This window comes from Myxine glutinosa, chromosome 5, assembly GCF_964187855.1.
Source record: "Myxine glutinosa chromosome 5, kmMyxGlut1.1, whole genome shotgun sequence".
Taxonomy (NCBI): domain Eukaryota; kingdom Metazoa; phylum Chordata; class Myxini; order Myxiniformes; family Myxinidae; genus Myxine; species Myxine glutinosa.
This window is the reverse complement of record NC_136265.1, coordinates 201,533,397-201,605,485: the sequence shown is the minus strand read 5'-3', so window position 1 is coordinate 201,605,485 and position 72,089 is coordinate 201,533,397. Positions and strand designations below refer to the sequence as shown.

General features: G+C 45.3%; 1 protein-coding gene and 1 long non-coding RNA gene across 2 annotated transcripts; one reads left to right on the top strand and one right to left on the bottom strand.

Annotated features, from left to right (window-relative positions):
* Positions 1-23,233: 23,233 nt before the first annotated feature.
* On the bottom strand, positions 23,234-58,981 carry LOC137426503 (uncharacterized). The gene is made up of 4 exons (XR_010984328.2): positions 58,839-58,981; positions 58,540-58,641; positions 43,901-44,139; positions 23,234-23,975 (listed from the first exon to the last, which is right to left on the bottom strand). It is a non-coding gene; the product is annotated as an uncharacterized LOC137426503 (long non-coding RNA).
* Positions 58,982-59,127: 146 nt separating this feature from the next.
* LOC137426502 (mRNA decay activator protein ZFP36L2-A) lies at positions 59,128-63,063 on the top strand. Its single transcript, XM_068115087.2, has 2 exons — positions 59,128-59,372; positions 59,541-63,063. The coding sequence occupies exons 1-2, from the start codon at positions 59,319-59,321 to the stop codon at positions 60,519-60,521; spliced, it is 1,035 nt and encodes a 344-aa protein (XP_067971188.1). The 5' UTR covers positions 59,128-59,318; the 3' UTR covers positions 60,522-63,063.
* The last annotated feature ends 9,026 nt before the right edge of the window (positions 63,064-72,089 follow it).

The window sequence follows — 72,089 nt, the reverse complement described above, 5'->3', positions numbered from 1 at the left end:
AATTTTTTGGTGGGGAGGAGTGGGAAGGAGCACAATGGAGCAGATGTAGGGATGCTTTACACACATATATACACACCAACACACACACACACACACACAATATGGCGGCGGCGAGGAAGGTCGCATAATTTACCAGTCATGCCGCTTCCCTCACCCCTGAGACGGAGAGGACCAGGAGTTGTGTCACATAAGTCGGTTTCAAAGACAGTATAAAGACTGACCTGAAAACGGCAGCTTTTATGGGGCGAGGTTGTGGCCGGCGTCGCATCGTTCGACGTGTTTTTCGGCGGCATGGCTCTGGAACTTGGTGGGACTTGTGGGCCCGTGCTGCCGGGTGGGAAAGTCCGGGTTTTGATAGACTTCGTGTAAAGCTACCTCTGTTAAGGATGTGATAGAGCGAGGTGCGATCGAAGATTCGTGACATATAGGGTGGCTTCAGAGTGCACGACAGCTTTGGTGGGGCGAAGGGCTGTGAACCTGGCGCCCGAAGTCGCATGGATCGTCTTGGATGTGCCTGGCCTGGCAGGTTGCTGGGTTTCTCCGACCTCACCACTGCTGGTAGTGAGGGCTCAGGATTTGGCGACTCCCTTCATGCCATGTTATGCCTGCAGGGGAACGAACTCCATGAGATCCAGTAATGTGCTAAATACAACAGCTTCGTGGGTGGCTTTGATGGGGGAAGGTAGAAGCTCATGCGTGCACAGAGAGGGGGGGGGGGGGGCTGAGATTTAGTGGACCCGAGTGGAAAGGGGGCCTGATATTTGGCGGACCCGAGTGGGAGAGGGGGCCTGATATTTGACGGACCCTAGTGGGAGGGGGGGCTGAGATTTGACGGACCCGAGTGGGAGGGGGCCTGAGATTTGGCGGACCCAAGTGGGAGGGGGCCTGATATTTGGCGGACCTGAGTGGGAGGGGGGGCCTGAGATTTGGCGGACCCGAGTGGGAGGGGGCCTGAGAAAGATGAGGAGCGGTGACGCACACATGTACTCGCACACACACACATGCGTGGATCATGATTTGCCGCGTACACATGCACGATTATGGTTTATGCATGTTTGGCTTTGGTTTTGCTTTTCGCTCTTCTTTGGCATGCTTTGTTTTGTTTTGTGTGACATCATATTCTATATATTGTATGCACACATATTATTTTTATGCGTTGTATACACGTATACATATTGTGCATATGTTATATTATATACACACATGTTGTGCATGACATGTTGTGCAGTGGTATGTTTTTTTACATGTCTTTGCATGACATGTTGCGCATATTTTGTGCATACACAAACGTGCACACACACACACACACACACACGTAAGCACACACCGTACACACGCGCACATATACATACACGCAAACACACACTAACGGAGGTGGATATTGTGAGACCCGGTAGATCTCCGTTCCATCTCCTGAGGCCCACCTACGTGTGGGGATAGCAGGCAAAAACAGCTTACACACACACACACACACACACACACACACACACACACACACACATCTCGTTTTTTCATTTCTGTTCCTCACAATTCTATCCCTCTCTTTCATTCACAGACACACACACACAAACACACACTCTTTCTGAGAGGGCTGGGTGTGTTGAGGGTTGTAGTGTGAGGAATGAATAAACACCCACAGCACATTCACGATTTGATGAGGCCCTCTCACAGACATCCCAATCCGTAACATGTAAACAATCACCCGTCCATAGATGAGTCGCCCACCAATGTCCATGTACACATTTATCCCCCCAACAGTTCTTGGCAACCATCTTCTGTAATTCCAGTTTAAATGTATTTTCTGTTTCTGCTGCCACGACCTTTCTGGAGAGACCGCTCCAAGCACAAACTACGGTACTCGTAATGAATTCTGCCTACGCTCATCCTATCTCTTCTTCACACTGAGGCCCTGGTCCTGTCACTGTCCATTCTGCAGACTCTTCTGCAATTTTTCTTATCCTTACCTTTCAGTATGTTAAACACCTTGATCATATTCCCTCGTAATTTCCTCCTTTCTAATGGTAAGTGCTGCCTCTTTCGGTGGCTCCTCGTAGCTTAGTCTAGCAAGGCCCATTAATTGATCTAGGCCCATACCCTGAACCTTTTCTGTGTCAGCTTTGTTCTTTCTCAGATAATTTGCAAGAATTTGGGCAAAAATAAATTTATTTCAAAAATGGCGTTTGGCATGACAAGTTATCCATCAATATGTCGGCAATCCGTCGAAAGGACGTGAGGCCAGATAACTCGTCTGACATCAATATATATATTGATCCTTACTAACACTTCAAATGAAAGCTCTTCTAAGGCAAGGAAAAAAAAGGAGGGATGAAGAACATCGGAGCCAGAAAAAGGGTTAATCGGTCCATCACGCCTGCGCCGCATCAAATCTTAGCATTCCCACGTGCTGCAGGTCATGACCCCGCAAACAAAAAAGCGAGGAGAAGAGAATCTCAAACACGTGTAGACGACTACAGAGGAATCGCATGAAGAAGGGAGCGGAAAAGGACCCGAAGGGTTTGGTGCAGGTGGGGTGAGGAGCAGAGGTGGAGGTGAACGTGGAAGCTGTCTCGAAGAAGAGAAATAATGTTTATTCAACGGAGAAAGACAAACACCTTCAACCATTTAATGTGAGAAGACATTGTCCAACAGGTATCTCCTAAAGTTGTGTTGGTAACTTACGGTAGCCTTAACTGTATTATTGACTATTCTTTACAGGTTGGTACACATAAAGGGGTGTAGCAGGACAGCAGAGACCTAGAGGTAAGCACACTCTCATTTGAGCTCTCCAGTCTGGGTTTGAATCGCCATCCTTGTGTTTGGCATGCAGGGCCAGACGTCAATGTGTGCGCCATCCATGGGAAGGAAGTTAAGCCGAGGACCTGCCTGCCAGCACTGGTCGTTGGGAGACGTTGAGGATCCCATGGTGTCTTCCCCGAAGAGTGTGTGAGTTATCGTCGGCACTCTGAACAAATTCCTGCCCGGACTGTGGATAATAGCAAATGGTGCGGCCTTCTTCGAGGTTCCTTGACACCGTGCCGCACCGCTTGCGATCTTAGAGTGTGGTTCTTGTCTGGCTCGGCTGAGCTTGCAATCTTAGAATGCACTTTGACCAACTCTAACAGGTAGCCAGCATGTTTCATGATGATGGCCTTCGGTTTCCTGTCGATGCACTCCCCCTCCCTCCCCCCAACGACCCCCATCCTCACCATCTTACATCTGTCCAGTTGCTCCATGACCTCCGTTGATGAAAAGAAAAATTCTCATCCTTTTACACATACCGAGGGAAGTTCTTGTGAATGTTGCACTTTTACCCGTGTTACAAAAGCCCAGATGTTGGTGAAGTATCGTGTCCAAACTTCCAATACGAATGAACAGTTCTTCAACGCCCTTCTTCTCACCCACATATGTTCACTCCGCCGACGATCCTCCACAACAAGGGCGTTCACTCCTTCGAGCTTTTCGGCTTTGACCGTTTGACGACCCCGACCCGAGGATATTCATTGCGTGCAGTCAAGATTCCAACTTGAAACACTTAACCATGGTATAGTATCATCAATGACCTGTGCTGCAGGTGTGAGATGAATTTTTCACATTTTCCATGCTCAAAAAAAAACCCATGCGATTCTTCACTGTTCCCTTAGAGGGCGCTCGCAGCATGGATTGACTTTTGGTTCCATTTACGTCGACTTCGGTGCAAATGGAAGCATTTCTGCATTACGGTCATGAATCCCACAAGTGACGTCATTCATAGGTTGCATACACCTGCACATCTACCATATAAACCACAATATCAGTTTGTGAGTTTGTACAGATGTCTGTCTCCCTTCATAAGGGTAGGTTTTAAAGGCCAATCTTGTAACACGAATGTGTGTTCACTCCGGTCTATTTTTGAGGATAAAACAAACTCGAAAATCATTTTCCATGAAAGAGTAATTATGTCTCTTCTATTTGTAATTGTAGACGGCGGCTCGCAAACCGAACCTCGGGGCGGTGTACAAAAACGTTTTTTTTAAAAATAATGATAAATACAAGGTGCAGAGAGGTGAAATCTGCTGCACATGATGTGCAACTCACGCAGAGTAAAATGAGTGTTTATTTACATCAGTAGGACGTCTAATAAATAAAGAACATATAAGCACATCTGACACTAGGCCGAGGCTTCAGATTTTGGCACGCTCACGAGGCTGCACCGTCGAATAAACTGTTCCAAACCATCATTTTTGACGGGCTTTTATACTAGTATTATTATATTAACACAAGCGTGACTTCCGATTGAACCATTTTTATTAACCAGACTCTGTGGTGTAATAGTTACAACGTCCGCTCTGAGTATGGGACGTTGGCGGTTAGAACACCGTCTAGGTCACACCATTTCGACTTCGGGGGCTTCGGACATTTCCTTGCTTGACGCTCAGCAATTATAAAGGACTAGAAGGAGTACCAGGCCTTGCTGGTGGGGAGGAGGGGGGGAGGCAGGAAAGGGAGGGCTGAGGAAGTGGGGGGAGTGGAAGGGGTGGAAGAGGTGAGGGGAGAGGTAGGGGAAAAATATACTACATATACATCTTGAGGGGGGGGGGGGGTGGCTTTGACAGGCACCTTCATTTTGGGGGAGGGGGGGGAAGGAAGGAGGAGAAATTTACCTGTGTGAAGAGTGCTTTAACCTCAGTGTTGCCCAGATTAAAAAGGAAATTGTAATACCCTCTGCCACGATCACCAGGTGGCGATACACGGTACACATTTACATAGAGAATTTACACCCCCTCCCCCGGCCCCCCACACCCTCTCATGAGGCCGTGGCCACAAAGCCTATGTTACCCCCCAGACAAAGTTGTATTTGTATTTATACTCCGAGTAAAGTATAAAAGGGTTTATAGCTGGTGTACCCGGCATTGCTCAAGTGAAAAATAAACATTAACATATTTGAAATGAGGGCAAATATAATGGAAAAGCAATTACATCCAAATCAGAATCAATCACCAATGTCAAATCATCATTTTACCTTTTCGTTGAATATATGCTGCTGAATGTGCCGTTGATCACGTTTCTGAGTTAAGTATGATGACGTTCAGGAAGAAGAAGAAGCCTTATCATCAACTTTGACTGCTTCTGGAATTGTTTGATTATTTGTGTTCAAATGTCTGGTGATTGTTTTGTATTTATTTATGCGAAGGTGTACTTGTATATAACTATCATTAATCAAAAAGGCTTAGGCACTATAGAGCGATTTTATTTATTATTTTTTTTTAGAGAAAAAATAAAAATACTTTTTTTTTCAAAAAAGAAATTTTATTTTGCCTAAAACACTCCCAGGCACTCACGCATGAACCTCTGAAAGTTTGACGAAGATCCGTTCAGCCATCTCTGAGACAAACGGGTCTCTTATATAGTAGATAGAGCACGGACAAACAGCCATATGTCGGCAACCATAGCGCAGGTTTTGATGGGCCTAGTGGCCTCTTCCTGCGTCGCACTTCCTTGTAAGAGAACATACATTAATTATATTAACCACACTCGTACTGAAAGCAATGGCAGCCCCACTGCCAACTCCCACCTTGACCTTTATTTTGTCACTTCGCCTTATGATACCAGGATCCCAAGTTGAAATCCGCGTCCATTTGTACATCGTCTGCTGTCCTTGTAGTCCATGTAATAACACACGAATGTCCCTGTCCCGCTGTGATAAATGTCCAAGGTGCAGCATGACCCAACCGTCCTGCATAAAACAACATGACCGGATGTCGCAAAGCAGTTGTAACCATTCTCATTCATCTCTGCTGAAGCATCTGTGCTGCGGCTTTATCTCTCCTACATGATCGGAATTGCACACAGTGTTCCCAGATGTTGCCTCACTTAATTATCCCTCATTATATCAATGTGCAACAAATACACACACCAGGGTTGATGGATTTTGATGGATTTCATTGGGTTCTTTGTGATCCTTACAGTCAACAATGGATTTGTATTCTGTCAAAGGTGCTTGAACAAAGGTGGCAGATAACTGCATTGTTTTCATGAAAAAGAGTGGTGTTGGTTTAGAACGGAATTGACTTTTCGAACAATGGTTGTAGTGTGTGTGTGTGTGTGTGTGTGTGTGTGTGTGTGTGTGTGTGTGTGTGTGTGTGTGTGTGTGTTTTGAAACATCCGACGGTGGAAATGAAGTCTGCAATGTATCGCACGTTTCGTCCTCCTTTGGCATGATGTTGAGTCATCGGGGACGATGATAGAGAGAGGGGGAGAGGTCAAGGGTAATCCCAAAGGAAAGTTGACATTGTTTAGTGCCATCCTGTAACCAAAAATGGGATCAAACAATAATATAATCCAGGCATACAGACATTTTCCCGGTGTGTACCCCGGTTTAGAATAGGTACACCGTATCCCTGCGCATCGTAAGAGGCGACTAAGGGTTGGAGCCAGGAAGGGCATCCGGCCATAAAAACATTGCCTCAAACAGGGAACCATGATTGTCATGGGGCCCGCAAGGCTAACCCCCACTCTAGCGGGGAAAATGGCCTTAAAACGATCATTCATTCATTCATATTCATTCATACAGACATTAAGGCCATTAGATCTTCGAGAATACTTTCCGCAATGATCGCAGTTCTGAAGACATTTTGCTCGATCTCCTAATTGCGCTCCCGAACATTGAAACCACCTCATTCCTAAGGAAGTGATTCCCGTTTACGAAAGTTGGAAATGCATTCGGTCTTTCATGGTTATCGTTTTGTTCATGCCTCATCTCGATGGCAGAGGGAGATGTACGATGTGACAAGATGGCCCTTGTCGGGAACATGCCCTCTCACAATCCGCGTGCAACCTCCTCGGTATGTTCGGCATCCTAAACGAAACGTCTGTACTGGAGGGCTTTTCGGTTGACGGAACAGCGATCGATCGTGTACCAGACTCGATGTGGAGTGTCGGTTCTGTTGAAGCAGTTTCTGGCTCGGTTGACAATTCTGGACGGGTCGCCACCACGACACAAGAAGTCAGGGCAGGAATTTGTAACTTGTCCAGGGCGCCGGCGATAACTCGCCGACTCTTTGTGAAGGACACCGGGGGATCTTTAACGTTCACCAACTAACGCCGGCAGACAGGACGTCCGGTTTAACGTCCGGCACACGTTGATAAACCACCCTGCCTGTGAAACACCATCATGACAGTTTATAACTAGGCCCAGATTCAAACCCAGGATAGCCAGCTTTAGAGGCGAGTGTGATGGTACCGCATAGCAGGGAATATCAAATGAAAAATGTTCAGTGTACGAACTGAACAAAACTCCGAGGAGAATATGGTGGGAGGTCTTGCCCGACCTTTCTGATAGCGACATGTTGCCCTAACTTACTCTACATGTTCATAAGAGTCAACGGTGCACATTCCTCCCTGAGCTGTATGGACATGCCTTGCAGTCATACATTTCACCAGATTGCATACCTTGGTATTCCTTCAAGGACCTGAGGAGTGGCCATTCAGGTTGTCTTTCTCTTGTTGGTACAAATGTATTTCTGTCAGAGCGAGTCCGGACGTTGATTGTTGTGCCCGTAACCACATCTACTACGCATGTACACACAACAACGCCAAACCTCACAGTTCACACTGTGTAGGATTCCGTGGTTCCTGATCCAAAATCGTGTTATTAACTTGATGGAATTGTTTGAGGCCATTACAATTAAGGAGGGAGGATGGAATAAAACATCTTGCCCAGGGGAGCGATGGTTAGAGCAAAACCTCTTGCTTGCGTAATGCCCAGTTGTGGGTAAATGTGAATATTTAACCTGATACAACAATAGTACGCCACATGTTATGAAAATGAATCCACTTTGTACATTTTGCATGTGTCGTCTGTAAATACCGCAGGTGTTTGTGGTTCACAAAGGCGTGCAGCGAGGCACACCCAACAATGGAACGTAGTGGGACCATAAGCGTGGCAAGTGGCCAATATGACGCCTGCAGTCTGCCCTTGGTGGAGAATTCGCCTCCAACTATGCGTCCCAATTTCTCTTGCAATTAATTCCCGATTAGGCACTGGTTTGTCGCTTGTTCTCCTTCTGCGGCTTGCCTCACACACGGCAGTTGTTTGGGTTCGGGGTGAGCCGACGGCCAAGGGCCAGACACTCTGAATCTGCTGTTGTTGGCTTGGGTCGATTCCTTCGCTCTCGGACCTACTAATGTGGTGTAATGGCGGAGAGCAAACCGGAAGCTTCGGGACACAAACACGTCGGAATCAAACCCGGCCCTGTCCAGCCGACCTAGGCGATGACATGAAAGCCGCCTTCCTGTCCAGCGACCCGGAACAACAGTCGGTTATTTCAACAGCGGCAGCTAAAACGCGTCATGTGTGGTGGCTTTCACCTTTCAAAACCATCCTAGAATTCATATTTATTTACAGAATCTGACCTGACCAAACTTTCACAGTTCACAAACTGACCGATTCAGCTCAAAACATTTGGCAAGAGTTCTGTTCAACTCAAAGCGGGCACTACTACCAGAATATTAGAGGAAAAAAATAGGATGCTGGTTAAAACGTTTCATCGGCAACAAATTACAACTTTGTTATTGGCTTCAGTATTAATCTGGTTAGCTGTTTACGGGTTGTGTGGTTTCGCAATCCTGCCGTCTCAGATATAGCCACGAGAGGAAATCGGGTGAGAGTTTCCTTGTATTTAATGAGAGATAGGGGATTCATAATATTGGGGGTTTGATAAGGGTGAGAGGGGATTGATTAATATATATGCTCGTCTGTCCTGAAATATCCAGGTCGGCCAGGCAATTTGGAAAAGGATACAGAGTGCCATCCATGAAATATTGTACTGTCGTGGCCAAAAATATTGGCACCCTTGCACTTTTTTCAAATAATGCACCATTTCTTCCAGGAAATTGTAGAAATTAAAATATATTTTGGTATATCCAAATATGTATTTCTTGGGTTTGCAGTGGAACAAAATCAAAATATCTGAAAAAATTACTAAATCTTAGCTTATTCCACACAGAAATCCTAAAATGGCCCGGACAATATTATTGGCACCTTTTAGAGTTGTTAGAAATAATTAGATTCCAAGCAGGTGATTTTCCTTTACTTCGGAATTGAACTCACCTATGGTGAGTTGTAGGTGCCTGTAATATAAAAATCACTCATTCAACCAGTTTGAATTGAGAAAAGAAGTCATTCTGCTGTTTTGTGTCACCGTGTGTACCGCAATGAGCATGGAGAAAAGAAAGAAAACCAGAGAATTGTCTAAAGAGGTCAGACAGAAAGAAGATTGTAGCCAGGCATGGACAATCTCAAGGCTACAAGTCCATCTCCAGAGACCTTGATGTTCCTGTGTCCACCATACGCAATGTTATCAGGACATTTAAGGCCCATGGCACTGTAGCTAACCTCACTGGACATGGCAGCAAGAGAAAACTTGATTGAAGATTGCCGCAAATAATTGTTCGAATGGTGGAGAAAGCACCTCAATCAACTGCCAAACAGATTCAAGCTTACCTTCAGACACAAGGCACGACAGTTTCATCTCGCACCATCCGTTGCCAACTCGATGAAAGGGGGTTCTATGGTAGGAGACCCAGGAGGACCCCACTGCTGAGAGAGAGACATAAGAAAGCCCGACTTGAGTTTTCCAAAACACACCTGAACAACCAAAAATCCTTCTGAGAGAATAGAATGTCCTGTGGACAGATGAGACCAAATTATAACTTTTTGGTAAAGCACATCATCTCTATGTTTACAGAAAACAAAATGAAGCCTTCAAAGAAAAGAACACCTTCCCGACAGTCAAACATGGAGGTTCAATGATGTTTTGTGGTTGCTGTGCTGCCTCTGGCACTAGGTGCCTTGAATGTGTGCATGACATCATTAAATCAGGAGATTACCAAGGCATTTTGGATGCAATGTTCAACCCAGTGTCAGAAAGCTGGGTCTCCATCGAACGTCATGGGTCTTGCAGCAGGACAATGACCCCAAACACACTTCAAAAGCACCCAGGGATGGTTCAAGACAAAACGCTGGACTGTTCTGTAGTGGCAGCAATGAGTACAGATCTAAATGCCATTGAACACCTGTGGGGAGATCTGAAAACAGCAGTTGGGAGAAGGCACCCTTCAAATCTGGGAGAACTGGAGCAGTTTGCACAAGAAGAGTGGGCTAAACTACCAGTAGAGAGGTGTAGGAAGCTCATTAATGGCTATAGGAAGCGCTTGACTGCAGTTATTTTGTCCAAAGGCTGTGCTACCAAATATTAAGTCGAGGATGTCAATAGTTTTGTCAATGCCATTTCTTTTTCTCATCTGATTTAAAAGGATATATTAAGTTCTGAATCAAAAACAAAGGTTCTGTAATATTAACAGTGAAATAAAGAATTGTGGAGACCAAATACTTTTGTCAATTTCAACTTATTTTTAGAGAAAATTGTGAGTTATTTGAAAAAAGTGCAAGGGTGCCAATATTTTTGGCCACGACTGTATATTCCAAAATGGTGGATCCTTTAACCCACCCACACTTCTTTCCACCCCATATATATGTCCCATAAATCCCCCTCCAGTTCCTCCCCTTATTTGTTTTCTTCATCCTAACCTTTTTCTCTTCCTTTGCAGCTCCTCTATCCTCTCCTGCCCTTTCCACTTCCACATGTGCAATATTTGTATGGTCCCCAAGTTAGGTTCATAGTCTAAAGATTAAACGCATTTGTCTACCAACGTATAGTTCTGTGAACTATTAAACCAGGGGAGTTCACAGATCCTCTGGGTTGAGGTGTCTTTTACTTTGCCTATTGCAGGACCTGATAATCCAATAATTTACACTTTTTCCATGTACGTATCATTCAAAGTATACGAGGAGGGAATACTCGGTCTCGACAAGCTGTGGCATTGAGTAGGATCTAGTTTTTGGTATTGTCTCGAACGTCAGGAGCAGCTTTGGCTCGGCTTCATTCAACACGTCGCCTCTACGAGCCAACGTGGTCCGCGCGTACTATGACATGTACGCCGTGCCAAGGACCAAGCCTGTGGATATCCGGAAGCATCGTTCTGGCTCTGCATGCTCGTCTTGAGCTAAAACGTTCTCTCTCAGTAATATTTACCTGTACCATACTCTTTACTACAGGCGTCGGTGTTGCCGAAGCAGTTTCTTAGTAAGGGTTATACTGGGTGGTTTGCCCTTGCCTTCCCAAAGTTGTGTGTCCATGCTCTATCCTTTTAAATGCTGAGCGTCGAGCAACCAAGTCTCTTTAAAAGGCCTTGGTATGACTCGACCGGAGTTTGAACCACCAACCTCCCGTCCGAGTGGACACTCTAACGTATTTGATCTCCACAATTCTTTATTTCACTGTTAATATTACAGAACGTTTGTTTTTTATTCAGAACTTAATATATCCTTTTAAATCATAAAATAAAAAGAAATGCCATTGACAAAATTATTGACACCCTAGATTTAATATTTGGTTGCACAGACTTTGGACAAAATAACTGCAGTCAATCGCTTCCTGTAGCCATGAATGAGCTTCCTCCACCTCTCAACAACTGGCAGTTTGACCCACTCTTCTTGTATGTCTGGTTCTCTCAATAATAGTTGCGCGTAAAAAAACATGGAGCAGAAAATATAGCCCAAATGAATGTTCACAAAAAAGTTTTTATGTCACTCGGACGTTAAGTGCCTTTGGACTCGAAACGGCAAGTTAACCATTCACGCATCATCCACAAATGCAACTGACAATCCAATTCTCCAACCGAAGACTTTTTACACTTTCACGATCGTGGGTCTAAAACTTTAAATTTGCATAAGTCTATTTCCTTATAAACTTCCGTTTTGAACTATCCAGCAAATGCATGCAAGTTTGTTGGATTCGACGTCGAGGGTGAAACCGTATTATCCATTTAAATACGCGTCAATGAACAAAAAGAAAGGCCAAGAATGGTCGACGGGTTTTGAAAAAGTTTCACCTTTCCTTATGTGAGAAAAACAAACAGTTGGGCAATGAATGCAACTCCAGTGTCTTTTCCGATATCTCCCTCCGTAGGCAAACTTGCGGTTTCATAATGGCCTGTCAAACGTCGCAAGTATGTACAACACGACTGCCTTCTCATCCCTTGACGTTCATTTTCCAACAATCGCGTTTTGTAACTGCCTGAAAGTTGTCCAATCTTGATAATTCATCGTACTCGATGAGTAGTACCGCATTGGGGCGTTTGGTAGTAAAATGTAGCGCTTCGTACCTTTAGGGATGTGAACTTACTTATTGCTCATAAGATGTAAAATGTTGAAATCACGCAAGTTGTGCTGCTACGTTACTCACCCCAAAACGTCATCGATTGAATAGACTTCTCAGTAAAGTTATTTCTTTTGTATACAAAGTAGAGGCTCGTGTAAGAGCAATTCCCGAGTTAAACCATGCGAATTGTAATGTTCTTTCAAAATCGACACTTTGCCTGCCTTGGTATAGAAATTAAAAAAATAACCACCTTTAGAGGCCATTTTTCCCCGCAAAGCGGGGGTTGGCCTTTTTCGGGAACCGTGGTTGTTGTTGTTGGTTTTTTTTGTTTCCCCTTTTTGAAGCAATGTTTAAGGCCGGATGCCCTTCCTGACGCCAACCCTTTTTGCCGCCTTTAACGACAAACAGGGAATTACCAGTGAACTGGTCCTCAATTTGCCGACCTCGGAAGGATGACAGGCTGAGTCAACCCCCCTGGCGTTAAATCAGCGATCGACCGGGATTCGAACCCAGGATCCTAGGATCCTAAGCCGGCACCCTAGCCGCTAGCCCAACACCAGGGATAAACCTTGGTATGAACTGCAAAAATCGTAGGACCAAGGGAGAATAATGACGGGACCTTCCAGCCTGAGACACAGGTTGTTCCACATGTTGGCATTGATTTTTTAGAGAGTTTTCATGGAAATTTTGAAGCATGGCGAAACCAACATCTACGCGTTTCGGGTATTATTCGTTCCAAGGATTCAGCTTACTTTATCGCTTTTGTTTTTTTCCATACAAGATTATACCAGCAGAAAGTCACCAACTTGATGGTGGGGCCACATTTGGACTTGACAAGAAAATGAATAATAGGAGGGAGGAAGAGGAGAAACAGACAAATGAAGATCAAGAACTCCTGTAAGGAAAAGGGTTGGTTTAGTTGAGTGAGGTTAATGTAGATAGAATAGATCACAGGCGGGGATGGGGAAAGACGCGACATGGTGGTGCACCGCCTGCTTTGAGCTCTAGAGGGAAGAGTAGGATTGAACGGCTTCAGCAAGGCAGTTCCATAAAGGGAAAAATAGGAGCAAAAGAGTGGAGCTGTTTTCGAGACTATAATTACAAAACGAACTATAATTCCAATTGAGTTGCTGGAAGAATGCATGTATCGGAGATGAGCTGGAGAGGAGGGTCTAAGGGCCGACAGAGCACAATGAGCTAGACTAGAGAAGATGCGAATAAAATAAAAACCAGACACCACCGACCTGTCTGTGACGTGAAAGCAATGGGACTTGTGCTTCAAACTCATTGCAGGAGATGCCAATAATGTTGAGTCTTTGGATTCCACAGATTCCAGAAGAGACGGATGGGATACTTGGGAGGAGCAGTTTTTGATTTGAGCAACATACAAAGGCCTTGTAGGCTGTAAGTAATTCTAAGTTATCAAAGAATGACTTGGAAGATGGAGGATGCCTATTGCCTAGTGTGTGGCAGGCCATGGAGGCCATTTAGGCAATATGGTTGAAAGTAAGGCCAAGAAGTTAATGAGTGAACCTCTTCCAGCATCTGAGCGTAGCTGTAGGTAGGTCATGGGTTTATTTGACGATACTTCGGAACAACAGGGTGAGACTGAGATTTCCCAGGATTGAAAGAGTTGTTAGGCCGAGAAAAATATATTTCCGGGTTCTGATCAGCGCGCGCATCGATTTTGACCCTGCGCGTCAACAATTCTTTTTTCAAAGTTTGTATCGACGTTCGCGCACGGTCCTCCCCTACAAAACTGCGTTTAGTTTGTCCAAATCCAACCAGCCGTTCCAAAGATATGAGTAGTTTTGTGCGCCGTGACGTCATGAATCCAATGGGGAAGTTGCATGTGACGTCATCGTCTTAGTCACGTGACCCCTTGGATGGCACAACATTGCTTCTGCCACCATACGTAATGGCGGCAATTTGAAACTCGTCTCACATATAAATTGCTCCCTACACGATGGTAAAGAGTTGTTGTGCTGTCGGATGTACGTACAGCCCGATTTCATAAGGGATCGGGATCGTCATTCTCCCGTTTCCCGGACGACACAACGCGCTAAAACGGTTTCATAGCTGCCTTGACTGCAGCTCTCAGGTGAGAATATGGCTCATGAGGTTGTTACCTTCGCTCGCGAAGCGAAAAGCAGGATTAGGCATTTGGTTACGTACATGTGGAGTGTGTGTGGCGTACGTGTGGCGTACTTGTGGAGTGTGTGTGGCGTACGTGTGGAGTGTGTGTGGGCTGTGGAGTGTGTGCGGGGTACGTGTGGCGTACGTGTGGCGTATGTGTGGAGTGTGTGTGGGGTACGTGTGGCGTACTTGTGGGTCCACACGGGTCCATAGGCAGATGACAGCCTCAGTTTCTCGCAATACCACGAAAACGCCTCAGCGGGCAAGCTACGGGCGTAAACTGACAGGTCCGTCTGATCAAACGACAGCTTTCCCGCCATGTTGTTTATGCCACCTAAGATGGTGGCCGGAACTGGTTGCCATGGACGACGCTCACGCGATGCAAGGCCTCTATCGGCTGGATATTGTCATTTATTGAAACGAAGACGTTCTTTGTCGGGTTCGTGTGAAGCAACCAGAAGGCCTACAGAGCTGCGGGTGGTCTCGTAAGTTAGACCTGGATCCTATCTCGTTTGTCATGAAGTTGTAAGTGTCTGTGATAATCTGGTGGACTGGGAGAAGAGATCGTGGGAGACCATCGGCCTGTTAGACCACTTGCGCATGCGCATTCGACGCATTGGAATGTTTGAGGGTACGGCGAGGCCATCTCGAGAACGAAATGGCAATCTATAATATGCTTGAAGAACTTAATGATTTTCAGAATAAATACATTTTAAAACTAGAACGGGCACTCGGTAGAGCGCATACCTTCGCCGCAGCTACTTTTGTTGCCAAAATAAAATTTTTGAGGTTGAAATGATCGCGGGAGATTGCGTTATAGTGATGACGTCCTGGATGGACATCTTCTTCTTCAGTCGCGCATAACTTTGAGTGAAATACGATCGAGTTAAAAATAGTCAGAATTTGAGCAAATCTGTTTCATTCGTTTGTTAATATGCCTCATCTATTGTCAAATCTGCAATTATAATTTTTTTTGAGGTTGAAATGATCGCGGGAGATCGCGTTATAGTGATGACGTCCTGGATGGACATCTTCTTCTTCAGTCGCTCATAACTGAGTGAAATACGATCGAGTTAAAAATAGTCAGAATTTGAGCAAATCTGTTTCCCAAAATCTAATCAAATGTGTCCCGTATAATAACCAATCATCCCACCAAATTTCATGCAATTCGGTTGAATACTTTTTGAGTTATGCGATTAACATACACACACACAGACATACAAATAAATACACAGCGATCAAAACATAACCTTCCGCTTTTGCGAAGGTAAACATACAAATAAATACACAGCGATCAAAACATAACCTTCCGCTTTTGCGAAGGTAACAAGGGTTATGACGTCAGAGTGTCATGTCGCATATCACAAGATTGGGCATTGAATTCTGAACATTTTGGCATTAGTTTCATACAAATTGGACACAAATTGACCGCGCTATGGTAAAAAGACGATTTTGACCTTTTCATGACCTTGACCTTTGACCCGATCGATTCCAAAATCTAATCAAATGGTTCCCGGATAATAACCTATCATCCCACCAAATTTCATGCGAATCGGTTGAATACTTTTTGAGTTATGCGAATAACATACACACACACACACAGACATACAAATAAATACACAGCGATCAAAACATAACCTTCCGCTTTTGCGAAGGTAATAAATACACAGCGATCAAAACATAACCTTCCGCTTTTGCGAAGGTAATAAATACACAGCGATCAAAACATAACCTTCCGCTTTTGCGAAGGTAATAAATACACAGCGATCAAAACATAACCTTCCGCTTTTGCGAAGGTAATTAACCTGAAATTGCAGACAGAATTATTTATTTTATCTGAGAAGCTAAACGAATCTTCTTCTTCTTTAGTACCTCAAACTTTATGTGAAATGCGATCGATTTTTAAAAATCAGAATTTGAGCAAATCTGTTTCATTCGTCTGTTAATATGCCTCATCTCTTGACAAATCTGCAATTATAATTTTTTTTGAGGTTGAAATGATCGCGGGAGATTGCGTTATAGTGATGACGTCCTGGATGGACATCTTCTTCTTCAGTCGCGCATAACTTTGAGTGAAATACGATCGAGTTAAAAATAGTCAGAATTTGAGCAAATCTGTTTCATTCGTTTGTTAATATGCCTCATCTATTGTCAAATCTGCAATTATAATTTTTTTTGAGGTTGAAATGATCGCGGGAGATCGCGTTATAGTGATGACGTCCTGGATGGACATCTTCTTCTTCAGTCGCTCATAACTTTGAGTGAAATACGATCGAGTTAAAAATAGTCAGAATTTGAGCAAATCTGTTTCCCAAAATCTAATCAAATGTGTCCCGTATAATAACCAATCATCCCACCAAATTTCATGCAATTCGGTTGAATACTTTTTGAGTTATGCGATTAACATACACACACACAGACATACAAATAAATACACAGCGATCAAAACATAACCTTCCGCTTTTGCGAAGGTAATAACAAGCTTGTGTTCATTATTTACAAAAAAAAAAGGCCTACAAGTCCCATTGGCTGTCTTTAATTTCTCTCTGGACGGCGCCATGGCAGATGAGGAGGACCGCAAGGCATGAGGACACAAAAAAACCTTTATATGTGCAATCCATGCTTTTCAAAAAACAAAAACAAAAAAAAAACACATCGCCGCATCAATTCTGGAACCGCCCCCCCCCCCCCCCCTTGCTGCTATAACAGCTCCATTCTTCTGGGAAGGCTTTCCACCAGATCTCGGAACATTTCTGCGGGGATTTGCTTCCATTCAGCCACAAGAGCATTAGCGAGGTAGGGCACTGATGTTGGGCGATTAGGCCTGGCTCGCAGTCGGCGTTCCAATTCATCCCAAAGGTGTTCGATGAGGTTGAGGTCAGGGCTCTGTGCAGGCCAGTCAAGTTCTTCCACACCGATCTCGACAAACCATTTCTGTATGGACTGCGCTTGTGCATGGGGGAATTGTCATGCTGAAACAGGAAAGGGCCTTCTCTAAACTGTTGCCAAAAAGTTGGAAGTACATAATTGTCTAGAATGTCATTCTATGCTGTAGCGTTAAGATTTCCCTTCACTGGAACTAATGGGCCTAGCCCGAACCATGAAAAACAGCCCCAGACCATTATTCCTCCTCCACCAAACTTTACAGTTGGCACTATGCATTCGGGCAGGTAGCGTTCTCATGGCATCCGCCAAACCCAGATTGGTCCGTCGGACTGCCAGATGGTGAAGCATGATTCATCACTCCAGAGAATGTGTTTCCACTGTTCCAGAGTCTAATGACGGAGAGCTTTACACCACTCCAGCCAACACATGCCATTGCACATGGTGATCTTAGGTTTGTGTGCGGCTGCTCAGCCATGGAAACCCATTTCATGAAGCTCCTGATGAACAGTTGTGCCGACGTTGCTTCTAGATGCAGTTTGGAACTCAGTAGTGAGTGTTGCAACCAAGCACAGACGATTTTTACACGCTTCAGCACTCTGCGGGCCCGTTCTGTGAGCTTGTGTGGCCTACCGCTCCTAGACGTTTCCACTTCATAATAACAACACTTACAGTTGACCAGGGCAGCTCCAGCAGGGCAGAAATTTGACGAACTGACTTGTTGGAAATGTGGCATCCTAATGACGATGCCACGTTGAAAGTCACTGAGCTCTTCAGTATGGCCCATTCTACTGCCAATGTTTGTCTATGGAGATTGCAATTCTGTGTGCTTGATTATATATACCTGTCAGCAATAGGTGTGGCTGAAACAGCCAAATCCACTAATTAGAAGGGGTGTCCGCATACTTTTGGTCATATAATGTAAGAAAGCTAAATTTGAAACGGTTTTTTAAATATCACGTACACAAAAGTACATGGACTGATGATCGGTCAGTCGGTCGGATGGAGTTCATTTTAATGTCCCCCGTCTCCAACCTTGTGGGAGAGGCGGGAGACAAAAAAGAGGAACCTCTCCAATATGTTGCTGCACTCCCACCTCCTGACAAATGAGTAAAGTTCATGTGAATGAGATTACACAGAGGTAGTAATCCAAGATGATAGTAACACATCAGACAACACAACACAAACAACAGGCATTTTGAAGCCATTTTCCCTGCTAGAGCGGGGTTAGCCTTGACATTTCAGACAAATTATCAAAATTGAAATTCCAACCTGGGAGTAAGACATCGTGGTATACGCTTAGAGTAGAGTGATTTAAACATTTTGTATCAAAAAAGGTTTTGTTTTCAAATCATTCAAAGGTAAAAGCCCAACAAAGATACACTTTAATGGTCTCAAATACAAAATTGGGACTTTTATTAAGTTTATCCACAAGATATATCCAATACAAGACAAGTCGAACGAGAGCTTGGATTTGTGCCAGGCTTTCTGTGCGACTCGGATCATAACTTCAGTCATTACTCACACAAGGAAAGTAGTCGTGCTGCTGGGGTGGGTGTATCTACATCTTACTATAATTCACCAAATGTCCGTCTGTCTGTTCGAAGGCACCGTAAAAACTGCTGAACCGATCGCAAAGATATTTTGGGTGGGTAATCCTGGGACCCCTGGGAGTAAAATAGGCTATTTAGTTTTCCCAATTTCAGCTTTGGTCTCCAGAATTCTCAGGTTTGGACTCCCGCATAACATTCGCGTTCGCATAACGTTCATTGTGACGATGTTCTCATTGTGACGATGTTGTGACGATGTATGTGTTCACGGTAGTGTTTGACGTGACGGTGTGAACGTAATTTCGTAATGTTTTTCGTTTCGTAATCCTTTAATGAACGTTTAATGTTTAATGAACGTGTAATGTTTAATGAACGTTTAATGCCCTTCGATGTCCGGGGCCGCAAGCGCGCTACACTGGACGGGCCAGCGTGTACCTTGCCCTTCGCCGTCAGGCTCGGTAAACCGCTGAGCCCCATCCGTGATGGGGACTGGGGCTTGAGACAGTGTCCCACGAACGAGGAATTCCCAGTAAGCGCGAGTCATCAGCTCACGTTGATTAAGTCCCTGCCCTTTGTACACACCGCCCGTCGCCGCACAAACATCACAATGAAACACAATCACAATTCACATATTCGTGCAATTCGAATAAATACGAATAAATAAATTCGAAATTACAAATGATTAACTGTTTTGATTTTGATGATTTACGTGTGATATGATTTGACGGATGTTTATATGAATCGTTTAAAATAAAAAAAATTCTGCCTTCAATTTCTGATATTTTGCCTTTTCATTTCGGCTTCCCAATTGAAGCCCCGCCCGTAGGGCGGGTACCGTTGCTTGTCGAGTTAATCACAATGCTTTCCAACCCTACAGGTTCCCCCAGAATTATCCCAGGAAGTTACTTTCTTTTTCGGGATCCCGTGAATGACTTACCTCATCTTGGAATTCTCCGGCGCACACTAAGATTGCTATCCTATGACAATTTTTTCTTAGAATTGTATTCTTAACCAGGACTGGAGCTTGAATTATGTCCACACCTGTCGTGATGAAAAATACCCAAATGTCACCTGCAAGTAGTTAGGCTTACACAGGTAGCACAGGAAGGAGCCACCTATGCTTTCTGCACAGTGTACCGGTCTCAAATGTCTTGCTGGAAGATGACATCTTCATTGCTAAAAGTGGACGGCATGATGATGGGTTGCATTGCAAGATGGCCGAGCACACAGTCCCATTCAGCCAAATGAGACCTCATCCCTCGAATTATATCTCCATGGGGTAGGGAACCACCAGAAACATACAAGACCAGAGAATGGCTGTGGAAATCTCCTTTGTGAAGTTTGTCGCTGAACACAACCTGGCTTCCCTTGCCACAGACCACGTCTCTTGGTGAGAAAAAAAAGTAATGTTTCTGGATAACAAGCAAGATCATTGCTCAGTAAGACCAGCAACCATGGCAACCCAAAGATTCAATGGAAAGTTCGCCATTGGTAGTGTAGCCCGTATTTTTCTTTCAGAGCTGGAAGGTGGGGTGGTAAGAACAGCCACTGGGATGAAGAGCTTGTTTGAGAGTGCACCTGTTCTATGAGACCAGCGTTTTGAGGATGTTGGCTAAAGTTCCTCACAAGGACAGGACACCGAGTGATTGGCTATTCCGTGACTGGAGCCATTGTTTGCCTTTGCAAGCGGTTTACGATTGAGAGTTCAGATGGGGTGCATATGCAACAGTTGCGGAGTACCTCACCTTCTGCGTCACTCGCCATTCATCATCCGTCATAACTTTGACCCAACAGCTGAAGCCGCCATTAACCGTTTCTGGTCAGCAATGTTGGAGCGGACAGTAGTGGGTGATGCCTCCCTCTCTAACCTACCCGAAGCTATCGTGCCTCGCCCAGATCCTTGTGCTGCTTCCTCGCTCACTCATGTCCTGACCCGAAGCGCCTATTTACCATAGTTGGGGGAAGGGGAGAACGAAACCATGTGACACTCTCTTAAGCCCGTCCACGACACGTGACCTTGTCACTGCCAGGATGAAGTACGATAAACCCTGCTAGGCCCCACAAGCAAAGACCTGATTGTGAAACTCCAGCAAAGTTCAACTAATCACTGCAGCCTCAAAGGGCATAGTCCATAAGCTGCAGAACATAAGAAACGACAATTGGCTTCGAACAGACGTCATTCTAACCACGTGAATACTTTACACGTGATGGCATTGCACAGAGATTTTAAAAAAACGTTACTGCAGTACTTACGAAGAAGAACCCTAAATTATTTGTTGTATTTTTTTTCAGGAAGCAAGTTTTTTTGTTTTGTTTCTTGAAGAAAGTTTTGTTTCAGGAAGTTTTTTTTCAGGAATCTCATAATTCAGAAAGATTCACCATCATAATATGTATATGTATATGTATATATATATATATGTCTGTCAGGGCTTGGCATGTATGAGTCACCCCCACAGGTACAGACAGCGTGGTTGTTCAGTCGTCTCAACTGTGGTATCTTGTGCTGACGTCATATGCACGCCACAACAATAAAAAAAAAATGCCGATTCACCGGAGCACGGGCTTGATGTGGTGACACCATTATGGTTGAGATATTTTTGGACTTTCCAATGATTATTCACCTTTTGTGGAAGGTGAGCATAGTGCAATCCCCGAGCGCTTATACGACAGGCCGATGCCCACGCGGTGTTAGGGACACGCCGCCCCAAAGGTGGGGTATTAGAAACATATTAGATCCCACTGTTTCATCCAACATGATCTTTCCCAACACCGAATGTCATATGGTGAGGAATGAACAAAGACCGACAGCACATTCACCTTATCACGAGATCCTCTCACAAACATCACAACCAGGACGAATGGACACAGGTATCCAATCACCGATCCATACCTGAGCTATCTTCCATTCCTGCCAATATTCATGTACCTCACTATCCACAATCCTTCTAGGTACCCATCAAACTTATATTTAAACTTATCTAATCTTCCTGCTGCTGCCACCACCTTTCTTGGGAGACCATTCCATGCATTAGCTACTCAGAGTGAAACACCCTTGCCTTAGTACTTCTTTATTATTCTCAGGCTTTGGCCCCTAGCTCTACCATTGTCTATTGTGCTGAATAATTATTCCGCACTTGTTTTGTCTATACACCATTATCTTAAACATCTCGATCATATTCCCTTGTAACCGCATCCTTTCTAATATATAAAGCCCTGTCTCCTTCAGCCGCTCCTCATAGCTGAGTCTAGTTAGGCCCAGAATCAATCTGGCCTTTCCCCACTGAATCCTCACTCTGGCACTTGTCTGGGAAGTTGTCGTTCAACAACACTCGCACATTCGAAGCGTTGTGCCAGGGAGCACCGTCTTGCTGGGAAAAGGTGCTATCTGGAATGTTTAATCAGCTCCATTGACTCGCTTCCTCAATAAAAGGACCAATGTCCCTCCATCAGATATTGCGAGATGATGGCATCTCGTAAGATTGTGGATTAAACATTGTTTTGTCATTTCATTTTTACGTTGTGTAATACATTATATGCTGTATGAGGAAGATAATTGATTTAGGATTATTTATTTACACCATTTAGTGACACACAATCACTTCTTCTTTAATGACCACAATTATTCCCACATTCTTGTGGAGTTGGATGAAGGACTTGGGGTTGGGAGTGGGGAGAGTTGAGGAATTGGGTATCGGAGGGGAGACTTGAGGACCTGGGGGAGGGGAGAGAGTTGAGGACTTGGGGGCGGAGAGAGAGTTGAGTACTTGGGGGGGGGGGGGAGGGGAGAGAGTTGAGCATTTTGGGGGGGGGGGGAGGGGAGAGAGTTGAGGACTTGGGGTTGGGAGTGGGGAGAGTTGAGGAATTGGGTATCGGAGGGGAGAGTTGAGGACCTGGGGGAGGAGAGAGAGTTGAGGACTTGGGGGATGAGGGGGGGAGAGTTGAAGACTTGGGGGGGCGAGAGTTGAGGACTTGGAGAGCGGGAGGGGGGAGAGTTGAGGACTTGGGGAGCGGAAGGGGGGAGAGTTGAGGACTTGGGGTTGCGAGTGGGAATTGGAGGGGAGAGTTGAAGACTTGGGGGGGGGGGGAGAGTTGAGGACTTGGGGGGGGGGAGAGTTGAGGACTTGGGGAGCGGGAGGGGGGAGAGTTGAGGACTTGGGGAGCAGAAGGGGGGGAGAGTTGAGGACTTGGGGTTGCGAGTGGGAATTGGAGGGGAGAGTTGAAGACTTGGGGGGGGGGGGGAGAGTTGAGGACTTGGGGAGCGGGAGGGGGGAGAGTTGAGGACTTGGGGAGCGGGAGGGGGGAGAGTTGAGGACTTGGGGAGCGGGAGGGGGGAGAGTTGAGGACTTGGGGAGCGGGAGGGGGGAGAGTTGAGGACTTCGGGAGCGGGAGGGGGGAGAGTTGAGGACTTGGGGAGCGGGAGGGGGGGAGAGTTGAGGACTTGGGGAGCGGGAGGGGGGAGAGTTGAGGACTTGGGGTTGCGAGTGGGAATTGGAGGGGAGAGTTGAAGACTTGGGGGGGGGGGGGGGAGAGTTGAGGACTTGGGGGGGAGAGTTGAGGACTTGGGGTTGGGAGTGTGGAGAGTTGGGGTTGGAGGGGACAGTTATGGATCGAAAAGGAAAAGAGTTGGTGACTGGATGGTGGGGAGAGTTGAAGACTTTGGGTTCAGGGTGGGGGGTTCATTTAATCAAGCAACATCTTTACGGAGCACATATCTAGACAATATTAAATTCCCAATATGTTTAACTGTTCCATGCATAATATTCATTTTACATTATTGTTGAAGTGACAGTCTGCATTGTGTGGAATTTCCGCGGGTACCTGCTTGTTAAAAATTATGTTCCAAGATCAACTGCCATTCTTTCCTTTATATTCCTGATGGACACCCTCTTGTGCAAGGCCGTAGGTGTTGTGTGATGTGACCTGCTTTCCGATGGCTCCCCCCACCTTCACGCCCCTCAAAGGTAGTGCATTTCCAGGAAATCCCCATTTACCTGTCTGGGTGGACTTGAACGATTAGAATTAACTTATTCAAACATCCAACAAGCCTGTTATGGAGCTGCTGACGTTATTATGCTTTACTGACAGGTCACTGCACATGACTCTCAAAATGTTGTTCTTTCTTTATGATCAGTTTTTGAAGCCTCTGATGTGGCTCCACTTGTCGTTCATGGTTTTGCCATCTACTGCAGTGTCAGCATGGGGAGTTCTGTGGGTACAAGATCAACGTTTATAACCTTGCAGTGACACTGCCACTGTTTCAACCATGTTACTCACCACTAACTATCTGTCAGCAGGCCTCAATTGTTGTTGGCAGTCTTAACCACTCGGCATCTATTTCACGTTCTGTACTCGAGATGGTGGGCAAACCCCTTGATATATAAATCCAGCTTTGAAAAATGCAATCTGCTTGACATCACTCACTCACTCACTCACCGCAGGCAGGTTGGTGGTTTTTCTGTCTTCTACCGACTCCTCTCCGGCCTTGCTCCCCCAGCTCTCTCTGTGCTCTGTCCCCCAAATATTCCTTCAGGTCGCACAAGATCTGCCTGCAATCCTCCTATGTTTAAACTGCCAAAATCAAGACTCTCTGCTCACCTTCACTCCTTCATTCCTCTTTTCTCCCGCCTCTGGAACAAACTCCCCCACTCCCTTCAATCTCACTCCTCCCTCCAGGTCTTTAAAACAGCTGTTCATCACCATCTCTTATCTTCCCCGTTCCAAAACCTTGATCTAGTCAGGTTCACTATGTCAATAAATTATATTTCGTTCAAAATCATGGTAGATTAGCAAACCTATACATTTTTGGAAAGGTTATAGCATAAGGAAACTAAAAATCAATGTTTACATTTGGAGAGATACCTGTATGGCGGCCATTTTGGATTTTCAAAATGGCCACTGTAAAATACATATTTTGTTCTATTTCTGCCTCTAATTACCCTAAAAACTTTTTAAAATATACTAAACCTATATTTTCAGGGACAAGGAATCCAATGAAAGTATCAAATTAGTGCTATGGGGAATGGTAAGACACGGATCAAAGGTTTTGAATTGCAAAATACTGTTGAAGGAACTGCGCTCCAACGCGAGTCGAAAGAATTGACGCGACCAAAGACGGAATTCGTCCGAGTTGCTTTATTGAAACAAAACAGCTCAGGTATTCTGACAAGCCCGTTTATCGGGCAGCAATATATATACACATTTATGTCGGGAAGTTTGCCCGGCAAAAGCTATACCGGGCATGCCCGGGTGTCAAGGGCGAGCCTTGGAAAGGCGAGTCTGGACCTGCCCGGGCGTGTTTGACTGCGGCCTGGCAAGTCGAGGCTGGGCGTGCCCGGGCGCTCTGGGCGAGCCCTGGAAAGGCGATAGCGGGCATGCCCGGACGCTCTGGGCGAGCCCTGGAAAGGCGATAGCGGGCATGCCCGGACGCTCTGGGCGAGCCCTGAAAAGGCGATAGCGGGCATGCCCGGACGCTCTGGGCGAGCCCTGGAAAGGCGAGAGCGGGCATGCCCGGGAAAGACGAGACCGGGCGTGCCCGGGAGGTTCGGGCGTGCCCGGGAACAGTGAGTCCGGGCATGCCCGGGAGAGGCGCGTCTGGCCGGTGCAAGGCGATTGTGTGCATCCAGCGGTAACCGCTACACTGTCTTTATATTCGCGATAAGTTGCATAATCAAATACATGTTATCATTTTGTACAGGCAGTTAATAACATCAAAATGTGTCACAATAATTCATATCACCAAACATACACAGGCAGTCAGCAAAATCATATATACACATGCAGTCAGTACAACTTCACATCTACACAGGCAGTCAATGACAAAATATACACAGGCAGTCAATGGCATCAAACATACACGATTACAGAATATGCCATTCAGAGTTCGTCATCACTGTCCTGTGTGTCGTATCCGACAATATAGTCCGCATCGTTTTCACAGTCCGTTCCACACAAGCAAAGGTCGGTCAAATTGATTGGCAAATCGAATTGGTCGAATGGTCGATCGAATCGAATTCGATGAATCGAATCGAATCGAATCGATCGAATGGTCGAATGGTCGAATGGAATTGGTCGATTGGTCGAATTGGTCGAATCGAATTGGTCGGAATTGGCAAATGTAAACATTGATTTTCAGATTTTCCATGTAATAACGTTTCCAAAAATGTATAGGTTTGCTAATCTACCATGATTTTGAACGAAAAAACATGGTGAACCTAACTAATCTTTTCTACCTCTGTTAATTCACCCCAGATCCACTTTTTTGAAATTCCAACTTCTTTCCTGGAAGTCCTTGCAGTGTTCATATGTTTTATACCTCTCCCACCTCCCCCCAAGCCCTCTCCCTCCCACATTTCTCCCGATGTCCCTGCTCTCAAATGTTGTGTTTGTGTCCTTCCCCCTCTCTCCCCATCTTGTCTACCGCTCCCCTTATTTTGTGCTTTATGTGTCGGTTTGACTTTTTGTGTGATTAATGTTAGCTCTTTCACGAGCCTCGATCTTGTATAAAAAAATATAAAAAAACCTCGTTGTGGTGGTGGTTCTATGGTACCGCCCTGCATAGATCTCTCTCAATTTAACAACACTGTAGAGTTAGGTTTGAGGGGTTTTCTTGCTGCTGAATTCTTAGGTGAAGTCATGATGTTTTATTTGTTTATTTCTTTATTTTCCTTTAATGAATATCAAAAAAACAAAATGTGAGGTCGATTTCATTCATTTAATCGACTCTACGAGTGTAAAAGTCTAGAAACCAATCCCTGTGTACACTTTGCATTCCAGCTTTCTACCTGTGCTTCCTTTCAATGAATTACCTACATGACCTCAATTATATTCATTAAAATGGGTTTCACTTTGAATTGCTACACAATGGAAGATGCCCTAAGAAGCATGCCCAACAACCAGCTGGCAGGACTGCCTTGTGGTACACACACTCACCTCTAAGCTGTCTAGCCTGGGTTTGAATCCCGACCCAGCTTTAAACTGTCATCCCGGTGTTTCACAGGTGGGGTGATTCATCAACGTGTGTGCCATCCCTTGGAAGGGTATTAAACTGGGAGTCCCGTGACGGACAGGACATCCAGTTAAGGATCGTTAAAGACTCCATGGTGTCCTTTGTGAAGAGTAGGCGATCTATCTCTGGCACCATGGTCAAATTACAAATTCCTGCCCTGGCCTACAGGGGGCACTACCTCAGCGGTACAGCTGCACTCCCAGCAATGATGCAAACCAGCAGCACCAGCAAACCAGCAGATGCAACCTGCAGCCACAATGAATTTTTATTTTAAGGCCATTTTCCCTACTAGAGCGGGGGTTAGCCTTGCGGGCCCCATGACAATCTTCTCCATTTTGCCCTATTTTCTACATCTCCCCTGGTTAACCCCCTTGCCCGCATTTCTTCTTCAACCATCTTTAGCCAAGTCTTTCTCGGTCTTCTCCGTCCTCTACTTTCTTCTACATTCATTTCCATCACTCTTCTCAACCAGTCACTTTCATCCTTCCTCAACACATGACCAAACCATCTCAACCTGTTTCTCTTCACAGCATCCATCACAGGCTCTATTCCCATCATCTTTCGCAATTCATCATTTGTCTTCCTCTCTCTCAACGATACTCCGCACATCCAGCGAACCATTCGCATTTCCACCCTTTCCAACCTTCATTGCTGCTCTCCGTTCATTACCTTCGCAAAAGCGGAAGGTTATGTTTTGATCGCTGTGTATTTATTTGTATGTCTGTGTGTGTGTGTGTGTGTATGTTATTCGCATAACTCAAAAAGTATTCAACCGAATTGCATGAAATTTGGTGGGATGATTGGTTATTATACGGGACACATTTGATTAGATTTTGGGAGCAATCGGGTCAAAGGTCAAGGTCAAGGTCACGAAAAGGTCAAAATCGTATTTTTGTTGTTCTGTTCCCTACACTCCCATGCCAAGTACAGAACAGTAGCTGCGGCGAAGGTATGCGCTCTACCGAGTGCCCGTTCTAGTTACCCATGTCTCGCTCCCATAAATCATAACACTTCTTTGAGAACTGAAGTGAATGAATGAAGTTTAATAATAATTGCCTTATTATTGCAATCACTAAAAAAATAAAACAAGAAGACGTCTTGCGGAGCACAATACTTGCAAAATCTGCCCCCCATCCTGAAGAAAAAAAATTCTATTGATACAGCAAATTGTCCATTTCATCAAGATTAAAATTGACTATCTTGATCAAAGCTCGGGTCAATAGGAAGAAAAGTGACGATTTTTCAGATGAAAAATGATGATTTTGGAAGGTTGACCTTGAGTTGACCTTTGACGTTTTGACCTCGAGAATCGTTTGTTTCCCTATTTATTGACTCAATATGCAAATGCTGTTCAATTTTCAAGTCAATCGGATGAAAATTGAGGATTTTAAAAACTTGGCCTATGTTGACCTTTTGGCCTATGTTCACCTAAAATATAATTTGTGGTTGAATTTAGTGACCAGATATGCCGGCTAGGGTGCCGGCTTAGGATCCTACGATCCTGGGTTCGAATCCCGGTCGATCGCTGAATTAACTCCAGGGGGGTTGACTCAGCCTGTCATCCTTCCGAGGTCGGCTAATTGAGTACCAGTTCACTGGTAATTCCCTGTTTGTCGTTAAAGGCGGCAAAAAGGGTTGGCGTCAGGAAGGGCATCCGGCCGTAAAACATTGCTTCAAAAAGGGGACCGAAAAACAACAACAACCACGGTTCCCGAAAAAGGCCAACCCCCGCTTTGCGGGGAAAAATGGCCTCTAAAGGTGGTTATATTTTTTATGTTTTATATGCAAGTCCTTTTCAAATTTCACGTCAATTGGATGAAAATTGAGGATTTTAGAAATGCGGCCTATGTTGACCTTTTGGCCTATGTTGACCTCAAATATACATGGTGGTTGAATTCAGTGACCAGATATGCAAGTCCTCTTCAAATTTCAAGTCAATCGGATGAAAATTGAGGATTTTAGAAATTTGGCAAAGTTGGTGACCTTTGGCCTATGTTGACCTTTTGACCCCAAAACCAAGAGGCTTCTTGCTTTTGACGAACTCTACCATTTGGTGAAGTTTCGTGAAGATCGGTTGAAAATTGTGACCTGCAGGCCGGTGACAAACAAACAGACAGACAGACAGACAGACAAACAGACAGACAGACAGACAGACAGAACCACAAACGCAACCGACCAATACACTTGAAAAATCTTCGATTTTGCAAGTAATAATGGATGGCCTCCTCTGCTAAAAACAAGCTCACTTGTCCTGAGATCAATCTGCAGGTGATGGTACATTTCGTGGGCCGGCAAGTTCTCAAAGAAGAGATGGCATCGAGGAGTCTGTCGTCTTCCGCACGAGTGAGCTCCCAAAGTTCTTGTGCCAGAAAATGTACCTGGAAAATCTGTCTCCACTCACAGGCCACAGATGGATGGCTAGGCAGAGCAGGTGACTTTGTTAAAGGCTGCATGCGCTCTGGCATACCACAGAAACTCAATCTTGAGCATAATAGACGCTTTGAGCAATCCAAAGAAAGTAAGCATTTCGCTTGTTGTACTCGAATATGACCTTCAATTGAAACCCAACTGTTTTTTGGAGTCTCGTCGGCTCCTACGGTAGTTACAGTTGCAGTCAAGCAGTGGTTCTAATGAAGGAACCTGTGCTCAATGCATTCAGGGATTTTTCTGCAATGCTGTAAAGGCCTAACTCTGACGAAGAAGACTAGGGGATCTTCAATGTCCACAATGCATAATTTAAAGCCAGCTTAACAATCCCCCAGACATTGCAGAAAGTTTGGCAATACCATATCCTCTGCTGCCACTGCGGCGTATGAGAATTTACGTTGCATCCGATTATACCAGGAATCAAAGCCAGGAAGGACCACACCCTTTAAGGTTATGACCGAGAGGTGTGGTAGAATGACAAGAGACATTCTCCAATGGAATCGCTCCGTGTGAACAAATAACAGTGCATCACGTAAGCAGCAAGGTGGAATTTCCACCTGTACGAGTACTGTTTTGACGCGTTGCATGTCTGCATGTCCCGTTTGTTACATCAGCTTCGGTATCAACACAACAGTCGGCGTTGTGGTGCTACGGGTGCGCATGAAAGGTGTGGCGTGGATGCTGTGGGTGTGCAGTGGTGGGCGTTTGGTGGAGATGGGAGAGAGGGAAGCCAGGGAGATCGTTTTTGTCGGGAATGACGCAATTGGGTATGTGGCCTCTCCGTTTTGTGGCAGGGATCAAAAAAGAGGATTTTGTGTCGTTTCAGAGGGGCTCAAGCGAGGGATATTTATGGAGTAATATAAGGCGTTTTGTCGGGTCATGATGGAGGGATAATGGTTGTGGAGCATATGGGAAGAATATATTCTGGGGACTTGAAACCTCGGAACGTTGGGTTATCGACTCTCCCGAGAATGGGGGCTGTGCGGAATTCACAGGTAAAGCGATAGATCATGTTAACCTATAGTTGGAGAAACGATGCAGGCAGCATGGATTTGGGCTTAACAAGCATTGGGAATGTTTCGGGGACGTAGGGATTTTTTTCTGAATGATGATGCAGTGGAAATTGAAGAACTTTTAAATGGAAATTCTCAATTTCATTCATCCCTTCGGGTCTTCAAGACAGCTGTTCACCACCATCTCAAATCATCCCCCATCCAAAACCATGATATTTTCTACCCCTGTTAACCTCCTCTCCCCCCCTCCCCCACCCATCCCCCCCACAACCCCAAGCTAATCTCTTTCCAACTTTCCAGTTTTTCTCACCGAAGAGTTTGCTTCTGTATCCATCTTGTCCCCCCCATGTGCCCTCCCCGACCTCTCATTCCCCCCACATCCCTTATTTGTGTCCCTCTATTTTGTCCTCTAGCCCTGCTATTGTGCCCCCTCCACCCTCTCTCTATACTGTTCCTTTTATTCTGTGGCATCCTAATCTGTTGTATGTTCTTGCTCTTCCATGAGCCTTGACCTTGTATACAAAAATAAAAAGATGGAATGAAGGCTTTTTTAAACTAGGAGTGTGGAAATGCTGTCGATCGGAGAACTGCTGCTAACGGCACGACTGGTGGCGATGGGCAACAAACGGTGGTTACGAGAGGGAAAAGTTAAGTTCGGTGTATTCTAACGTCTAACCAGGAGTTTAAATAATAAGATGGAAGAGCTTGAGGTTAACTGAAGTAGATAGTGTGGAGTACGATATCGTTGCAGTAAGTGAAACTTGGCTTAATGAGGAGAGTAGTTTGAGTACAGAACGACAATGTTATCCAAGGTGTATATGTCTGATATAAATGGAGGATGGTTGGGGGTCTGGCAATCTGGATAAAATACCATATTGTATCGAGAGAAAGGGATGAATGAGGGAATGAATGTAAGAGGAATTCGGTGTGGATTGAGATTAGTGATTGAAAGAATAGTAAGATACTTGGAGGATATGTTTATCGGGCTCCTGGTATGAGAGGAGCAGGAGAGCGGGGTTCATAAATTCAGAAAAGCCTATGACACCAGGGATAGATAGAGTCCAGAATTGGGGAAAGCAGAACAGAGGAGGATTTTCTAAATATATTCCAAGACTGCTTTTTTAACCAGTTTGTAGAAAAACCCACAAGGGGGTGTTACATCTTTTTCTTCAAGCAAGGATCCCGATATGGGGAGGAGTTGTAGGTAGAGGAACATCTGGGGACAAGTAACCATAACCTAGTGTGCGCAACTACGAGTTGAGATGTGGAGCTCGTATGTTGTTGAGATGTGGGAACCATAACCTAGTGTGTGCAACTACGAGTAGAGATGTGGAGCTCGTATGTTGTTGAGATGTGGGAACCATAACCTAGTGTGTGCAACTACGAGTTGAGATGTGGAGCTCCTGTGTTGTTGAGATGTGGGAACCATAACCTAGTGTGTGCACCGAGTTTAGATGTGGAGCTCGTATGTTGTTGAGATGTGGAACCATAACCTAGTGTGCGCAACTACGAGTTGAGATGTGGAGCTCGTATGTTGTTGAGATGTGGAACCATAACCTAGTGTGCGCAACTACGAGTTGAGATGTGGAGCTCGTATGTTGTTGAGATGTGGAACCATAACCTACTGTGCGCAACTACGAGTTGAGATGTGGAGCTCGTATGTTGTTGAGATGTGGAACCATAACCTAGTGTGCGCAACTACAAGTTGAGTTGTGGAGCTCGTATGTTGTTCAGATGTGGAACCATAACCTAGTGTGTGCACCGAGTTGAGATGTGCAGCTCGTATGTTGTTGAGATGTGGAACCATAACCTAGTGTGCGCAACTACAAGTTGAGATGTGGAGCTCGTATGTTGTTGAGATGTGGAACCATAACCTAGTGTGTGCACCGAGTTGAGATGTGGCGCTCGTATGTTGTTGAGAAGTGGAACCATAACCTAGTGTGCGCAACTACGAGTGGAGATGTGGAGCTCGTATGTTGTCGAGATGTGGAACCATAACCTAGTGTGCGCAACTACGAGTTGAGATGTGGAGCTCGTATGTTGTCGAGATGTGGAACCATAACCTCGTGTGCACAACTACGAGTTGAGATGTGGACCTCGTATGTTGTTGAGATGTGGAACCCTAACCTAGTCTGCACAACTACGAGTTGAGATGTGGAGCTCGTATGTTGTTGAGATGTGGAACCATAACCTAGTCTGCGCAACTACGAGTTGAGATGTGGAGCTCGTATGTTGTCGAGATGTGGAACCATAACCTAGTGTGCGCAACTACGAGTTGAGATGTGGAGCTCGTATGTTGTCGGGATGTGGAACCATAACCTCGTGTGCGCAACTACGAGTTGAGATGTGGAGCTCGTATGTTGTTGAGATGTGGAACCATAACCTAGTGTGTGCAACTACGAGTTGAGATGTGGAGCTCGTATGTTGTCGAGATGTGGAACCATAACCCAGTGTGCGCAACTTTGAGTTGAGATGTGGAGCTCGTATGTTGTTGAGATGTGGAACCATAACCTCGTGTGTGCACCGAGTTGAGATGTGGAGCTCGTATGTTGTTGAGATGTGGAACCATAACCTCGTGTGCGCAACTACGAGTTGAGATGTGGAGCTCGTATGTTGTTGAGATGTGGAACCATAACCTAGTGTGCGCAACTACGAGTTGAGATGTGGAGCTTGTATGTTGTCGAGATGTGGAACCATAACCTCGTGTGCGCAACTACGAGTTGAGATGTGGAGCTCGTATGTTGTTGAGATGTGGAACCATAACCTGGTGCGCGCAACTACGAGTTGAGATGTGGAGCTCGTATGTTGTCGAGATGTGGAACCATAACCTAGTGTGTGCAACTACGAGTTGAGATGTGGAGCTCGTATGTTGTCGAGATGTGGAACCATAACCTAGTGTGCACAACTACGAGTTGAGATCTGGAGCTCGTATGTTGTTGAGATGTGGAACCATAACCTAGTGTGCGCAACTACGAGTTGAGATGTGGAGCTCGTATGTTGTTGAGATGTGGAACCATAACCTAGTGTGCGCAACTACGAGTTGAGATGTGGAGCTCGTATGTTGTCGAGATGTGGAACCATAACCTAGTGTGCGCAACTACGAGTTGAGATGTGGAGCTCGTATGTTGTTGAGATGTGGAACCATAACCTCGTGTGTGCACCGAGTTGAGATGTGGAGCTCGTATGTTGTTGAGATGTGGAACCATAACCTAGTGTGTGCAACTACGAGTTGAGATGTGGAGCTCGTATGTTGTCGAGATGTGGAACCATAACCTAGTGTGCGCAACTACGAGTTGAGATGTGGAGCTCGTACGTTGTTGAGATGTGGAACCATAAACTAGTGTGTGCACCGAGTTGAGATGTGGAGCTCGTATGTTGTTGAGATGTGGAACCATAACCTAGTGTGTGCAACTACGAGTTGAGATGTGGAGCTCGTATGTTGTTGAGATGTGGAACCATAACCTAGTGTGCGCAACTTTCAGTTGAGATGTGGAGCTCGTATGTTGTTGAGATGTGGAACCATAACCTAGTGTGTGCACCGAGTTGAGATGTGGAGCTCGTATGTTGTTGAGATGTGGAACCATAACCTAGTGTGTGCAACTACGAGTTGAGATGTGGAGCTCGTATGTTGTCGAGATGTGGAACCATAACCTAGTGTGCGCAACTTTCAGTTGAGATGTGGAGCTCGTATGTTGTTGAGATGTGGAACCATAACCTAGTGTGTGCACCGAGTTGAGATGTGGAGCTCATATGTTGTTGAGATGTGGAACCATAACCTAGTGTGCGCAACTACGAGTTGAGACGTGGAGCTCGTATGTTGTTGAGATGTGGAACCATAACCTAGTGTGCGCAACTACGAGTTGAGATGTGGAGCTTGTATGTTGTCGAGATGTGGAACCATAACCTAGTGTGCGCAACTACGAGTTGAGATGTGGAACTCGTATGTTGTTGAGATGTGGAACCATAACTGGTGCGCGCAACTACGAGTTGAGATGTGGAGCTCGTATGTTGTCGAGATGTGGAACCATAACCTAGTGTGTGCAACTACGAGTTGAGATGTGGAGCTCATATGTTGTCGAGATGTGGAACCATAACCTAGTGTGCGCAACTACGAGTTGAGATCTGGAGCTCGTATGTTGTTGAGATGTGGAACCATAACCTAGTGTGCGCAACTACGAGTTGAGATGTGGAGCTCGTATGTTGTTGAGATGTGGAACCATAACCTAGTGTGTGCAACGAGTTGAGAGGTGGAGCTCGTATGTTGTTGAGATGTGGATCCATAACCTAGTGTGCGCAACTACGAGTTGAGATGTGGAGCTCGTATGTTGTCGAGATGTGGAGCTCGTATGTTGTCGAGATGTGGAACCATAACCTAGTGTGCGCAACTATGAGTTGAGATGTGGAGCTCGTACGTTGTTGAGATGTGGAACCATAAACTAGTGTGTGCACCGAGTTGAGATGTGGAGCTCGTATGTTGTTGAGATGTGGAACCATAACCTAGTGTGCGCAACTACAAGTTGAGATGTGGAGCTCCTATGTTGTTGAGATGTGGAACCATAACCTAGTGTGCGCAACTACGAGTTGAGATGTGGAGCTCGTATGTTGTCGAGATGTGTTTAGGAGAGTCAAGTAAGGCTGTTAAGAAGGCAAATTTTGAAGGTATGAGAAGAGAGTTAGGTGCTCTGGATTTGAAAAAGCTAACTAGTGGGTAGTCTGTACAAGAGAAATGGACAACCTTCAACGAGAAAATGTGCAGCATGCAGTAGAGGTATTTTCCAGTGAGGTGTAAAAGTAGAGGCAGAAAGAGACTGGGGTGGTAAATCATGGAGGTAAAGAGACCAGGGTGATTAAGGATAAACAGGTAACCATGGAAAGCACACCTAATGTAAAATGTGACAACAATATTATGCAAAGAACAGTTAAATATGTGAATTTAATAAATGATCCGAAATTAATTATCTTCTTTGCGAATGCATAAATACAATGTTAAAACTAGAAGTACACACCATGTTGGCGTTGTTAATAACAGTCGTCTATACTGAAAGTCTTTGAACAAAGGTTGCAGTTCAAGGCGGTCATTTAATTAGAGAAAAACCTTCCTACATTTAGCAGTGACTTAAAAATAACGTTTCATAATAAACTTCAAGGAGTTCCAAAATAAGTTTAAATTGAATTATCGGTGGACTCGCTGATGCAAGTAGTTAAGAGTTGATGGGTTGGCGTTTCAAACCCCCACCAAGTAACGAGTTTACATGAAAGACCTTCATATGGTGCATGTTGCTTTCTTGGTTGACGTTCAACATTAAAAAAAGGATAGAGCGCGGACATAGGAGGGGGGAGGATGGTGAGAGAAGGGGGGAGGATGGTGAGAGAGAGGGGAGGGGGAGAGAGAAAGGGAGGAGCAGGAGAGAGAGGGGAGGGGGAGAGAGAAAAAGAGGAGAGGGGGAGAGAGAAAAAGAGGAGAGGGGGAGAGAGAAAAAGAGGAGAGGGGGAGAGAGAGGGAAGGGCAAAGAGAAAAAGAGGAGCGGGGAAGGGGAGAGAGAAAAAGAGGAGAGGGGGAGAGAGAGAAGGGGAAAGAGAAAAAGAGCAGAGGGGAGGGGGAGAGAGGAAAAGAGGAGAGAGGGGAGGGGAGAGAGAAAAAGAGGAGAGGGGAGAGAGAAAAAGAGGAGAGGGGGAGAGAGAAAAAGAGGAGAGGGGAGAGAGAAAAAGAGGAGAGGGGGGGGGAGAGAGAAAAAGAGGAGAGGGGAGGGGGAGAGAGAAAAAGAGGAGAGGGGGAGAGAGGGAGGGGGAAAGAGAAAAAGAAGAGAGGGAGGGGGAAAGAGAAAAAGAGGAGAGAGGGAAGGGGAAGGAGAAAAAGAGGAGAGGGGGGAGAGAAAAAGAAGAGATGGGAGGGGGAGAGAGAAAAAGAGGAGAGAGGGGAGGGGGGAGAGAAAGAGGGGAGGAGGAGAGAGAAAACGAGGAGAGAGAGGAGGAGGAGAGAGAAAAGGAAGAGAGGGGGAGAGAGAAAAAGAGGAGAGGGGAGAGAGAAAAAGAGGAGAGGGGGAGAGAGAAAAAGAGGAGAGGGGGAGAGAGAAAAATAGGAGAGGGGGAGAGAAAAAAGAAGAGGGGAGGGGGAGAGAGAAAAAGGAGGAGGGGGGGGGAGGTGAGAGAAAAAGAAGAGAGAGGAGGGGGAGAGAGAAAAGGAGGAGATGGGAAGAGGGAGGATAGGGGAGGGAGAGAGAGGGTCGAGCAGAGGGGAGGTGTATGAGTGAAAGAGGAGGGGGTGGCGAAGAAGTTTCCATCTGTATCCATCTTGTCCGCCCCATTCCTCCCCATCCCATTGTTTGTCCAAGTCTCCCTCTATTTTGTCCTTCAACTCTGCTGTTGGTGTCTGCCTCCCCTGCCTCACCTCCCTCCCCCCCACCCCCCCACCCTACCCACCACCATCACTACTCTTCCTTTTGTCCTGTTGCGTCCTGATCCATTCAGTGGTCTAGCTCTTCCACGAGCCTTGATTCTGTATACAAAAAAACTGTCATAGGTTGGAAACCATTGTGCAGACTTGACGTGATGGAGGTTGGGTGTGTGACAAGGACGAAACGATTCGATTTTGATGAAGATCTGGATTTGGATCCGGCCTATCAGTGGGATACAAAAAGTAAACTGTTCAGCCTGGCGGAGGTATGCCCTGTACCGAGTATCGTTTTAGTTTGAAAATTGAATTGGATAGGTATCTGGAAGTGGTGAGGACGTAAGAGCGCTGATATGTTGGCATGATGGATGGCACAGGCTCGATGGGCCCAATGTCCTCCTCCTGTGTTGAAGTTCCTTGTAAACACTTGTAAACAGGACACGTGGAAGTCGTTCGACGCATCAGGTACCACCACTGGCAGTGTTGGCATCGTATGGGTTTTGGGGCTTTGTCTTCGTATTAAAAGATGTCACCAAGGGCTCATCTTCATCACGCATAATATGCAAAGTAGTTCCAATGACATAGTTGGTTGGTGCATCATGCACGTTTTGCATACCTGTAAGACTATCCCGTCATAAATAGATACCCGCTCGGAATGCAAATCAACATTTCAATCTCACAGCATTCCCAGTGACGGCTCGGTTCCCTTTTCAGGCGTGGAGACTGGAAATTGCGAGCTCGGCGGTGGTGGGGAGGAGGAAGGAAGCAATAACGTGCCTTGTACGGTGTAATAATTTGCAAATGCGGAATTAAATGGATAATTTCACGCATGAAAATGGCCGGGGAAAGCACTCTCGGTGTGCCACGGACATGTTACATGGGGAGGTAGCGAGCGAGCAAACGTGATTTTGAAAAAGGAAGTCCTTCGAGGGGAAAGATAGTTTGGTGGAGTTAGAGAAAACATGACTGATCCGTCATCTCGTCGTACTTTTGACAGAGAGAGACAGACAGACGTGGCCTACGTCATGGTTGCCATAATACTTATCCACAAGAATCCCACTTTTGGGATATTTTTCCACATTATATGTCACACGATAGTTTGAGTTAAGGGAAGGTCAGAATCCCAAACAATTTTATTTCCATATCTAGGTTTACTTGAGGCTTTGTGTAGCACACCTTATCTGTTTTGTCTTCAGTATCATGTTTATAAAGTCAGAAACACGAAGGGGGGGGGGGGGGGGGGGGTTGGATTGGCCCATATAGGAGTACAACGGACCACGCTGACCTGGACAGTAGAGAGCAAAATACAACAACAACAACATGCATTTGAAAAGGCCATTTTCCCTGCTAGAGCGGGGGTTAGCCTTGCGGTCCCCATGACAATCTTCTCCATTTTGCCCTATTTTCTGCATCTCTCCTTGTTAACCCCCTTTCCCGCATTTCTTCTTCCACCATCTTTAGCCAAGTCTTTCTCGGTCTTCCCCGTCTTCTACTTCCTTCTACATTCATTTCCATCACTCTTCTCAACCAGTCACTTTCATCCTTCCTCAACACATGACCAAACCATCTCAACCTGTTCCTCTTCACAGCATCAATCACAGGCTCTATTCCCATCATCTTTCGCAATTCATCATTTGTCTTCCTCTCTCTCAACGATACTCCGCGCATCCGTCGAACCATTCGCATTTCCACCCTTTCCAACCTTCGTTGCTGCTCTACGTTCATTACCCATGTCTCGCTCCCATAAATCATAACACTTCTCACACATGCAGCATACACCTTTCCCTTCAGCTTCAACGACACTCCCCTCATCATCAGCACGCCACTCAATTCCCGAAACTTCTTCCATGCACATCTCACTCGAGCAACCGTTGCCGAGTCTGATCCACCTTCTCCATTCAGCATGTCTCCGAGGTAGCAAAATGTTTTCACACCTTCCAGCTTCACGCCGTCTCCAAGATCCAACTCAACATTTCCTCCATCTGCAGCTCCCTCTGTGCACACCTTACATTTGAATGTAGCTGCCACACTGGTTAATGACCCTCTCAGCCCACTACATTTTTGATGAACCCACTCAGCGCACATTGTACACTGAATGGAGTTCACTCCGACACCCTTCCTACACACAGCACAGGGCCACTTCCCAGTTCTTTCCACCTCACCACATGCTTTACCACTTGCCATCACCTTCGTCTTTCCGATATTCACCTTCAGACCTTTTGTCTCCATACATTCCTTCCACGTGTTCATCTTTTCCTTCAGTCCATCCATACTTTCCGCAATCAACACCAGATCATCTGCATACAACAACTCCCACGGTAAACCCTCCTTTACGTTCTGAGCCAGCACCTCCATCACAGCTACAAATAGTAGTGGACTTAGTACCGACCCCTGATGCACTCCCACCTTCACCTCAAACTCACCACTGTTCCCGTCCTTCGTCCTTACAGCTGTGCGTGCTCTTTTGTACATTGCCATCACTACTCTGATCAACCATTCCTCCACTCCTAACGTCCTCAATGCCCATGTCAATACTTTGCGTGGAACCCGATCGAATGCTTTCTCCAGATCAACAAACCCAAGAAACAACTTCTTCCTCTTCTCCATGTACTTCTCCTGCAACTGCCTCACAATGAGAAGCGCGTCTGTCGTTCCTCTTCCTGGCATAAATCCAAACTGCATTTCGTCGATCTTCACTTTCTTCCTTATCCTCCTCTCCAACACCCTTTCCAATACCTTCATTCCATGCTCCAATAACTTTATCGCTCGGTACGAGCCACACTCCAGAGGGTCACCTTTCCCCTTGTATAGAGGGACGAGGGTACTCAGTTCCCAATCCACTGGAATGCGGCCTTCTTTCACCACCAGATTACAGATCTCTGTCATTCTCTTCACACCCCAACTTCCTGCTGCCTTCAACATATCTCCCACAACTCCCGTCGGCCCTCCCGCTTTTCTACCCTTCATTGCTTTTATCGCTTCCTCAACTTCCTTCTCAGTTATCTTCTCTGCCGGTCCTAAAACTGGGTTACTCTCTATGTTGCCATCCCATTCATTCTCTGTATTCAACAGCATTTCCATATATCTTTTCCATCTTCCTTTAATTCCATCTGGGTCGACAACGATTTGTCCCACTTCATCCTTCAAGCAGCTCACCCCCATCACATCACACCTCTCTTTCGCTATCTGCTTTGCAATCCTGAATACCGCTCTCTGACCCTCTTCCGAATCCAAGCGTTCTCCGAACATTTTCCTACATGCCTCCTGCGCCTTTGCTACCTCTTTCTTTGCAGCCTTCCTGGCTGCCTTATAACTTTCATGCTCTGCTGTTTCTGCTCTCGTACCCTTCGCCTTCTGCCACTCCTTGAACTTCTTCCTCTTCTCGTCAATCCTCTTTCCAACTTCATCATCCCACCACCATGTTTCCGAGTGCCTCGGTGGTCCTTTTGTCCATCCACATACCTCACCAACGGCTCCCAACAGACTAGCTTTCATTGACATCCAACCATTTTCAAGCTCAACCACATCATCCTCGACCCTACTCAGCCTCTCTTTTAATGCCTCCCTTACTGTCACCTCTTTCAACCTCCACACCTTCATTCTCGGTTGGTACTTCACCCGCCGAGCTCTCCTCGCACCTTTCACCCTTACGTCGCAGACAACCAAGTGGTGCTGTGAAACAGCCTCCTCCCCCGGGATCACCTTTGTGTCTCGGAGGTGCCCCCTATCTCGCCTAAGCACCATCAGGTAGTCAACGGTTGTCGTCGACCCACCTGACGTGTATGTAACAAGCTTATTATCCTCTTTCTGAAACTGAGTATTACAAATCAACAAATCAGCTCCATCAGCAAACTCCAAAATCCTTTCACCTTCTCCATTTCTCACTCCATATCCGTAACCCCCATGAACTCCGTCAAAACCATCCATACTCCTTCCCACATGTCCATTTAGGTCTCCTCCTACCACAACAACTTCCTCATCTTTCACGTTTTCCATCAGCTTCTCTATCGCACACCAGAACTTGTCCTTCTCTTCATCGCTCCGACCAACCTGCGGAGCATATCCCGAGATGACGTTCACCAAGAGCTTTCCAATCATCATTTTCACCATCATCAACCTATCACTCACTCTAGTCACACTCACCACACTGTCTACAAACTCCTCAGAAAACAGGACACCAACACCATTCACGCCCTCCGGGCACCCTTGCCACACAAACTTGTATTTCTGTCCCTGCCTACCCTTCACCATTCTCACACCACTTCCCTTCCATCTCGTCTCTTGCACACAACATATGTCCACTCTTCTTCTGACCAATACTTCCACCACTTCTCCTGATCTCCCTGTCATTGTCCCTACATTCCATGTCCCAAACCTCAGAAACCGATCTCCACTTCGGGCTGTACCCTGCCCACATGTAGTTGTAATTGTCATGGTTCTCTTTTTGAGGCAATGTTTTTTTTTTTATGGCCGGATGCCCTTCCTGACGCCAACCCTCTTAGTCGCCTCTTCCGACACGCAGGGATACGGCGTACCTATTCTTATCCAGGGTACACACTGGGAAACGTTTAAAACATGGAAATCCTTGGGGGGGGGGGGGGGGGGGGGGATCACCGCTGCGGTTTAAACATATTTAAATAAATATTTAAACAAAACCATGAAAACAATTTGGGAAAAGTCTCTAAGTGAGAACGTGGATTTGAGAAAGCAGGAGCAGAGGTGAAAGAACAAACGAGAATATAGGGGGCGGGGCACAAGTCGAGACGAGGAGGCCGCACGAGGCGCGGACAAAGAAACGACTAATTACACACAAATTTGCAACAACTACAAAACCAAAACCAAATAGAAACACACAATAACACATACACAACAAAATACGCAGCGGAAATTTGACAAAGAAACGAACGGGAAAACACTCAAACTTTGATGCCGTGGAGAGATCAAAGCAAGCCCGGTCGCTCGAGGGACCGGAAGCGGCACCTTCCGGAAGCGGCACAGTAGAGAGCAAAATGAAGAAGACAAAACAACGAGACGGCGAGGAAGACAAAACGACCTTCCTTCAATCGTCGCCATTCAAGAGCAACTAAAGAGTTTTGTTATCCCCACGCTTTTTGAAAAAAAACAAAAAACGAGGGGATATTGTAATCGGCTCCGTCTCAGTCCATTCTTCCGTCCGTCCGTCCGTCCGTCCGTCACGCTACCTCCTCCTAAACAGTTGTGCAGAAATTCACCAATCTCGGTAGTTATGATCGCCACAAGGCACGAAGGTGCAAGGGCAGTATCGTTTTTGGCTCCTCCTCCTGGGGTGGGGTCAAAAGGTCATAGAGCAAAAAATGCAATACAGGCACGTTTAAAAAAAAATTTTTGATGAAACTTTGTGAATGCAATCAACATTGGGGGATGCATGAAATATGTAACGATTTTTGGAATTTGACGCCAGGTGTGTATGTATGCCCCCAGAGTGTCGAGACGTAACAGCCACAGAGGTCAAAACGGGGAAATTTTTTTAACCCAAAACTTGATATTTGGTCAATCCTGGTGGAACTTTATGGTATCTTTCAACTTTTCTTTAGGTGGGTAGCTTGGCGGATTTGCGACGGTGTGCCATTGACTTCACTCTTGGTTGTTTTTTTTGTGAAAGATATGAATGATCGTTTTATTCATATGTTTCACAAAAAAAATAAAATGAAAGTGATGAAAATGATAAAATGTGAAAGATACGAACACCATTAAAAAAAAAATAGGAAATTGGCTGCAAGGCTAATTATATTATTTCTCTATTTCCAAAATAGTTTCTAAAAAATAAATTATTTCGAAAAAAAAAAGGCTGCGGCAGTTGTGAAAACACCACCCTGGTGGTTACAAGTTGTGATTCGAGGCCCCAAAGACAGCGACGAGCGCGTTTCGCAGCAGAGGCAGCCGGGGATTTCAAAGGAGACAAAAACGTTGTAAAACGAGCTCTTTGAAAGTGTTAAGCTTCCTCATTTTGCTTTCCTCTTTGTAATCACACGACGTACAATAAATCACTGACGGTCAACGGATCGTAAATTGTAATCCGTTGACCGTTTGTTTCATGAGTGTGTGTCACCGCCAGCTCACCGTCCTCGGCCAGCCGAGTACCTTGTGGTCTTGGGGAAATCACGTGGAGGCGACATGAACGAGACTTTCTATTCCGTGAGCTGTGATGTCACGCTTGCTTTACATAAATTACAGATAACCGATTCGGTTGTTTTTTTATCGCCACCATGTGTACGCATCCAACACGAATGTGGTATTCCCAACTACATGGAACTCTAGCGGTTGCTTTTGCTGAAGGCGTAATTACTTTATCTCCTAACCCAAGGTGATTCATTTCTCGGCCAGATTCCTAGTGACGTCACGCCGTCACATTCGAGGTTTTGCACACATCAGCGCACCGGCGAGGAAAATTCGCCGCCATTGGAATGATGCAAGTGTGACGCTTTTTGTACAGAAAGCTACGCAATCCACTCTTTGCAAACTAAGAATTGCCAATCGAAGTGACACCGACGGTTATAATAAACGCTCGACTGCTTGGCCTGTGTTACGGCCAAGTTCCAAATCCCTTCCCTAACTATTTAGTCGGGCGTAAGGCCTGGCCAGCCGGTTCGTGAAAGACTTGGGCCAAAACCTTCCTTTGACCCACGCCACCAGAAAGTGGGAATAACTGTGGCTGTTAAGGAATAATAACGATAACGATTGTGGGAACCCTCGTGCGAGTCATAATGCCGTGTCCCCGTCGACGGGTCCTTTGGTGCAGGACGTGGACCAGGTGACCGGAAGGAGCCCCACGGCCTCTTGGCTGGCACACGATGGCGTCCTGTCGCGAAAAGACGCACTTTAACATTCGACGTCCGACAACGCTCGCGGACAGGACAACCGGCTTAACATCCATCTCGGGGACCGAGTGATGCAATGCACCGCCCCTGTAAAACACCAATCGGACGGGTCACAGTCGGGCCGGGAATCGAACCCAGGAGGAGACGGCTCAAAATGTGAGCCGTCCTGTCGGTCTTTGTAAAACACGCTTCTGGGACATAAAATGTGCCTCGGCCTTGTTAATGATAAGATTTACGGTTGAGCGGCACGTTTTGCACACGTGCGGGTTTGAACCCCACCAATTATTCGTACTTCGACCCTGGCATTCGAGGCACCACGTGCTGGGCGCATGATAAAACACACGTGGGCAACGACCACGCAAACGGGGCCATGTCGGGACAAAGGTGAGACTCGAGATTCTGATCCATGAACACGTCTACCTGTCGCCCTGTACTCACGGGCAAGTCGACCCACACGGTGTGTCACGCTTTTCGTTCTTTCGTTTCGCCACAAAGGCTGGAATTACAACCATGCGCTCCCCACCGTGTCCGCCATCCATTTGTCTGCCGTTGATGCAGAACCGCCTCGTGCCGAACTCAGCAAAAAAGAAAGCAAACTCCGCACCCAAAACTTCATGCAGTGACGTCACGCCCTGCGTGCCATCCCAGCGCTGTACCGATGGTTTATATAAACCAATCTGAAGTGGAGGAAAGGTCAATGTTATGTTCTCCCTCTATTTCATTATTGATGAAAATATACCAAGCTAAACCCACGCAAAAGATAGTACAAAAAGATTACTTTTTAATAAGTGACATACGTACTGCATAATGTGAACGCTCAAATTTAATCATTAATAAGGCTTTAATGATAGTTCATAGTCGAGTACAAAGGACATCTACATATAGTAGGGGAGGAAAGTAAGGGAGCCAGGAGATGTATTATATATACATATATAGTATGGATACTTTAAAAAAAAAAAAATATATATATATACAGTATATATACAGACTTGGCATTTAATATGGAATTTTTTTTTTTCTTGACTTGGGTTTACTTTCTTAACTCAGTATATCAATCTGGTGAGTTTCTTTTACACTTTGGTGATTTCTTTGTTAAAAGAACCATGTCACTGATTGTCTGTCGCAGCAAGAAGTCAACAACAGGATTATATCACAGGTGGCGTGGCAAAATGTACGGACAGGTGCATTTGATGATTGGCTTCACAGTCGGGTATACAAGGGTTGTTGCGTTCTGTATTAGTGGAAAACAACTGCTGCACGTCTCCAAAAGTTATTGCCGCTTCCTCTGGAGATGGTCCGTCAACTCGACAATGCTGTTTGTCATGGAGTGGTGGCTTTACGAAATTACGGCATGAAACAGCGTGCTATTGCTCGGCAGTATGGCATCACTCAAGGTCAGGTGTCAAAGATCCTGAAACGAAATGCTCAGAGGGGTGTCCCTACTCCAGTACCGAGGCCAGGACGTCCCCGCAGAACCACAAGGAGGGATGATCGCCAGCTGCACCGGTTAGTCCGCAATGGCCGTACCAAGTCAGCTAATCGGCTTAGGGCTGAGTGGCAGCAACTGACAAATGTGCCTGTATCTAGAAGGCTAGTCAACCAACGACTGGTTCAAGCAGGCTATCGTTCCAGGCGTCCCCTGAGAAAGCCACGCCTGACCAGACAACACCGCCAGCGCCGATTGCAGTGGGCCAGAGAGCACCGTCAATGGCAGCCAGGACACTGGAATCACGTGATCTTCAGTGATGAGTCTAGATTTCTGGTCTATCGTCAAGTTGGCCGCGTCCGAGTGCGCAGACAAGTGCATGAAGCCTACAACAAAGATTGTATAGTGCCAAGGGTCCAAGCTGGAGGTGGTGGGGTGACCGTTTGGGCTGCTTTTCATGCAGGGGGCAAAACTGACCTGGTTGTTCTGAATGGAAACCTGAACCAGTTCAAGTACAGGGCCATTCTGGAAGAAACATTGCTTCCATTTGCTCGTGCAGCCTTTCGAGGAAACTTTGTCTTCCAAGATGACAATGCACGGCCTCATCGTGCTCGCATGATCCAACACTTTCTTGCTGACCGTGGTGTAGAGCATATGGAGTGGCCTGCCATGTCCCCGGATATGAATCCGAGAGAGAACTTGTGGGCAGAATTAACGCGTCAAATCGACAACTTGGCCAGCAGCCGACCTCTGTGCGTGAATTGCAGCAGGCTATTGTCACTGCATGGCAAGCGATTCCTGTCCAAACCTTGGCAAATCTTGTGAACAGCATGCCTCAAGGTGTACGTGCTCTCCTGAATGCTCGTGGGGGTTACACGAAGTACTGAACTGTAATTTTACTGTCCGTAATCCCAGTCGTAATTTAACTTTTGTTTTTGTTTAAAATTTTTTGGCTAATGTGCAAAATAAAGAGATACTTCTGGAAAACGTACAGAAGTTTAACACAGTACTGTCCATGAATTGAGTTCGATATCAGTTTACATCACTTTAAAGGATCAATTTATTTGTTTCGAAATTTCAAATGTGGTTATTGTTTCTTTTAAAGGTCACATTAACAAAATCTAGAATAATTTCAACATAATTCCAATGAACTTTTGGTTCTAAGACATCTTGAAAAGGAAGTTCACCCCCACAAAAAAAATATTCCATATTAAATGCCAAGTCTGTATATATACAGCCTGAATTAAAAATGGATTAACTGAGGTTTTTGTTGCCAATCTACACATAATACGCCATAATGTAAAAGTGGATTATTGTTTTTACACACTTTTAAAAATAATCTAAAATGAAACACAGAAATATCTAATTTATATAAGCATTCAAGTCCCTGAGTCAATACTCCATAGAAGCGCCTTTGGCTGCGACTACAGCTACGAGTCTTCTTGGATATGTCTGTATGTCTGTATCAGCTTTGCACATCCGGATTTGGGGAGTTTCTCCCATTCTTCCTTGCAGATTTGCTCAAGCTCTGTCAGGTTGGATGGGGACTGTCGGTGAACAGCAATCTTAAAGTCTTTCCACAGATTCTCAATGGGATTCAAGTCTGGGCTTTGGCTGGGCCACTCAAGGACTTTCAAATTATTGTTCTGAAGCAATTCCAATGTTGCTGTCACTCTATGCTTGGGGTCATTGTCCTGTTGGAACATAAATCTTCACTGCAGTCCAAGATCTTTTGCACTCTGAATCAGGTTATCCTCAAGGATATGGCTCCATTCATTGTTCCCTCTATCCTTACAAGTCGCCTAGTCCCTGCCACTGAAAAGCATCCCCATAGCATGATGCTGCCACCACCATACTTTACGGTGGGGAAGGTGTTAGATGGGTGATGAGCTGTGCTCAGTTTCCGCCAGACGTAATGCTTTGCATTCAGGTCAAAGAATTCAATTTTCGTCTCACCAGACCACAGCATATTTTGCCTCAAGCCCTCAGTCAGTCTTTCGCATGCCTTTTTGCAAATTCCAAGTGTGCTGTCATGTGCCCTTTTCTCAGGAGAGTCTTCCGTCGGGACACTCTCCTACAAAGCCTAGATTTGTGAAGGGCTATGGAGACAGTTGTCCTTCCGGCAGGTTCTCCCATCTCGGCCAAGGAACTATGTTCTGTCAGTGGTCATTGGGTTCTTCTTCACCTCCCTGATCAAGATCCTTGTTGCCCAGTTGCTCATTTTGGTTGGACGCCCAGTTATAGGTAGTCTCGTAAGTTCCATATTCTTTCCATTTTGTTATTTTTATTTTTTGTATACAAGATCGAGGCTCGTGTAAGAGCTAACATTAATGACAAAAAAAAAAAACGGACCCATAAAAAACATACAATAAAGGGAGCGGGAGACAAGATGGGGAGAGAGAGGGAAGCACACAAGCACAACAGTAGAGAACAAGGACATCAGTAGATCTGTGAGAGGGAGAGGGCTTGGGGGGAGGAGGTGTGGGAAGGTGGGGGGGGGGGGGGAAATGGGGTGGGGGAGGTATAAAACACATGGACTCTGCTAGAACTTCCAGGAAAGAAGTCGGTACTTCAAAAAAGTGGATCTGGGGTGAATTAATGGGGGTAGAAAAGATCAAGATTTTAGATGGGGGAAGATAAGAGATGGTGGTGAACAGCTGTTTTAACGACCTGGAGGGAGGAGTGGGATTGAAGAGAGTGAAGGAGTTTGTTCCAGAGGCAGGAGAAAAGGGGAATGAAAGAGTGAAGGTGAGCAGAGAGTCTTGATTTTGGCAGTTTCACCATAACAGGGTTGCTGGCAGATCTTGTGCGACCTGGAGGAATATTTGGGGAACAGAGCACAGAGAGAGCTGGGGGAGCAAGGCGGGAGTGGAGTCGGTAGAAGACAGAAAGACCACCAACCTGCCTGTGGTGAGTGAGTGAAAGGCCCTCAGAATCAGCTTCATCGTGGGAGATTCCAATGATTCTGAAAGCTTTGGTTTCAACAGCGTGTGAGGTGTGAGGCAGGAGCACCGGCCCAGAGGGGGGAACAATATTCCATTGAACTGCGGATGAAAGCCTTGTACGTGGTGAGGAGCTCAGGTGTGCCAAGGAAGGAACTTCAAAGGAAGGATTTCTTATGATGGAGCTCACTGCGTTCTTGGGAACTTTCAACACACCAGAAATTGTTTTACACCCTTCCCCAGATCTATGCCTCCTCACAATTATATCCAGGATTTCTACAAACAGTTCCTTGGACTTGAATGGTGGAGTTTCCGCTCTGACATTCACTGTCTACTGTGGGACCTTATACAGAAAGGTGTGTTTCTTTCCAAATCATGTCCAATCAATTGACTTGGTCACAGGAGGACTCCAATCACGTTGTGGAGACATCTCAAGGATGATCAAAGGAAATGTGATGCACCTGAGCTCAATATGGAATGTCATAGCACAGGAGTTAAATACTTTCAAGACATTTCAGATTTCCCCCATTAGATTACAGGTGGGATGTATTGTATATGACTGTTACAGGTCAGGTGGGGTATTTGTGGGGATGTATTGCATATGAGTGTTACAGGTGGGGTGTGATATTTGTGTGGATGTATTGTATATGAGTGTTATAGGTGGGGTGGAGTATTTGGGGGGATGTATTGTACATGAGCGTTACCAGGTGGGGTGGGGTACTTGGGGGTATGTAATGTATATGAGCGTTACAGGTGGGGTGTGGTATTTGGGGGGATGTATTGTATATGAGTGTTACAGGTGGGGTGTGGTATTTGTGTGGATGTATTGTATATGAGTGTTACAGGTGGGGTGTGGTATTTGTGGGGATGTATTGTATATGAGTGTTACAGGTGGGGTGTGGTATTTGTGGGGATGTATTGTATATGAGTGTTACAGGTGGGGTGTGGTATTTGGGGGGATGTATTGTATATGAGTGTTACAGGTGGGGTGTGGTATTTGTGGGGATGTATTGTATATGAGCGTTACAGGTGGGGTGTGGTATTTGGGGGGATGTATTGTATATGAGTGTTACAGGTGGGGTGTGGTATTTGGGGGGATGTATTGTATATGAGTGTTACAGGTGGGGTGTGGTATTTGGGGGGATGTATTGTATATGAGTGTTACAGGTGGGGTGTGGTATTTGTGGGGATGTATTGTATATGAGCGTTACAGGTGTGGTATTTGGGGGGATGTATTGTATATGAGTGTTACAGGTGGGGTGTGGTATTTGTGGGGATGTATTGTATATGAGTGTTACAGGTGAGGTGGGGTACTTGGGGGGATGTATTGTATATGTGTTACAGGTGGCGTGTGGTATTTGTGGTGATGTATTGCATATGAGTGTTACAGGTGGGGTGTGGTATTTGTGTGGATGTATTGTATATGAGTGTTACAGGTGGGGTGTGGTATTTGTGGAGGATGTATTGTATATGAGTGTTACAGGTGAGATGGGATACTTGGGGGGATGTATTGTATATGAGTGTTAAAGGTGGGATGTGGTATTTGGGGGGATGTATTGTATATGAGTGTTGCAGGTAGGGTGTTGTATTTAGGGGGATGTATTGTATATGAGTGTTATAGGTGGGGTGGCGTATTTGGGGGGATGTAATGTATATGAGCGTTACAGGTGGGGTGTGGTATTTGGGGGGATGTATTATATATGAATGTTACAGGTGGGGTGTGGTATTTGTGGGGATGTATTGTATATGAGCGTTACAGGTGGGGTGTGGTATTTGTGGGGATGTATTGTATATGAGTGTTACAGGTGGGGTGTGGTATTTGGGGGGATGTATTGTATATGAGCGTTACAGGTGTGGTATTTGGGGGGATGTATTGTATATGAGTGTTACAGGTGGGGTGTGGTATTTGTGGGGATGTATTGTATATGAGTGTTACAGGTGAGGTGGGGTATTTAGGGGGATGTATTGTATATGAGTGTTATAGGTGGGGTGGCGTATTTGGGGGGATGTAATGTATATGAGCGTTACAGGTGGGGTGTGGTATTTGGGGGGATGTATTGTATATGAGTGTTACAGGTGGGATGTGGTATTTGTGGGGATGTATTGTATACGAGTGTTACAGGTGAGGTGGGGTATTTGGGGGGATGTATTGTATACGAGTGTTACAGGTGGGATGTAGTATTTTGGTGGATGTATTGTATATGAGTGTTACAGGTGGGGTGTGGTATTTGGGTGGATGTATTGCATATGAATGTTGCAGGTGGGGTCTGATATTTAGGGGGATGTATTGTATATGAGTGTTATAGGTGGGGTGGGGTATTTGGGGGGATGTAATGTATATGAGCGTTACAGGGGGGGTGTGGTATTTGGGGGGATGTATTGTATATGAGTGTTACAGGTGGGAGGTGGTATTTGGGGGGATGTATTGTATATGAGTGTTACAGGTGGGGTGTGGTATTTGGGGGGATGTATTGTATACGAGTGTTACAGGTGGGATGTGGTACTTGGGGGATGTATTGTATACGAATGTTACAGGTGAGGTGGGGTATTTGGGGGGATGTATTGTATATGAGTGTTACAGGTGGGGTGTGGTATTTAGGGGGATGTATTGTATATGAGTGTTACAGGTGGGGTGTGGTATTTGGGGGGATGTATTGCATACGAGTGTTACAGGTGGGATGTGGTATTTGGGGGATGTATTGTATACGAGTGTTACAGATGAGGTGGGGTATTTGGCGGGATGTATTGTTTATGAGTGTTACAGTGGGGTGGGGTATTTGGGAGGATGTTTTGTATATGAGTGTTACAGTGGTGTGGGGGTATTTAGGGGGATGTATTGTATTTGAGTGTTACAGGTGGGATGGGGTATTTGGGGGGATGTATTGCATATGAATGTTACAGGTGGGGTGTGGTATTTAGGGGGATGTATTGCATGCAAGTGTTACAGGTGGGGTGGGGTATTTGGGGGGATGTATTGTATACGAGTGTTACAGGTGGGATGTAGTATTTTGGTGGATGTATTGTATACGAGTGTTACAGGTGGAGTTGTATTTGGGTGGATGTATTGTTTATGAATGTTCCAGGTGGGGTGTGGTATTTTGGGGGATGTAATGTATGCGAGTGTTACAGGTGGGATGCGGTATTTGGGTGAATGTATTGCATACGAGTGTTTCAGGTGGGGTGTGGTATTTGGGGGGATGTATTGTATATGAATGTTAAAGGTGAGGTGGGGTATTTGGGGGGATGTATTGTATACGAGTGTTACAGGTGGGGTGTGGTATTTGGGGGGATGTATTGTCTATTAATGTTACAGGTGGGGTGTGGTATTTGGGGGGATGTATTGTATACGAGTGTTAAAGTGGGCTGGGGTATTTAGGGGGATGTATTGTATATGAGTGTTACAGGTGAGGTGGGGTATTTGGGGGGATGTATTGTATATGAGTGTTACAGGTGAGGTGGGGTATTTGGGGAGATGTATTGTATGTGAGTGTTACAGTGGGGTGGGGTATTTAGGGGGATGTATTGTATATGAATGTTACAGGTGGGGTGGGGTATTTAGGGGGATGTATTGTATATGAGTGTTACAGGTGAGGTGGGGTATTTAGGGGGATGTATTGTATATGAGTGTTACAGTGGGGTGGGGTATTTAGGGGGATGTATTGTATATGAGTGTTACAGGTGGGGTGGGGGTATTTAGGGGGATGTATTGTATATGAGTGTTACAGGTGAGGTGGGGTATTTAGGGGGATGTATTGTATATGAGTGTTACAGTGGGGTGGGGTATTTAGGGGGATGTATTGTATATGAATGTTACAGGTGGGGTGTGGTATTTGGGGGAATGTATTGTCTATTAATGTTACAGGTGGGGTGGGGTATTTGGGGGATGTATTGTATATGAGTGTTACAGGTGGGGTGGGGTATTTAGGGGGATGTATTGTATATGAGTGTTACAGGTGGGGTGTGGTATTTGGGGGGATGTATTGTATATGAGTGTTACAGGTGGGGTGGGGTATTTAGGGGGATGTATTGTATATGAGTGTTACAGGTGGGGTGTGGTATTTGGGGGGATGTATTGTGTATGAGTGTTACAGTGGGGTGTGGTATTTGGGGGGATGTATTGTATACAAGTGTTACAGGTGGGGTGTGGTATTTGGGGGCATGTATTGTATATGAGTGTTACAGGTGGGGTGGGGTATTTAGGGGGATGTATTGTATATGAATGTTACAGGTGAGGTGGGGTATTTGGGGGGATGTATTGTATTATGAGTGTTACAGTGAGGTGGGGTATTTGGGGGGATGTATTGTATTATGAGTGTTACAGTGAGGTGGGGTATTTGGGGGGATGTAGTGTATATGAGTGTTACAGTGAGGTGGGGGTATTTGGGGGGATGTATTGTGTATGAGTGTTACAGTGGGGTGTGGTATTTGGGGGGATGTATTGTATACAAGTGTTACAGGTGGGGTGTGGTATTTGGGGGGATGTATTGTATATGAGTGTTACAGGTGGGGTGGGGTATTTAGGGGGATGTATTGTATATGAATGTTACAGGTGAGGTGGGGTATTTGGGGGGATGTATTGTATTATGAGTGTTACAGTGAGGTGGGGTATTTGGGGGGATGTATTGTATTATGAGTGTTACAGTGAGGTGGGGTATTTGGGGGGATGTAGTGTATATGAGTGTTACAGTGAGGTGGGGGTATTTGGGGGGATGTATTGTATATGAGTGTTACAGTGGGGTGGGGTATTTGGGGGGATGTATTGTATATGAGTGTTACAGTGGGGTGGGGTATTTGGGGGGATGTATTGTATATGAGTGTTACAGTGGGGTGGGGGTATTTGGGGGGATGTATTGTATATGTGTGTTACAGTGGGGTGGGGGTATTTATTGTATATGAATGTTACAGGTGGGGTGGGGTATTTAGGGGGATGTATTGTATATGAATGTTACAGGTGAGGTGGGGTATTTAGGGGGATGTATTGTATATGAATGTTACAGGTGGGGTGGGGTATTTAGGGGGATGTATTGTATATGAATGTTACAGGTGAGGTGGGGTATTTGGGGGGATGTATTGTATATGAGTGTTACCGGTGGGATGGGGTATTTGGGGGGATGTATTGCATATGAGTGTTACAGGTGGGATGGGGTATTTGGGGGGATGTATTGTATATGAGTGTTACAGTCGGGTGGGGTATTTGGGAGGATGTGTTGTACACGTGTGTTGTAGTTGGTGTGGGGTATTTAGGGGGATGTTTTGTATATAAGTGTTACAGGTGGGATGGGGTATTTGGGGGGATGTATTGTATATGAGTGTTACAGTCGGGTGGGGTATTTGGGAGGATTGTTGTACACGTGTGTTGTAGTGGGTGTGGGGTATTTAGGGGGATGTATTGTATATGAGTGTTACAGTGGGGTGGGGTATTTGGGAGGATGTTTTGTATATGAGTGTTACAGTGGGGTGGGGGTATTTAGGAGGATGTATTGTATATGAGTGTTACAGGTGAGGTGGGGTATTTGGGGGGATGTATTGTGTATGCATGTTACAGGTGAGGTGGGGTATTTGGAGGGGATGTATTGTATATGAGTGTTACAGGTGAGGTGGGGTATTTGGGGGGATGTATTGTATATGAATGTTACAGGTGAGGTCGGGTATTTGGGGGGATGTATTGTATACGAGTGTTACAGGTGGGATGTGGTATTTGGGGGGATGTATTGTATACGAGTGTTACAGGTGGGGTGTGGTATTTGGGTGGATGTATTGCATATGAATGTTGCAGGTGGGGTCTGGTATTTAGGGGGATGTATTGTATATGAGTGTTATAGATGGGGTGGGGTATTTGGGGGGATGTAATGTATATGAGCGTTACAGGGGGGGGTGTGGTATTTGGGGGGATGTATTGTATATGAGTGTTACAGTGGGGTGGGGGTATTTAGGGGGATGTATTGTATATGAGTGTTACAGGTGAGGTGGGTTATTTAGGGGGATGTATTGTATATGAGTGTCAGAGTGGGGTGGGGTATTTAGGGGGATGTATTGTATATGAGCGTTACAGGTGGGATGGGGTATTTGGGGGGATGTATTGCATATGAATGTTACAGGTGGGGTGTGGTATTTAGGGGGATGTATTGTATACAAGTGTTACAGGTGGGGTGTGGTATTTGGGGGGATGTATTGTATACGAGTGTTACAGGTGGGATGTAGTATTTTGGTGGATGTATTGTATACGAGTGTTACAGGTGGAGTTGTATTTGTGTGGATGTATTGTTTATGAATGTTCCAGGTGGGGTGTGGTATTTTGGGGGATGTAATGTATGCGAGTGTTACAGGTGGGATGCGGTATTTGGGTGGATGTATTGCATACGAGTGTTTCAGGTGGGGTGTGGTATTTGGGGGAATGTATTGTCTATTAATGTTACAGGTGGGGTGGGGTATTTGGGGGATGTATTGTATATGAGTGTTCCAGGTGGGGTGGGGTATTTAGGGGGATGTATTGTATATGAGTGTTACAGGTGGGGTGTGGTATTTGGGGGGATGTATTGTATATGAGTGTTACAGGTGGGGTGGGGTATTTAGGGGGATGTATTGTATATGAGTGTTACAGGTGGGGTGTGGTATTTGGGGGGATGTATTGTATATGAGTGTTACAGTGGGGTGTGGTATTTGGGGGGATGTATTGTATACAAGTGTTACAGGTGGGGTGTGGTATTTGGGGGGATGTATTGTATATGAATGTTACAGGTGGGGTGGGGTATTTGGGGGGATGTATTGTATATGAGTGTTACAGTGGGGTGGGGTATTTAGGGGGATGTATTGTATATGAATGTTACAGGTGAGGTGGGGTATTTGGGGGGATGTATTGTATATGAGTGTTACAGTGGGGTGGGGTATTTGGGGGGATGTATTGTATATGAGTGTTACAGGTGGGGTGGGGTATTTAGGGGGATGTATTGTATATGAATGTTACAGGTGAGGTGGGGTATTTGGGGGGATGTATTGTATATGAGTGTTACAGTGGGGTGGGGTATTTGGGGGGATGTATTGTATATGAGTGTTACAGTGGGGTGGGGTATTTAGGGGGATGTATTGTATATGAATGTTACAGGTGAGGTGGGGTATTTGGGGGGATGTATTGTATATGAGTGTTACAGTGGGGTGGGGTATTTTGGGGGATGTATTGTATATGAGTGTTACAGTGAGGTGGGGTATTTGGGGGGATGTATTGTATATGAGTGTTACAGTGAGGTGGGGGGATTTTGGGGGGATGTATTGTATATGAGTGTTACAGTGGGGTGGGGTATTTGGGGGGATGTATTGTATATGAGTGTTACAGTGGGGTGGGGTATTTGGGGGGATGTATTGTATATGTGTGTTACAGTGGGGTGGGGGTATTTGGGGGGATGTATTGTATATGAATGTTACAGGTGGGGTGGGGTATTTAGGGGGATGTATTGTATATGAATGTTACAGGTGAGGTGGGGTATTTAGGGGGATGTATTGTATATGAATGTTACAGGTGGGGTGGGGTATTTAGGGGGATGTATTGTATATGAATGTTACAGGTGAGGTGGGGTATTTGGGGGGATGTATTGTATATGAGTGTTACCGGTGGGATGGAGTATTTGGGGGGATGTATTGCATATGAGTGTTACAGGTGGGATGGGGTATTTGGGGGGATGTATTGTATATGAGTGTTACAGTCGGGTGGGGTATTTGGGAGGATGTGTTGTACACGTGTGTTGTAGTTGGTGTGGGGTATTTAGGGGGATGTTTTGTATATGAGTGTTACAGGTGGGATGGGGTATTTGGGGGGATGTATTGTATATGAGTGTTACAGTCGGGTGGGGTATTTGGGAGGATTGTTGTACACGTGTGTTGTAGTGGGTGTGGGGTATTTAGGGGGATGTATTGTATATGAGTGTTACAGTGGGGTGGGGTATTTGGGAGGATGTTTTGTATATGAGTGTTACAGTGGGGTGGGGGTATTTAGGGGGATGTATTGTATATGAGTGTTACAGGTGAGGTGGGGTATTTGGGGGGATGTATTGTGTATGCATGTTACAGGTGAGGTGGGGTATTTGGAGGGGATGTATTGTATATGTGTGTTACAGGTGAGGTGGGGTATTTGGGGGGATGTATTGTATATGAATGTTACAGGTGAGGTCGGGTATTTGGGGGGATGTATTGTCTACGAGTGTTACAGGTGGGATGTGGTATTTGGGGGGATGTATTGTATACGAGTGTTACAGGTGGGGTGTGGTATTTGGGTGGATGTATTGCATATGAATGTTGCAGGTGGGGTCTGGTATTTAGGGGGATGTATTGTATATGAGTGTTATAGGTTGGGTGGGGTATTTGGGGGGATGTAATGTATATGAGCGTTACAGGGGGGGGGGTGGTATTTGGGGGGATGTATTGTATATGAGTGTTACAGTGGGGTGGGGGTATTTAGGGGGATGTATTGTATATGAGTGTTACAGGTGAGGTGGGTTATTTAGGGGGATGTATTGTATATGAGTGTCACAGTGGGGTGGGGTATTTAGGGGGATGTATTGTATATGAGCGTTACAGGTGGGATGGGGTATTTGGGGGGATGTATTGCATATGAATGTTACAGGTGGGGTGTGGTATTTAGGGGGATGTATTGTATACAAGTGTTACAGGTGGGGTGTGGTATTTGGGGGGATGTATTGTATACGAGTGTTACAGGTGGGATGTAGTATTTTGGTGGATGTATTGTATACGAGTGTTACAGGTGGAGTTGTATTTGTGTGGATGTATTGTTTATGAATGTTCCAGGTGGGGTGTGGTATTTTGGGGGATGTAATGTATGCGAGTGTTACAGGTGGGATGCGGTATTTGGGTGGATGTATTGCATACGAGTGTTTCAGGTGGGGTGTGGTATTTGGGGGGATGTATTTTATATGAATGTTACAGGTGGGGTGTGGTATTTGGGGGGATGTATTTTATATGAATGTTACAGGTGGGGTGTGGTATTTGGGTGGATGTATTGTATATGAATGTTACAGGTGGGGTGTGGTATTTGGGGGGATGTATTTTATATGAATGTTACAGGTGGGGTGTGGTACTTGGGGGGATGTATTATATACCAGTGTTACAGGTGGGGTGGGGTATTTGTGGGGATGTATTGTATATGAATGTTACAGGTGGGGTGTGGTATTTGGGGGGATGTATTGTATATGAATGTTACAGGTGGGGTGTGTTATTTGGGGGGATGTATTGTTTATGAATGTTACAGGTGGGGTGTGGTATTTGGGGGGATGTATTGTATATGAGTGTTACAGGTGGGGTGGGGTATTTGGGGGGATGTATTGTATATGAATGTTACAGGTGGGGTGTGGTATTTGGGGGGATGTATTGTATATGAGTGTTCCAGGTGGGGTGGGGTATTTGGGGGGATGTATTGTATATGAATTTTACAGGTGGGGTGGGGTATTTGGGGGGATGTATTGTATATGAATGTTACAGGTGGGGTGGGGATATTTGGGGGGATGTATTGTATATGAGTGTTCCAGGTGGGGTGGGGTATTTGGGGGGTGTATTGTATATGAGTGTTCCATGTGGGGTGGGGTATTTGGGGGGATGTATTGTATATGAATGTTACAGGTGGGGTGTGGTATTTGGGGGGATGTATTGTATATGAGTGTTACAGGTGGGATGGGGTATTTGGGGGGATGTATTGTATATGAGTGTTACAGTGGAGTGGGGTATTTGGGAGGATGTATTGTATATGAGTGTTGTAGTGGGGTGGGGTATTTAGGGGGATGTTTTGTATATGAGTGTTACAGGTGGGATGGGGTATTTGGGGGGATGTATTGTATATGAGTTACAGGTGAGATGGGGTATTTGGGGGATGTATTGCATGTGAGTGTTACAGGTTGGGATGGGGTATTTGGGGGGATGTATTGTATATGAGTGTTACAGTCGGGTGGGGTATTTGGGAGGATGTGTTGTACATGTGTGTTGTAGTGGGTGTGGGGTATTTAGGGGGATGTATTGTATATGAGTGTTACAGGTGGGATGGGGTATTTGTGGGGATGTATTGTATATGAGTGTTGCAGGTGGGATGGGGTATTTGGGGGGATGTATTGCATATGAGTGTTACAGGTGAGATGGGGTATTTGGGGGGATGTATTGTATATGAGTGTTACAGTCGGGTGGGGTATTTGGGAGGATGTGTTGTACACGTGTGTTGTAGTGGGTGTGGGGTATTTAGGGGGATGTTTTGTATATGAGTGTTACAGGTGAGGTGGGGTATTTGGAGGGGATGTATTGTATATGAGTGTTACAGGTGAGGTGGGGTATTTGGGGGGATGTATTGTTTATGAATGTTACAGGTGAGGTGGGGTATTTGGGGGGATGTATTGTATACGAGTGTTACAGGTGGGATGTGGTATTTGGGTGGATGTATTGCATACGAGTGTTACAGGTGGGGTGTGGTATTTGGGGGGATGTATTGTATATGAATGTTACAGGTGGGGTGTGGTATTTGGGGGGATGTATTGTCTATTAATGTTACAGGTGCGGTGTGGTATTTGGGGGGATGTATTGTATATGAGTGTTACAGGTGAGGTGGGGTATTTGGGGGGATGTATTGTATATGAGTGTTACAGGTGGAGGGGTATTTGTGGGGCTCAAGTCACCATTGTGTGAACACAGGTGCAATACCCCTTTTCTCGCACCATACATACCACGTGAGTTGGACGGGAATGTAATTCGTCGTCAAAGTGTCATTAAAACACCTCAGCAGTTGTTCGACGACATTGTCAGCCTCCCGCCTGAAGCCACGTGACCTTCGATGGGCATAAGAATGTAAACAAGACAAGCAAATCGAATGACTTCATTTAAAATAACTCAATGACTAATCGTCAACAAATAAAAGCGAGTTGTGAATTATGTATTCGTTTTTAACTTGGTGCCCCGAAAATGTGGACATAAAAACCCAAAACACGACGAGCGGACAGGAAGGGAAGGCAACGGTCAAAGTTACCGTGAGGACGTGCGTGGCATCCTGGAAATGCTGCTAACGAGGTTAAAATCAAGGAATCGGAATGAAGTGCACAGCATTGTTGTGTGGAAAGCCCCTTCTCTTCACGCAGCGCGCCCGACGGGCCCGTGACGTCATCACGATCGCTAAAGCGGAAGTGGCGGGGCACGGCCAAAGCATGACCTCATCGAATCGGCGCGAACGCACGTCCGATTGGTGGATTCGTTTGCGAGCCACGCCCCTCGCCCGCGCAAACCCGATATAAGGCCGAGGCGGCTCGGCGTTCGCAAGTCGCCGGATCTCCTTGCCCGGTCTATACAGCGCGCGGGAATTTGGCGCGCTCCGCGGTTTTTATAGAAAGGGGGAAAAAAAAGAAGGCAAACTTTGCACTATTCGAATTTATATATTTTCCCCCCCTCACTTTACACTATATCCGAGCCTCTGGTTGTCTTTGTCGTGGAGGAGACGATAACTAAAGCCACCATGTCTGCTGCTCTCGTTTCGCCTTTCTTGGAGCTTGAGAACTTCTATTTCAAAGTGAGTTTGCTTTGTGATCGGAGAGTTTGTCGTTTGTCGTGTTGGCGAAGTTGGCGCGCTTTTGCACGTTCGCCATCTTGTTTTGAAGCGAAGCTGCGTGCTCGGAGTGGACTTCTCTTAACTTACCGTGCATAAACTGACTTTACTTTGCGTTTCACTTGTTTGCAGAACAACAACGAGTTTGACTTCGAGTTTACGGACAAGAGGGCGGTCGGCGCTCCGCTAGGCCGCCGCAGCCCGCCGATGCTTCCGTTCTTCGGGTCTTCGACTTCGTCTCCGGCCTCCATCGCCGCCGCAATCGCCGCCCAGGCCAGCGCCCTGAGCTCCCTGGCGCTCACCTTTCCGTCCTCGGTGAGCTCGACGCCTCAGCAGCAGCAGCAGCAGCAACAACAGCAGGCGCCGCAAGGCACCGGCTCGAGCAGGGGCGACCATCGGTGTTTCCGCGACCGCTCGTACAGCGAGACGTGCGAGCGCTTCATGTCGATCGGCGGCGCTTCGGGCGTCAAGACGTCGGTGCCTGGCGGACAAGCCGCCAACTCGAGCCGCTACAAGACCGAGCTGTGTCGGCCATTCCAGGAGAACGGCGCCTGCAAGTACGGGGACAAGTGTCAGTTCGCGCACGGGATGCACGAGCTGCGCGGTCTCGTGCGTCACCCCAAGTACAAGACCGAGCTGTGCCGCACCTTCCACACCATCGGCTTCTGTCCGTACGGACCTCGTTGTCACTTCATCCACAACGCGGACGAGAAGCGCTCGCCGGCCCCGGCGCCCTCCCGCCCCCGCCTCGGCCACAGCGTGAGCTTCGCGGGCTTCCCGGCGTCCATGGGTCGCATGGGGGCTCCGGCGCTCGACTCGCCGCCCCTGCTCGAGCGACCCGCGTCGGTGTCGCCCCCGCCCGGGTTCTTCTCGGAGGAGCCGCCCATGATGGTGCCCTCCCCGGCGTCCCTCGCCAACAACGCGTTTACCTTCTCCAGCCAAGAAATGATTTTCGGACCCTTGAAGATGCACGCGGTGCGCCGCAGCCCGAGCCCGTCGACCTCGGACGCGGACCTCGCCTCGGGCAACTCGAGCGAGTGCGAGTCCCCGGTTATGGACCCGAGCGCGCGACGCCTCCCGATCTTCAGCCAACTGTCCACGTCGGACGACTAGACCCGGACCACGTGCGCCCGCCCCACCCGCGCTCTGCAAACTTCTGGGTCTTCGCTTCTCATTTTACTATCGTTATTATAATTGTATAAACATTGCGAAGATCGGAATTCCATCACGGGGACAATCGGCCCCCACCCCCCTCCATGTTCCTTTTTAAGTTCCTTTCCCCCGATCGTCGCAAACTCGTAAGCGCTGACGTGGCCCGGAGCTTCGCACAGTGTGATTATTATTATTATTATTGTTATTATTATTATTATTATTATTATAATATAAGTTTTTAAAAGTGCATTCGTGTTTTTTCTCTGCCAATGCGTTGAATGTAGCTGCTGCGTTCTGTGCCATCGTTCCATCGAACAAAGCGCCCTGTTGTGCCTTGCATTGAGCGGCCTCCCGAGCCGCCGTCCGCCCGGATACGAGCCCACGAGGGTCTTGTCGCCCCTCCTCAAGCCTTAACGTGTGAAATTTGTTACAACTTCGTGGGGAGGGCTGGGTTGTTGTTGTTGTTGTTGTTGTTTTTAGGGTCGCCAGTTGAAAGTGCACTCGATTGTAATATCGCGGACTAACGGTCCACAAAAGCATTGTTTAAACTTTTGATTTATGGATGATTCATTATTATTATTATTTTCCTTCCGTGTTTTGCTTGTCGAAGCGTTTGTATTTACAATAACTTATTTATTTATCATGTATTCAGTTTGCTAATGTTTTTTTTCTTTTTTCTTTTTTTTTCCCCTCGTATTTATCGGTTATTGAACCTACAGATGTTTATTCTTTTATGTTAAGTTATGAATACAGTTTTCCGTCCTTTGCCCCCCCCCCCACCGTTGCCCCCCCGCACCCCCTTCTTGTCCCAACAAGCTTCCTATTTGAGAAGAGGGGAGCCCAGCATCGTTTTAATTCCCTCCGTACTTTTTGGAGAAGTTTAAAGATTGTGACAACTTTGTTTACGAAATATCCGAAGTGCCTGAACCATCGAACCCTCCCGTCGCGGTGGTCTTGTTGCGTGCGACGTTGCGAAATCGCACGGGCCTGTCACGCCAAGCCAAATGTCCCTTTTTGTTTATTTTAAAATCTTTTTTTTTTCTTTTTTTTTCCCCCTAGCAGCTCTTTCACTAATATGTTGAGCGAGTTCTGTTTTTAATTATTCTTTTTTTTGTTCTCGTTTCGGTACATTCCAAAACGTGAGTGCGGCCACCACTGGACTAGATCTTTGGCGCCAGACGTAAGCAATGTAAAGCCTTTTTAAATTATTCTATGCAACCGGGCTTTGTGAATTGTTGGGCTCGTTTCGCATTTTGTTTTCATATTTCACTACAGTTGTTGTACAAGTTCTATTTATCGGAGTTGTTTCCAATAAAGTTTTTTTTTTTTTTCCAAGAAAAGTTTTGTTCATCGTTTTGTATTTGTTATGCCGACTTGGTTTGGTGCTTCGATGAGCCCTCCCACTGGAGTGGGCGGGGCGTGTGGTGGAGTTGAGACCCCGCCCCCTGTCCTGGAGCTGGACCCGTTGGAGCGCAGCTGTTTTCGTTTTGTAACCCTCTCGCCTCCACCGCTGGTATTTCTTTCCGCACGAAGTTCATTTCAGCGTTTTTGGGGGTGATACGGGGGGACGGTGCACTTTACCCCCTTCCCCACCCTCCCTCGCTGCGTTCCAGTGCGCTTTTCGCCTCGTTATAAGTGAGAGCTGGTGCAGCTTGCCTCTGCAGGAGGTCCAAGCATTTCTTTGTTCCGATCTTTTCGTGTTTGTCCTTGAAACGTCCTGCCTGACCGGCTCTCAGCACCACCCACCCCTACCCACTCCCCTCCCATCCACCCTTCTGCAGCTTGTGCTGTTTTCTTTAGTATGAAACGGCTGGGAATTGCGATGGACACCTTCCCGTCACGCCATATCCACGACGTTGATTTCGATCCAACTTTTAAACGCAATTCGAAAAGAACGGACTTTAGTCGTACCGGGGGAACGCAAACACCGCGCTTCTGCTGACGCCTGCATCTCGGGGACTTGAGTGCTCGTTTAAATAATGGTTATTTGCTTGGAAAACACGAGGCTACGTGCATGCCAGGCACGGCAGGCTGACCATATAGGGCGTCTCGGCATTGGTCTCGCACAGCCCCTCCCCGCCCCCAAAGCCCCGCCCCTCAAACACCCACGCGCTGCAGCTGTGCTGTTGCTCTCAACGCTCCAGCAAATGTGTCTAAAGCGTTTCCTTCTTCTTCTTTTTTTTTTTTTTTTACTTTTTCCATGCGACCTTTGACCCCCTCCGTTGCTGTATAAAATGATTGTACTCGACCGGGTGTTTTTGAATTGGCCCACGAATCTCTATCTCTCTCGGTTCCTCCGCAGCTATTGCGTCATATTAATGAGGAGGTTAAGAGAACATGGTGAGTGGATCCTGCAGTGTCTTTAAAAAAGTTAAAATTCCATGCTTTGTGCACCAATGGATGAGCTGGCTTGTCTGGCTTTGCGTTTATCTTCCTCTTTTTCTCTCTCTCTTTTATCTAGCCTCTGTCCTTGGTTTAAAAATACATTAAAACTTTGTTCTGATTTAGGTTTCCATTCCCTTTTGTTCTTCCACAAGCTTTCCATTTTTATTTTTTCTTGCCAAGCCACACACGACTCATTGATGTAGGATACAATTTAACCACAATGTATAAATATACACCGTCTCACATGGCGGTTTATACTACTACCACGACCACAACAGCCCCTGCAATTAATTATTCCCACCTTCTTGTGGAGTCGCACCGCCATATATGACTGAATAATTTATTTATTAAAATAGAAACTCGTACACATTTTAAAAGAATGAAATGAAGAATAAAAGGCACGAATCAAGTGCAGGCTTCGGCTCGCAATGTGAGCTGAAAAATTTTAGGTTCATTTGCTGCGTCATAACTTTCCTCGTGTGGTGGAAAGTCATTAAGTGCATTTTGTCACATTTTGGAGAGATGCACAACCTTCTCAACAATTAAATCCTTAGTTACCTCTGCCACCAAAGGTGGATGGAGGTTATGTTTTCACCTCTGTCTGTGTGTCTGTCTGTCCGTTTGTGAACCAAATATCTCAAAAGGTTGTAGACGGGTTCGGACGAAATTTGGCAGAGATGTAGTGTATGTGACACGGACCAAATGATTAGATTTTAGTGAAGATCCGGATTCGGATCCGGCTACTAGAATTTTTAAAGTGATTCTTCACCATTGGGAGACAGGGCCAAAAACGATACATAGCAGGATATCTCAAAGTTGTGGAGGGATTTGGACGAAACTTGGTGGACAGGTTGGGTGTCTGACACGGACGATTTGATTCGATTTTGGTGAAGATCTGAATATGGATTCGGATATGAGAATTATTTAATTCTTTAAGTGGTTCTTCACCATTGGGAGATCGGACCAAAAACGATACATAGCAGGATATCTCAAAAAGTTATGGACGGACTTGGCCGAAACTTGGTGGACAGGTTGGGTGTCTGACACGGACGATTCGATTCGATTTTGGTGAAGATCTGAATATGGATTCGGATATGGGAATTATTTGATTTTTTAAGTGGTTCTTCACCATTGGGAGATAGGACCAAAAACGATACATAGCAGGATATCTCAAAAAGTTATGGACGGATTTGGCCGAAACTTGGTGGACAGGTTGAGTGTGTGACAAGGAAGAATCGATTAAATTTTGGTGATGATTCGGATCCGGCTAGTTTAATTTTTTCGGTGATTCTTCACCATTGAGTGATATGGCCGACCAGGTGGAGGTATGCCCACTACTGAGTGCCGTTCTAGTTTCTTCATTTTTCCAAGGTGTTGGTCGAGTTGTATTAGCCACAACTTTCAGGTAGGGTCCTGACCTTTTCGGAGTTGTGCAACTGCCCCTCTCGGAGCGCAAGGTTTTGGCACGAAGTTCACCTGGTGGAAATGGCGAGCTGTGTCCAAAGCCGTCACGACCACAACTAATTTATATAGCGAATGCAACTTGCGCTTGTTGTTTCTGCTGATTCATTCCTGCCAGAAACGGTGCTAAACAACCACAACTGAGGGGTTCTTTTCAACCGACTCTACTTTGGATTGCAAGTGGTCATGATTTCATCATCTCCCTCTGGATAGAGAGAAACGAGCAAAATGAGAAACACCAAACTCCATCGTTTACATTTATAAAGTTTCCTAAAATGTGAGTGGTTCAGACTTTTCTGGGACACCTTGTATAATGCGTTAGTAACCATTTTAGTATACTGTGGAAGTTGAACAATGTGTACACTGTGCAAGTTGGATGTCTATATGCAGTGCCTATAGAAAGTCTACACCCCCTTTCAAAATTTTCACCTCTGGTTGCCTTATAACCTGGAATTAAGTTCCATTAAATCAGACTTTTTCCCACCTTTATTTACACATCTTAACCCACAACTTCCAAGTGAAAAACGAATTCTACAAATTTCAGAAAATTAATGAAAAAGTACAAAACTAGAATATCTTGGTTGGATAAGTGTCCTTCCCCTCCCCCCACTCCCCTCAGTTAATATTTGGAGGAAGCACCTTTGATTGCTGTGAGTCTGTTGGAATAGGTCTCTACCAACTTTGCACACCTGGATTGGCCAATATTTGCCCATTCTTCTGCACAAAACTGTTCAAGCTCAGTCAAGTTGCGTGGGGAGTGTTGATGGACAGTAATCTTCAAGTCATGTCAAGGATTTTCTATTGGATTTAGGTCAGGGCTCTGACTGGGCCACTCAAGGACATTTATCTTTTTGTTACTTAGCCACTTCAGTGTAGCCTTGGCTGTGTGCTTTGGGTTGTTGTCATGCTGAAGGGTGAACTTCCGTCCCGATTTCAGCTTTCTTGCAGAGGGCAGCAGGTTTTCCTCTATGATTTTTCTGTATTTTGCTCCATCCATTTTCCCTTCTATCCTGACAAGTGCCCCAGTTCTTGTTCATGATAAACATCCCCATAGCATGATGCTGCCACCACCATGCTTTGTTTTTTTTTGTATACAGAATCGAGGCTCGTGTAAGAGCTAACACATTGAACATGAAAACATACACAGACACATAAAACATGCAATGAAGGGAGCGGGAGACGAGAGGTTTCAGGAGACAAGAGGAGACAAGACATGCTTCACAGTAGGCTTTGTCTGATGGTGTGTTGGTGTTCTTTGGGTGATTGCTGTGTTGGGTTTTTGTTTGTTGTTTTGCATTTAGTCCAAAAAGTTCCATCTTGGTTTCATCAGACTACGAAACTTTTTGCCACATGGCTTCAGAATCTCCGTTGTGTTTTTTTTTGGCATACCTCAAACCAGACTTAAGGTGGGCTTTTTTGAGTAATGGCTTCCTTCTTGCCACCCTATCGTATAGGCCAGACTTGTGGAGTGCTTGGGATGTTGTTGTCACATGCACACAGTGACCAGTCTTTGCCATAAAGCCCTGTAGCTCTTTCAAAGTTGCCATTGGCCTCTTGGTGGCCTCTCTGATCAGTCTCCTCCTTGCTTGGTCATCCAGTTTGTATGGACGGCCTGATCTAAGCAGGGTCTTGATGGTACCACACACCTTCCACTTTTTTTATGATTGTCTTGACTGTGCTCCAAGGGATATTCAAGGCCCTTGAAATATTTTTATACCCATCCCCTGATCTGTGCCTTTCCACAACTTTATCCCAGTGGTGTACAGTAAAAGTGGGACGTGTACAGTGGGGAGAACAAGTATTTGATACACTGCCGATTTTGCAGGTTTTCCCACTTACAAAGCACGTAAAGGTCTGTAATTTTTATCATAGGTACACTTCAACTGTGGAAGACGGAATCTAAAACAAAAATCCTGAAAATCACATTGTATGATTTTTAAGTAATTAATTTCCATTTTATTGCATGAAATAAGTATTTGATCACCTACCAACCAGTAAGAATTCCGGCTCTCACAGACCTGTTAGTTTTTTCTTTAAGAAGCCCTCCCATTCTCCACTCATTACCTGTATTAACTGCACCTGTTTGAACTCGTTATCTGCATAAAAGACGTCTCCAGACCGTCTCCGACCACAAAGACCGCAAAGACCGACCGCAAAGCCGTCTCCAGACCTGTCCACACTCAATCAATCAGACTCCAACCTCTCCACAATGGGCAAGACCAGAGAGCTGTCTAAGGACATCAGGGACAAATTTGTAGACTTGCACAAGGCTGGGATGGGCTACAGGACAATAGGCAAGCAGCTTGGTGAGAAGGCAACAACTGTTGGCGCAATTATTAGAAAATGGAAGATGTTCAAGATGACAGTCAATCTCCCTCGGTCTGGGGCTCCATGCAAGATCTCACCTCGTGGAGCCTCAATGATCATGAGAAAGGTGAGGGATCAGCCCAGAACTACACGGCAGGACCTGGTCAATGACCTGAAGAGAGCTGGGACCACAGTATCAAAGAAAACCATAAGTAACACACTACGCCGTCATGGATTAAAATCCTGCAGCGCACGCAAGGTCCCTCTGCTCAAGCCAGCGCATGTCCAGGCCCGTCTGAAGTTTGCCAATGACCATCTGGATGATCCAGAGGAGGAATGGGAGAAGGTCATGTGGTCTGGTGAGACCAAAATAGAGCTTTTTGGTTTAAACTCCACTCGCCGTGTTTGGTGGAAGAAGAAGGATGAGTACAACCCCAAGAACACCATCCCAACCGTGAAGCATGGAGGTGGAAACATCATTCTTTGGGGATGCTTTTCTGCAAAGGGGACAGGACGACTGCACCGTATTGAGGGGAGGATGGATGGGGCCATGTATCGCGAGATCTTGGCCAACAATCTCCTTCCCTCAATAAGAGCATTGAAGATGGGGCGTGGCTGGGTCTTCCAGCATGACAACGACCCGAAACACACAGCCAGGGCAACTAAGGAGTGGCTCCGTACGAAGCATCTCAAGGTCCTGGAGTGGCCTAGCCAGTCTCCAGACCTGAACCCAATAGAACATCTTTGGAGGGAGCTGAAAGTCTGTGTTGCGCAGCGACAGCCCCGAAACCTGAAGGATCTGGTGAAGATCTGTATGGAGGAGTGGGCCAAAATCCCTGCTGCAGTGTGTGCAAACCTGGTTAAGAACTACAGGAAACGTCTGATCTCTGTAATTGCAAACAAAGGTTTCTGTACCAAATATTAAGTTCTGTTTTTCTGATGTATCAAATACTTATTTCATGCAATAAAATGCAAATTAATTACTTAAAAATCATACAATGTGATTTTCAGGATTTTTGTTTTAGATTCCGTCTTCCACAGTTGAAGTGTACCTATGATAAAAATTACAGACCTTGACGTGCTTTGTAAGTGGGAAAACCTGCAAAATCGGCAGTGTATCAAATACTTGTTCTCCCCACTGTATATATTTGTAACACTTTTTGGTGTGCAGTAAAAGGTGGATGTAAATATACATGTAACACTTTTTTGTGTGCAGTAAAAGGTGGATGTAAATATACATGTAACACTTTTTTGTGTGCAGTAAAAGTTGGATGTAAATATACTTGTAACACTTTTTTGTGTGCAGTAAAATTGGATGTAAATATACATGTAACACTTTTTTGTGTGCAGTAAAAGTTGGATGTAAATATACTTGTAACACTTTTTTGTGTGCAGTAAAATTGGATGTAAATATACATGTAACACTTTTTGGTGTGCAGTAAAAGGTGGATGTAAATATACTTGTAACACTTTTTTGTGTGCAGTAAAATTGGATGTAAATATACATGTAACACTTTTTGGTGTGCAGTAAAAGGTGGATGTAAATATACATGTAACACTTTTTTGTGTGCAGTAAAAGTTGGATGTAAATATACTTGTAACTCTTTTTGGTGTGCAGTAAAAGTTGGATGTAAATATACATGTAACACTTTTTGTGTGCAGTAAAAGGTGGATGTAAATATACATGTAACACTTTTTGGTGTGCAGTAAAAGTTGGATGTAAATATACATGTAACACTTTTTTGTGTGCAGTAAAAGTTGGATGTAAATATACATGTAACACTTTTTTGTGTGCAGTAAAATTTAGATGTAAATATACATGTAACACTTTTTTGTGTGCAGTAAAATTTAGATGTAAATATACATGTAACACTTTTTTGTGTGCAGTAAAAGTTGGATGTAAATATACTTGTAACTCTTTTTGGTGTACAGTACAAGCTGGATGTTTATATAGGTTTGTAACACTTTTTGGTGTACAGTGCAAGCTGGATGTTTATATAGGGTTGTAACACTTTTTGGTGTACAGTACAAGCTGGATGTTTATATAGGTTTGTAACACTTTTTGGTGTACAGTGCAAGTTTACCAATGTGTACAGCACAAGCTGAATGTTTATATAGGGTTGTAACACTTTTTGGTGTACAGTACAAGCTGGATGTTTATATAGGTTTGTAACACTTTTTGGTGTACAGTGCAAGTTTACCAATGTGTACAGCACAAGCTGAATGTTTATATAGGGTTGTAACACTTTTTGGTGTACAGTACAAGCTGGATGTTTATATAGGTTTGTAACACTTTTTGGTGTACAGTACAAGCTGGATGTTTATATAGGTTTGCAACACTTTTTGGTGTACAGTACAAGCTGGATGTTTATATAGGTTTGCAACACTTTTTGGTGTACAGTACAAGCTGGATGTTTTTCAAGGTTTGTAACACTTTTTGGTGTGCAGTGCAAGTTTACCAATGTGTACAGCACAAGCTGGATGTTTATATAGGGTTGTAACACTTTTTGGTGTGCAGTACAAGCTGGATGTTTTATAGGTTTGTAACACTTTTTGGTGTACAGTACAAGCTGGATGTTTATATATGGTTGTAACACATTTTGGTGTACAGTACAAGCTGGATGTTTTATAGGTTTGTAACACTTTTTGGTGTACAGTGCAAGTTTACCAATGTGTACAGCACAAGCTGGATGTTTATATATGGTTGTAACACATTTTGGTGTACAGTACAAGCTGGATGTTTTATAGGTTTGTAACACTTTTTGGTGTACAGTACAAGCTGGATGTTTATATATGGTTGTAACACATTTTGGTATACAATACAAGCTGGATGTTTATATATGGTTGTAACACATTTTGGTGTACAGTACAAGCTGGATGTTTATATAGGTTTGCAACACTTTTTGGTGTACAGTACAAGCTGGATGTTTAGATATGGTTGTAACACATTTTGGTGTACAGTACAAGCTGGATGTTTATATAGGTTTGCAACACTTTTTGGTGTACAGTACAAGCTGGATGTTTATATATGGTTGTAACACATTTAGGTGTACAGTACAAGCTGGATGTTTATATATGGTTGTAACACATTTTGGTGTACAGTACAAGCTGGATGTTTATATATGGTTGTAACACATTTTGGTGTACAGTACAAGCTGGATGTTTCATCGGTTTGTAACACTTGTTGGTGTACAATACAAGCTGGATGTTTATATATGGTTGTAACACATTTTGGTGTACAGTACAAGCTGGATGTTTTATAGGTTTGTAACACTTTTTGGTGCACAGTGCTAGTTTACCAATGTGTACAGTACAAGCTGGATGTTTATATAGGTTTGCAACACTTTTGGTGCACAGTGCTAGTTTACCAATGTGTACAGCACAAGCTGAATGTTTATATAGGGTTGTAACACTTTTTGGTGTACAGTACAAGCTGGATGTTTATATAGGTTTGTAACACTTTTTGGTGTACAGTGCAAGTTTACCAATGTGTACAGCACAAGCTGAATGTTTATATAGGGTTGTAACACTTTTTGGTGTACAGTACAAGCTGGATGTTTATATAGGTTTGTAACACTTTTTGGTGTACAGTACAAGCTGGATGTTTTATAGGTTTGTAACACTTTTTGGTGCACAGTGCTAGTTTACCAATGTGTACAGCACAAGCTGGATGTTTATATGGGGTTGTAACACTTTTTGGTGTACAGTACAAGCTGGATGTTTATATAGGTTTGTAACACTTTTTTGTGTACAGTGCAAGTTTACCAATGTGTACAGTACAAGTTGGATGTTTATATAGGGTTGTAACACTTTTTGGTGTACAGTACAAGCTGGATGTTTATATAGGTTTGTAACACTTTTTGGTGTACAGTACAAGCTGGATGTTTATATAGGTTTGTAACACTTTTTGGTGTACAGTGCAAGTTTACCAATGTGTACAGCACAAGCTGAATGTTTATATAGGGTTGTAACACTTTTTGGTGTACAGTACAAGCTGGATGTTTATATAGGTTTGTAACACTTTTTGGTGTACAGTACAAGCTGGATGTTTTATAGGTTTGTAACACTTTTTGGTGCACAGTGCTAGTTTACCAATGTGTACAGCACAAGCTGGATGTTTATATGGGGTTGTAACACTTTTTGGTGTACAGTACAAGCTGGATGTTTTATAGGTTTGTAACACTTTTTTGTGTACAGTGCAAGTTTACCAATGTGTACAGTACAAGTTGGATGTTTATATAGGGTTGTAACACTTTTTGGTGTACAGTACAAGCTGGATGTTTATATAGGTTTGTAACACTTTTTGGTGTACAGTACAAGCTGGATGTTTATATAGGGTTGTAACACTTTTTGGTGTACAGTACAAGCTGGATGTGTATATAGGGTTGTAACACTTTTTGGTGTACAGTACAAGCTGGATGTTTATATAGGGTTGTAACACTTTTTCGTGTACAGCACAAGCTGGATGTTTATATAGGGTTGTAACACTTTTTCGTGTACAGTACAAGGTGGATGTTTTATAGGTTTGTAACACTTTTTGGTGCACAGTGCTAGTTTACCAATGTGTACAGTACAAGCTGGATGTTTATCGGGTTGTAACACTTTTGGTGTACAGTGCAAGTTTACCAATGTGTACAGCACAAGCTGGATGTTTATATGGGGTTGTAACACTTTTTGGTGTACAGTGCAAGTTTACCAATGTGTACAGTACAAGTTGGATGTATATTTGTTTGTATAACCATGAGTGTTTTTGTTTTTTTTCTTCCGTTAAACTTGTAAAAACCAGCACAACCGTTGCGCACTGTCCTTTTTGGGTCGAGTGCTCGCTCCATGGTCTTGCCCTGCATGAGATCTCTCCCTGCCCTGGAAGCTGAATTTTTATTCTGTTACGGAAGAAAACAGTCCCCAGCGTACATTTTCATGGCAATAACTTTGGGAAAAGGCTTTAAATTTTTATTATTACTATTTTTTTTTACTACATATACTGCTTTGCACTGCAGAAATGTCAGAACGACTGCAGAATGTTCTGAATAACAGGAAATATTCACTAAATATAACGATGTGAGTCCACAGCGTGCAACACCGACCTCATTATACTCGTCTTCCTTCCTAAACCGTTGTACAATACAATGGCAGCCTTGTATTTCCGCGAAGCCCAGATATGATCTTCTTCTTCCTGAAGGCAGAGACCCGCGGTGCTGCCGAAATGGCCTGACGGGGATGATTGCACTAGGTGGTTTGCCGTTGCCATCCCAGGGGTAGTTGGGGGGACAGGAATTTTTTAATTTGTTCAGGGTGCCGGCGATAACTCGCCCACTCGTGGTGAAGAACACCGTGGGGGTGTTTTACGTCCGCTAAATTAATTATGTGAGTGTT

Coding starts and splice junctions, on each gene's coding strand:
- LOC137426502 (XM_068115087.2), top strand. CDS start 59,319: ATGTCTGCTGCTCTCGTTTCGCCTTTCTTGGAGCTTGAGAACTTCTAT. Junction 59,373..59,540: donor TTGAGAACTTCTATTTCAAA/GTGAGTTTGCTT, acceptor ACTTGTTTGCAG/AACAACAACGAGTTTGACTT.